We start from the raw sequence: 72089 nt of genomic DNA, 5'->3' as shown, positions 1-72089 counted from the left end.
ATAATACGATTAGGGACAAGGAAAGTAGGGAGCCGCCAACAAGTTTTTAAGGAACTTGTAAACTGTTCACGGATCATAAAAGGCAACCACGATTAAAAGACAACGATAGGCAATAACGATTGACCCGTGAAGGTTACACCCCATTCATAATCCATGAGATTACTAACTCCATATGGTTTGAAACCACGAAAGGAGGATCAGGGATGATGGTACGAAGTGAGTAATGGAGTTACATTCGCCCGTATTGGCCTCTACTCGATTCTTATAGTGAAAAGTGATTCCTACGATCTCAAAGGCATGCAAACAAAATATTCAAGTTTCTCCAAACTATTATTATGCTAAATTGGTTTAATATTAATGCAACACATAATTCTAAAATAATGTGATCACTTGAATTAACAACAAGATTAAAAAGGAACCTAAATCGGTTGTCCAAATTATCTTATTAGGCGTGATTTTCAATTACATATTCCCTTTAAACATGCAATATGGTGATCAAAAATAATATTGGAAGCAATTCAACGATAATAGCGTTAGTCAAATCAAATATAACATAACCTAATCATGATACTAGCAATATTAAAATAAAATAAGAGTAATTAAATTAAGTAATTACTCACATTCCGCCCGTTCCTTTAAATTACTACATCATGAATAAATTGTTGGTAACTTCAATAAAAAATATAACTCAAATGAAAATTAAATTAAATAAATGTAGATTTGATTTGGTCCAAACCCTCAGTTAATTATACCTTTCACGCCTTGATTTAAGTATAGAACTCTGGGTATTGTATGAACTCCTTGGAGTGCTTAAGGGAAGAATGGTGAAAGAATGGGAAGGCTAGTGTTTAGAATTATTTGATGATCAAGCTTGTTGATGATTGAAAAATGGGAGATATGACCTCTATTTATAAGGAAAAAAGAGGGTCGAAGAATAAAAAAAAAAGATAAGAATTCGAATCGGAATAATACTCTTGCGATAGACTGCAGTTTTTGCGGTTTTTGTTTTTATCATATCTTTTGATCCAGAAATCGGAATAAGATAAATAATATATAGTTGGAAATATATTGAATTCTACTTTTTGACCCAATTAGAATCAGATTAAAATAATTTGTAGTATAAAATATATGCACGAAATAGTGGGATGGTATCAGTTTTGGATAGAGTTTGATATTTCATTCATATCTTTTCCGTTATAGCTCATAATTGATATTATAATATATCATTGGAAAGATAATTTCAAGGGCTATCCCACCATCTAAGATTTTGATAAAAAAAATATGAGGCACGAAAATAATATCTGTCTATCTTTGAACGTCTTTCAATTCGGATAGAATTAGGACTTTCTAAAAGAAAAGTTTTATTAATTTCAAACTCTTTAATCTTATCTTTTCAAAAGGAATAATTAAGATATTTTAGAAACTTATCCAAGCTTCTAATTAATCCTAATTTGTTTAAAAATGGGATTAAATCCTTTGGACCCTCCACATGATCATTGGGTTGTAGGTAAGGTGGGCTTAGGTTCGATTTGGACTCAGTTTAGTATTTTAGTCATAACTTATTCGTTATAACTCGGATTTGGGCTTATAAAATATCGTTGGAAAGCTCTTTTCAAGCCCCATCCAACTACTCAATCATTGGACCCTGATTATGGAAAAAAATAAACTGGAATAAATGTTTTTATAAAAAGGACACGAAATGAACGATTTTAAAGGACAACAAATAAATTATTTTGGGTTTAAAAGCATGAAAAGAGGAAAATAAGTGAAGGTTTGGGGAAATGGGCTAGGAATTGGGTTGTTTTATGAAATGAAAATATGGATTTAAGCAATACAAGATTAAATACTCAACCCGACTAATAATGGCGGTGAAAGGTTGTTCATCATCAGGTTTGGTTTTGAGGAGACATTTTTAGGTGTCTACAGTGCCATCATAACTTTTCTTGCATCATAGGTTATCTATTTTAATAATTTAGATATCTATACCACTTTTTGAGTATTTCATACATTATGGTATTTATATATTATCACACTATTAAAAGTGTTAACTGCACTACCTTTCCATAATTCATATCTTTATATTGGAACCGATCATACAACCTACACTTCAGGTGCAGTAATTCAAGTGTAATTGACAAGATTTTATCTCAATGTATACACATAATATGACCAAGGTGTGTCTTCAACGTTGTGCAACATGAGTCATAACTAAATACAAATCAAATCATAAATGTGCAACATATCTTGAAGATATATAGACAAAATATGGCATATAGCTTTTCAAACTACCATCATAGGGATCATCAAATTTATTTATTTATTTATAATATTTTTCCAATTTTTGCTGATTCTTCTCCCCTTAATTTGGTAAAATATCTCATTTATAGGGGCTTCTAATTCTATACCAACTTAGTATATAAATTTGCATTAAAATTCATTTCATTGGTAGGATCGCAGTAAAAATTTATCTCGCAGAAGATTTGTATCAAACAAAATTTATCACTTCTAGAGAACTATTTCAATGAAGCATCATTTTTTCATTAACTTTACATTTCATGTGTATTTATTATTACATTTTCCTTGATATGTTCTCTTCTGAAGTAAATTTCATTGGGGAGACATGTGTTGTGCAGTTGTATGTTTTTCATTATTATATTTATTTCTTATGTGCTGACATAAAATAGCCCCAATCAAGAGATTAACCACTTGTATTTAAATTGTAAAGCCACTAAATGGCAATCTTCTTAGTTCTCCAAATACTTTAGCATCTAGTTAGTTACTCAAAATCTCTACACACACAAGTTTTTTTTAGTGAGCTTCTGGCCATTTATTATTATTTGTTCACATGCAAAATTGTTCAAAACTAGCATATGATCTCTTGAAATTTCCTTAAAACAAACTATTAATTAAATCACAATCTTAATATAGCTCAATCTCAGTGTTATGTATTGCCATTCAATTCATTTTATATATATAACATGAGAGAGCACTAGCATACTATTTCTTTCATATCAAGTGAAATTAAAGTTCAAGTTTTCATGACAGGTGATATTAAACCTGGATGGCCTAATTTAACTATCACATCCAATCAATTTTCTAAATTTGAACTCTGGTCAGTTTACCAACACCAGTGATCACTTTATTAAAGCTTTTTTATGCATGGCCATGAATATGATGTGATATTAGAACACCAACATGTGTTTCTTTAATTATACAATTGGTAAGACATTCAACTAATATTTTATCTTATAATTACTCATACTCTGCTGGAGTTTTAACTATAATCTTGATACATGTTAATCTTGTTGGAAATTTCATACTCTTCTGGAGTCTTTTATATAATCATGGAATATAAGAATTTTACTAAAAGTTATTCCTTCAATGAATGTAACGTGGGATTTATCACTTCCTCAAATTTGTCATTGTCAACAGTGGTTCCTTTCCTTTTCAAGGATATTTAATTATATTTAGAACCTATTGGTCTATCACGCTTCATGCGTGATACAAGTTCATCGGTAATTGATGCTGTCCTTCTGGAACGTCAATTTTAATTGAAGCATGTACAATTAGTATATGATCAATTACATTTATTTATCAGGTTGGTATAATTTCAAAATATTTATTTAACATGTGACCACTTCTAATAAATCGTTGATATTAAGTTAATGTATATATGTATCAAACTGACCATCAATATATTTTATCATTCATGTGCAAGGATTATATAAAGGAATAAATACAATCTCCCCCTAATCCTTGCATATGGGGCATGAAATGAATCCAAAAACCTTTAAATCTCTTCTACCTTTGAAGGTATAATTTCTTTTAGCAATGCATGTATCAAGCATAACAAAATTATTTTTATAAACTCTTATTCATAATTCTTGCCTAATTATATAATTCTTATAATTATGGGCATAATAAATATATATATTTTTACAAGTAAGTTTCCCACAATGTCATCCATCTCTTGCTCAAATACATATTGTGCAATCATGTTTAATTTGCAGATTGTATAACTTTTGTATGAATTATATTCATCACGGAAACATGCATGTATCATCTCAATCATACGGGTGCATCTAGGCGCATAAGGATTATGTATATGATTTGCACATAGGAGGGCAATATGGGGTTCAGTGGTACATTTTCACTCTCAAAATGATACAGTGATACATTTTTGTGTACTATTATACATGTATAATGTACCATTAAAGTATAAGTTATTTGAATACTACTTTTTGTTACTATTATGCATATAGTGATACTTTTTTCCATCATATTTTCTACCCTCATATTCCCATTATTTACAAAACGCCATCCTATTTGCATGGCTAATACATAGGGCCTATGCGCCAAGAGTTTTCCCAATCATACAATTATTTCTCAATCATTTTTGGGAATAAGAATCTAGTAATCTATGAATCATTAATACTCACCCAAAGTGTAGAATCTATAGTAACCACCAAATTAAAAGACATTATTATATCAACTTTTCTAAAATTTTGTATTATTTTTCATGACATTGTGTTTATAGTATGTAGTGGTAAGAAACATGCTTTACCTTTGTAGATCATGGACATTTCTTTGTATTAATCTTAAGGGTTTGGGCCCATTATAAGTTCAAGGAACTTTACCCATGTGTGAGAGTACTCTTTATAAATTTAAGGAACTTCAGATCCGCACATTAAGTTTTACTTTCATTCCTATAATCAAACTTCAACTAGGTTTATCAGTACAGTAATTGAATTTAATCAAATCTTATACAAATCATATGATCATTTTAAAGTCAATTATAATGACTATGTACATGAACAATATCTAGAAATTACAGTTAATGTATGGAAACGAGTATGCAATAAGTGTATTAGTAATACACTACTTGTCTTAACATTTCATAAAAAAATCATTAGTATCATATAATAGACATCATCATTATAATTCATCAATGAACTCATTTCACATCTAATTAACACAATAAATAATTGTTGTCAAATTCATCCTTAAACAAATGCTAGCTAGCATGAATTGAGGTCGAACAAGCATTCATGTGGCCAATAAAAATGACATAATGTATATACAAATAGTCACAATCATAAATGTATAAGTAACTTTATAAGCTTCAAAGAATTACATGTATATCATTCTTCGAATAGATTAGGCCCCAAACTTTAATTCCCTTAAACATATGGTCATACTATCGACTGCTTTATCATACTACACATAAAATATTTTCTTTGGTAGTATTATTTCCAAGCACTGATACATCTAAGTATATTTCAACACACAATATCTAAGACAAATAATATTTCCTGATGATATCAAGACTAATAAATAATTCTACCTTTGTATGATTGGACATAACTTATTACATAAAACAAAATATTAAGAATTAAAAGAAAAAGTACTTAAAGGAAGGTAACATAACATTCTATTACTGTAAAGATTATTAAGAATATATACATGAACACTCATACCAAACAAAATTACTAATCTGTAGTAGTCAAATATTAGCAGTATGTTTCATGTCAGCAGGTTATTATAATAAATGAAGTTGTAGTTTATGTATAATAACAACTAGACATCAACAAAAACTAAATTAAATCAAGCATGATTGAAGTATAAATTTGCAAATCTACCCCTCCACCATCAAATTTACTTAATTTGCTCCAATTCTTTATATCAATGTACTGTATTATTATTTATACTCCATATGCTATACATACATACATACATACATACATACATACATACATACATACATACATATACACACACACATACACATACCATCCAACTAAAGTATACATATAATTAAACATAATTAATCAACACTTGACAAATTACACGCACAAGTTAATATATGGTGAAATTCACAACAAAATTGAATTAACAATCACTATTCGGTAATGCGAAATTTTGGTAAAACCTGAAATTTCTTTAAAATAAAAAAAAAGGTTGGTAAGGTTCTAAATCGTCCTATTCAACAATAGTGGTGATAGAAAAAAAAAGTGGATATGAATCTATAATTAACATTATCAGATATTTAATTCAAAATAAACATACTGTGATCATCTAATCAAAAAATGCAATGGAAATTGATAATGAAAGTACGATCGTCTAATCAAACTGATTTCATTCATCAAAAGTATACATATTCAAATAGGATAAGTTAGCCGTAATAAATTTAATAGCATATTTAATTTCCCTACTAAAACATAATATTCAAACTTTTTTAAACATATAAGTTATCAATCGAATAACAAGTGTAATACACCCCATAATTAATTTTGTTAAAGTAAGACAATAGTAGACTTAATATAATAAAGTTTGTTGGCAAGAGAGTAGGAATTTAGGGTTACCCTGTTTAGCATAAAATAGTAATGTTGTTATTGAGATCCTTCTTTCGTCTTCCAAGTCAGGCTGATTTTGTCAAATTACTCAATTAGTTAGTGTTTGGGTCCAATTTATTCCAATTGGGCCAAGTCCATGAATGATTCAGTTTCAAGCCCAAGGTCAAGGTTCAACCTTCTATCCATGCCAACTCATGTCAAGTTAATGGTCCAGTCAATGGCTCAAGGCCCATTTGGCTTAAAGGCCATTTTCTCCTCAATGTCAAGGTATAAATACATTCAATATTCTCTCTCTACATTCATTCACATAAATCCTCAAGCAATTGATACTCTTGCATATCTCTCTCTCTCTAAACCACCGTACTAACTTCGGCATTGGAGGGGTCTTCCTTGGCACAACCCCCGAGGCCATTTTACGTGTGTTTGCTGTGCAGGAAATCCTCGGTCCAGCCATCACTTGGTCCGAGTCAAATCTTTAGCCCACCATAAAGAATCGCAAGAACGGTAAAAATGCCAACAAATTCGGTTCTTCCCCCTCGAGGAGGAACCCAATCCAAGCAGGAGTGGGGAAGTGTCCATTTTCCACGCCATCCCCTTCGCCCCCCTCCCAAGAAGACCGCCCTCTGTTAGAGTCAGCTCGGAGAGGGTACCCTCGGAGAAATCTCCATCTCCATCTTCGTCTTCATCTTGTCATTCCCGGAAGCAAACGAGTCTCATCACCAGAGCAGGTCGGATGCAAAGAGCCACCCTCAAAGCATTCACTCTCACTCTCAGCCGAGGACCCCTCAAACGGGGCCCTCAACAGAAAAGGTGGCACGGTCTGTAGCGACCCTAATGGTTTTCAATAAAGCCCAAGCCAATCCCATGACACCAGCCCGCGATCATTGTAGACACCTACTTTTGGCATCTTGTCTCGAAAGGAAGTGCGATGATGTTACAAAAACCCGTTCTTCATGCTAGATCAAAGTTGAATTGTTTATGGACTACGAAATGCATTATGAAGTAAGTTAAAACTCATATTTGAGACCAAGTTATCTTAGAGCCTTGTGCGATTAGTAATTAGTCCTAAAACGTGCTCATACATGTTTAAACTTGATTAATAACGGACCCAAAGGCGGCAAGTGCAATGATTCGATCCAATGGATTTTACATTGTTTAAAACCAAGCCAAATAGATAAAACAACCATAATATTTCCATAAATGGCCTATACAGATGGATAGATCTTTTAAAGAGCTGTTCCAACGGTATATTATAAGCCAAATTCCGAGCTAAAACGAAGACGTTATGATCAAAACACTAAACCGGACCTTAAAATGACACCCTTGCACTCCAACGGCCATATCTATTGATCCATATAATATTTTAACTTAATTTCAATGGCATTGGAAAGTATACATTCAGAAATTTCTAATGATATCTCACACGCCTTAATTTGACTTTGTAATCAAAAGTTTATGGAAGTTTTAAAAACGCGTTTTCGTATAAGGCAAACCGCACCCAGCGCAACCAACGTGACTTAGAGTGTTGCGCGCGCCACCTGATGGAAAGGCTCTAAAACCCTAAACCTAGATCCCTACGCCTATAAATAGGATCTTTGTTCAACCTAAAAGAGGACCGAAAAAATCAGAATTAAAACCCTAGCATTCTCAAAACCCTAATCTCTCTAGTTCTCTTACTATCATACTACTTTTCTTCTCTCTTCCCAAATATTTTCCAACCCTAATTGAATCCATTGAATTCCTTGGAGGTAACAAAAAGAAAGAAATTCCATAGACGCATTAAACGGAGATTTAACATAAAAGAAGATTGGTTACTTTCCTGAGCACTTAGATAATTCACTTTTCTTTTATTGTTTAAATAACTTTAATTGAATAAATAGTGTTGTTTGATCACTTTAAACAAACTTCTAATTAATTAATTCACATAGTATTCTTTCATTAATCAAGACTAGAATTTGATAATTAATTGTTGTTTTATCACTTAAGACAAGGCGAATATTGTTTATTTTGTTCTTTTCACAAATATTGATTAAATAAGAATAACGACTTTAGAAATGTAATTCCTACATGATTGACGCTTGTAAATAAAATCAACTAACTTAGAGATTATTTGGCATCGTTTTTTGTTTTTAGTTTTCAGTTTTTTTAAAACAAAAAACCAAAAACAGGAAACAAGAAAAAGGTGTTTCCACTTTTTTGTTGTCAGTTTTCAAAAATATCATTATCTTAATAAGTTTGACTAATTTTATATTCATTATAGGATATATATCATAAGATTTTGAAAAACAAAAAACCAAAAAACAGAAAACCACAGTGATGCCAAACGAACCCTTAGTTTTTAAGAACCACGTTGCACGTATTGAATTGTGATGAAATTGTGAAAAAGGAAGAGCTACAAGAGGCCCTAACTAGGGCTAGAATAGTGATTCCTCCCTAAAAGGAACGTTATTTTAGTACCCTCGCTCCTGAACTCATTTCTGGTACACGTAGACCAATTTGGGCATGGGTGAACTTACGATTCGTGCTAATTATCCCTTGAACTCTACTTGGGAGAAAGGCATGAACGAGGTTTATGAGTTTTCTTAAAACTCATTGGCAACTCCTACTTGTTTCTTATAAAAAAGCGTGATGAGAGTATCATTTCTAATTCAAGGTCTCCCAAACAGTCAGGAAATCAAATCCTAGTACACCCTAACAAGTGTAAAGTCCTAGGCTTTTAAAGGGACATGGGAATCTAAGGAGAAAGAACCCCTATGATAGGAACACCCTCCTTACAATCGTTCACCTCCGCAGTCGAGGCAGTTTTGAAGGAGAACCGATCGAGGGGAGGGGGGAAAGCCTCCTTCCTTTAAAGAGCTGGGAGACAAATGGGAAGAGGATACTTGGAGAACCGAGCAAGAAAGAAAAGGGAACTCGCATTTCTTCAGGGAATCCAACACTCAAAACTATCATAGCAACAAAAGCAGCAGCTCTGCCTCAGCTCGGCCAGAGTCTTCTCGCCAGAGCGTCCTTAAACGCCTCGGATCCAAGGAGTTGAGCGTGCACAGCCGCCTCTCCTACCTTGGCCATACTGAGCCTCATCTCGAGTCTTCCTAGCCGAGGACGAAAACCACTTCTACCTCTCTGAGAGGGCGGAGCGCGGTCCCAACGGTTAGGAACAAGGGAAAGGTCGTAATGGTCCCTACCATCTCACCCTTCTAGAAATGGATTTTTGAGGAGCATGTGCCGACGGTGAAAATCCCGGCACATATTACATATGACGGTACTTCGGATCCGAAGGACCACATTGCCTTTTACAAGGGGCATATGTATCTTAACCTTAGGTCCGAAGCTACCTGGTGCAAATATTTCCCAACAACTCTTAAAGGTGTCGTGCAAGCGTGGATCACCAAAAGGGGTCAAGGAAGGCTCGATAATCGACTGGAGTGACCTCTCCAACAAGTTCAAGAGCAAGTTTTCTACGGAAAACCGCCGAGAGAAAACAACTGCAAAGCTCATGGGCTTGCATCAAGGGGAGAACGAAAGTATCTGAAACTACCTGGCTCGCTTTAGCAACGAGTCGTCCGGCATCACAAGCTTGGACCAAGGGTTATCCGTCTTTACTTTGCAACACGGGCTACAAGCTGGCAAGTTCCTTGACTTCATGGTCATGCATCCCCCGCAGACTTTGGAGGAAGCATTGGACACCTCGGATAAGTTCATCCGAGCCGAGGAATGAAACAAAGCAAAAACCCATCCCAAATAAGGGCTAAGAAACAAAAACAACAATATTCTGATGGCCAAGGCCAGAAAAAAGGAAAGGCGAAAGCCCAGAATCATGTTTGGCCGCTGAGTCGAAAAAGGAAAAATATGCCCCGCACACGAGCAGATACGAAACCTATACTCCTCTCGCCCTTCCTTGCGCAAAAATCTACAACGTGACGAAGGACGAGCAAAAATACAAAAAGCCGAGACCACTCCCGTAGTGGTATCAGTAAAAGTACAAGAATCGATGGTGTGAGTTCCATGATTCCCCGGGACACTACAACAAGGACTGTCTACGGCTGAGGGATCAGATCGAGGATATGATCCGAAAAGGTTACTTGAAAAAATACTTCATGTGCAGACACCCATTTGTGTCTCCCCAAAACCAAACCCAGTGATGAGTACCTTTCAGGTCGAATCATAATCGAATGAAGTGAAAGTGTGGAAAGTCTAGTGTTGAGGTTAGTTTTAATTATTTTCCTTCTCTCTGTTTTTGAAAACCTATTTTAAGAAAACAGCCAATCCAGTTTGGTTTTGTCCATGGAAAGGATCCAATAATAGTGTAGTTGGGTCGGGTTCAAAAAGAGCTTTCCAACGATATATTATAAGCCCAATTCCAATGAATAATGAGAAAGTTATGGCCAAAATACTAAACTGGGCCCGGTTTGATCTTTATATGCGGCCCAATGATCTAGAGGAGGGCCTATTATGATTTATCATTCCTAATGCAATTAGGATTGATTATAGTCTTCTATAATTTTCTAGAAGTTTCTTTTCATTCCTAATTTAATTAGCATTGATAAATTGACTTTAGTTGACTTTTAAGAGTTTTAATAAGAATAAAAGAAGTGTTTTTTAAGGAAATTACAGTTTTACCCTCTCGTACGCTTAAATTTTATCAAAATAAGAAAACGAGTGGAAAATTGATTGGCAACGCCATACGACAGCTCTGTCGCCTGGCGACAAAGTGCCGCGTCTGGCGACAGTTCTGTCGTCTAGCGACAGGCGCGTGTTTGGCGCTACAATCGTGTATTATTCTTTTTGAAACTCTGATTCTTTTTTTATCATATCCGGCTAATTTTCTCTATAAATAACCTCCCAAAATTTTGTTTTCAATCATCATCAACAATCACGAATTCTCATCAAGAAATTCTTGATATTCTCTCTCTCTTTTTCTAAACTAGCTTTTCTCATACAAAATTCCGCATTCACAAGATCTAAACACACCTAGCATAATTTGAAGTTGCTTTCTCCCTAGACTTGAAAGGTTTTAATTTCTGAGGGTTTGGTCCCAAATATCTATTTCAATTATTTAATTTAATTGTTTAATTTTATTATTTTCCTTAAAGTTACTAACGCGTGTATTTTGTTATTAGAAAGAGGTACGAGGCATCCAAGTAAGTGCTTCAATTGATTTATTGATATTATGATATAGAAATCATGTCTAGGTTGTTATGATTCCTAGTATCATGTTAGGATGCTTGATGTTTTGAATGACAACAATGATTTTTAGTATCATGTTTAAGGAAAAGGTTATAATATCAAATATGACAATTGTGATTTTTGTGATGCCTTTTATCGTCTTTCCTAATATTCATGTTAGGTCTAAGCTTTGATTTTTAATGTTTAGTGACATGCTAGGGTTTGTTATTAATCTTGTTAGTATCATGCCTAGGATCTTGCTATTGTTAGTGACACTGCGAGTTCCTACATGTCAGGCGACAAAGCCAATCGCGGCGATAGCCTCTATTCGCTGACGCCAAGTTCTTCCAATACCAAGCAAGAAATATGCATTCTAATTTTGACTGGTTTTTAGCACTGTTTGCTCGATCCTACTTCCTGATTTAGTTTTCTCACTTTTCTGAAACCCATATGTGTTCTAAATATGGACATAATCCTCTGGAATTCATGCTCCATCTACCTGATTGAACGCTCTGTGCAACAAAGGGTACATTCGAGAATGTTGAATTCACCAAACCATGGAAGCGAGTTTTTAACTCGCGGTGTCCCATCCACTCGCGCCAATCCTTTAAAAGGTAAGGCTTCCGCGCGGTGCATCCGGACAATTAACCATGGACCCTCTTTGACTAACCCATAACCCGAAATTTAGAGACTAGAGCTATGGTTAGGTTGCAAACTCATTGCATCATATTGTGCCTACTTGCCTAATTGTGCATTATTTGTTGTGCATACTCGATGTGTTTTTCCTAACCGTTTGTTTTACTTGTGTTTAAGTCTAAATAAAATGATTAATGACTAAAAGGACTTTGCTTAATTAATTAATTAATTAATTTGAGTAATTAAAGTCTAATAATTTAATCGAAATTGACTTAGTACGACTATAGGCATGTCATGTAGAGTAATAATACCGAAAGCCGTCCCAGATTAACGCTCTAGCGATGGCGCCAAGATTTGGACTGCAGCGCCACACTTTGTTGTGCAACGCCTGGCGACAGCTTTGTTGTCTGGCGTTGCACTGCATAGTGCGGCGACAGTCATGTTGCTTTGGCGATAGTTCGGTATTTTGCTCGAGTCATCACTATGAGTCTAATTAAACAGTTTGCTAATCAATTCGATTATTTTGTTAATAACAGTACCCTTGTTAGGTCCTTAATTGAGTCCAGTCGCATAGTCTAGTCACATGGTCTTACACAAGAGTCTTAACACGTCACTAGTGTTAGCACACACTTTGAGTATATGGCACCATGACCATGTCTTAGGTTCATGCATGAGTCGGTTTTTTCCGTCATTTGAGTTGGGGGTACATTCTATTCCTAATTTTTTTGATCTCTCCATCTACGTCATCTTTCCATTCTCTACATGCTTTCTCCATATCACAACATTCATTCTTCCTACCTTCTTCCATCCACGCATGTTGAATAGAGTTGGAGTCAAATAATTAACAATGAATCTTCCTAATTTCCCTTTTCATAGTACTTGATCAAGGAGAGAAGGGCGATTAATCAAGGACAACACCTTTATTCAAGTTCAACTTTTTGATAAACCGATTCGTCAAAAGAGAAAAGCTAAGAAGATGATGGCAAGTCAAGAAGAAGTCAAGGAGCTTAAGAAGCAAATGGCTGACCTGGCTGAGGTGTTGAAGGCTTTAACCCTCCAAATCAAAGACCCTGTGAAGCAACAACAAATGGATCTTATGCAAGAAAGCTTGAGTAAGATATCTTATGACTATAAATTCTAGGGCATTAGCTCGCAAGGGGTCTCGGTTGACAAGGAACTTCTTCCGTAAAAGTTCAATGCCTTTGACATCCCTAAATTTAAGGCAACAGATAATCCTTATCTTTACATAAGAGCCTTTGAAACTATATTGAACATTAAGGGGATTAATAGGAAAGTCTTTCATTCCTTGTTTTCCTTATATCTTGAAACCGTTTGCCAACAATGGTTCTTCTCCCTTGAAAAAGAGAAAACCTCCACCTGGGAATCGATAGTAAACGCTTTCATTGATAGATATAAGTGTAATATTCAAGTCGAAATTGATTATAGACAACTTGAGATGCTAAGACAAAAAGAGAATGAAGGCTTTACTTCTTTCTTTAATAAGTGGAGGGAAACTTCTGTTAAGATGATTGAGGTGCCTACCGAAAAAGAATCTGTGTGGATGTTTATCAAGAATCTCCGAGAGAAGTATTCGAAGCATTTAAAGTACCAACATAATTTAAATACTTTCAAGGCCGTTTATGACATCGATATTGAGATCGTAGATGACCTCGCAAAGCAAAAAGCTACTAACAATAGTAACCATAGTGGCTGGAAAGGAAAGAAGAACGACAATCCTTCTTCTTCCGAAAATGCCCACTCTAGCAACAATGTTAGTACCTATGATCTCAGTGAAGTTTTAGCCATGGATAACCAAGGATCTAAGAAGCAACTAAGGAAAGACTTCACCCCCATTGGGATGAGCTACGATATTGCCTTCGATCGACTCCATGCCAAGCGACTCATTACTCCCATTGGACCTATTCAAGATCCCGCACCTGAAAAGAGATTGCCTAGTTGGAATCCAGATGCACATTGCAAATATCATCAAGGTAGGGGTCATACTACTGAGAGTTGTTGGACGCTAAAGGAGTCTATCCAACATTTGATTGATAAAAACAAGCTTCCCATGCCTCTAGCTAGCAAGAAGAGCGAGTGATGATAAAGAAAACAACACAAGATAGAGGCGAGCTTCAACGATATGATTTCGTGACCTCCTCTTTTCTATTTCTTTTATTTACCCTTTCCCCAATAAGTCTAGCATAGGCACCTTCCTTTTCCCTTAGATTAATTTTGTAGATTCTTTCCTTTTCCCTTTTAATAAAATGATCATTTATTTCTTTGCATATGATCATTTCATTACATTGCATTAAAAAAAATGTCGAACTAAGCATAAGGTGTACCAATGATTTGAGGCACCCTTTATAGCCATATCATATCACCTTTCACCCTTCAAATATGCAATCCTTTTTTTTATGAACCACTTTGATCCTCGTCTAACGATAGACCTTTCATTTTTCAACCCATATCTACCTAATCTTGGGATGGGATGGTGTGCAACTTATGCAATTTTCAATTTCATAAAAACTTGAGTGATTCGAAAGATCAAAATAGAAAAATAAAAATAAATAAAAGTGTAAAAAAGGGCAAGTGTTCCAATGTCTTTGACATGAACATGTCTTTGATATGAACACGTCTCAGATTGCGTCTCTTATCGAGTGCTCGGTACCGTGGCTGAGAAATATGAATGACAAGTGAGTGATATACCGCATGATCGGGATTTCCCACACTTATAAAAATAAAATAAATGCAAAAGCAAAAAAAGAGAGCCAAAAAAAAGAAAGAAAGAGTGCAAAAGTGAGAAAAATCAAGAATACAAAGATTCAAAAGCAAGATTGCACACCTTGGGGGCTTATCTAGGGTCTTGAGCCTTTATCCCTTTCTTCTTCAACCTTTAGGCTAACCACGTTACAACCCTTAAAAAGACCTTTTTGAGGTATACACACACTTGTGCGAGGTTCGGCTAGAGCTACGTTCGGCCTGATTCCTAACGGATACGTAGGCAACCTCACATCGAGGTGCGGCCGTAATAAAAATGCATTCATATTCACATTCACACACTCACACCAGATCATATCAAGGGATCCCCGTGGTTATCCCTATTCATTTAAAGCTAGATTTGGGGGCTTGATCCTTACATCATTAGCCTACCTAACCTAAGATTCACCACCATCTGACTCTTTTCAATAATATTTTGTCACACACTTAACTCTTGCGGCCTAAGTTTAGTGTCACCATCACACACTGCACAGATACATGACCAAATATTCCTTCCCTTAGGAACCCTTTGTCATGAAATCTTAACACAACGTTGAAGCATCTTTGTCATATCAAAATCACTCATCATTGCATTACAAAGTATGAAGTGCTTAGCCTCCGTGCCTAAGTTACCCAAATACTTTCTTCATTGAGTCAACAATTGAGATAGCCTAGGATGAATTAATCCTTGCACCTTGAGAGATAGTATCAAACAACATTTGACTAAGCTCATTCAACATGCACCTTCAAAAACTTCACTTCGATTCTTTTTCGCGTCTTTCTTTTTTGGGAGAAAGTCGGCACCCTCCACAAAAATGACATTTTTGCTTTTTTGCATTTTTGAGTCGCACGATCACATTACGATGCACACATGAGTCATGTACACGTTGAGTTATGTTGTGTCATATCACCTTAATTTGAGTCTAACACATGTGTCAAGCACTTTGAGTCGAGTCAACCTCGATTCAGTCAATCACAGTGAGTCAAGTTTATACCTTGAGTCACGACAAGTCAATGAGTCAAGAAACACTAAACCTTAGGTCAACCCTAAGATAATTAAAGAGATTATCAAAGTCCTAAAAACAAAGATATAAATGCAGGTACATCCCAGCAAGCAAGAACATTCTCGGATTTTTTCAAAAAAAAAACCGCGAATATGACACAAGAGATTCCTCCAAGATGAGAAGAATTTGAGAAAAATTACATAGATTAGTAAATTAAAGATGAAGAGCTTTAATTTACAAAAGATTTGAGCGGATTTAGTTGAAAGGAAACGACCAAGTTCAAAGTTCAGAGCGAAACTGAGCAACAGCAACAACAGGATCAAAATAGGGAAGACCCGACTCCAGCGCCAGATGACAAGGCTGTCGTCTGGCGCCAAAATCTGTCGCCTGGCGACAGAGAAAATCGCGACGCCAGAGGCGTTGCAGTAGCGACACAGCTCTAAGTCACTCAGAGCGGTTATTTCGACCTCTTACAGTAATTTTGGGTTCCTTGGTACGCTAGTTAGCCCCTATAAGCAATTTGACATGATTTAGTAGTCGGTTTGATTACAATCACATTAAATGATCGACCTAACGAAAGATCGTCTCACTTAGCTTAAAGCTCCTAAGCATTGGCTTCACTGCAAAAGCTCCGACATAATGGTTCACAACATAAAGGCACCGACAAACTGGTTCGAGAGCACTGATATACAGGTTCACAATTCAAAGCACCGACATACTTGTTTACAAGCAGTAGAAGCGCCGACGTACCGGCTAAAGCAAAGTTCAAGCGAGCTTTAAAGATCGACAAACGTTGGTCTTCGATTTGAGAAGATAGCACAAGATGGGCGGTCTTCGACAACATTCGCTGAGATTGTGGAGGTTGTCACCGAAGATTTGAGAAGATAGCACGAGATGGGCGGTCTTCAACAACATTCGCTAAGATTGTGAAGGTTGTCACCAAGATTTGAGAAGATAGCACGAGATGGGCGGTCTTCGACAATATTCGCTAAGATTGTGGAGGTTGTCACCAATATTTGAGAAGATAGCACGAGATGGGCGGTCTTCGACGACATTTGCTAAGATTGTGGAGGTTGTCACCAAGATTTGAGAAGAGCGGTTCATGATGAGGCGGTCTTCGACGACTTTTGCTATGATTGGGAAGGTTTTCACTATGATTCAAGGAAAAGGCTCGAGATGTAGCGGCATTGATCGACGGTATTCCCTAGCTTGTGGAGGGTTATCAACAATAGCAAATGCAACACAAATCGGCTACCTCCAGAGACGTGTGCTCGACAGTGCAAGATACGCGTTTCTTAACTCTCTTATCTATTTTAACTAATGCTAGTTTGCAGGTATTGGCGTTATAATAATGATTTAGGATCGCAGAACGTTCTGAATCATTCTCCGTCCCTATCGCTACTTTGACTTTTGTTTTCGAAACTTACGTTTCTCCAAACTCAGTCAAAGTGGGGGCTTCTGTAGACACCCATTTGTGTCTCCCCAAAACCAAACCCACTGATGAGTACCTTTCATGTCGAATCATAATCGAATGAAGTGAAAGTGTGGAAAGTCTAGTGTTGCGGTTAGTTTTAATTCTTTTCCTTCTCTCTGTTTTTGAAAACCTATTTTAAGAAAACAGCCAATCCAGTTTGGTTTTGTCCATGGAAAGGATCCAATAATAGTGTAGTTGGGTCGGGTTCAAAAAGAGCTTTCCAACGATATATTATAAGCCCAATTCCAATGAATAATGAGAAAGTTATGGCCAAAATACTAAACTGGGCCCGGTTTGATCTTTATATGCGGCCCAATGATCTAGATGAGGGCCTATTATGATTTATCATTCCTAATGCAATTAGGATTGATTTATTTGACTTTTAAGAGTTTTAATAAGAATAAAAGAAGTGTTTTTTAAGGAAATTACAGTTTTACCCTCTCGTACGCTTAAATTTTATCAAAATAAGAAAACGAGTGGAAAATTGATTGGCAACGCCATACGACAGCTCTGTCGCCTGGCGACAGAGTGCAGCGTCTGGCGACAATCGCGTGTTTCGCGCTGTAGTCGTGTTTTATTCTTTTCGAAACTCTGATTCGTTTTTTATCATATCCGGCTAATTTTCTCTATAAATAGCCTCCATAAATTCTTTTTTCAATCATCATCAACAATCATGAATTCTCATCAAGAAATTCTTGATATTCTCTCTCTCTTTTTCTAAACTAGTTTTTCTCATGCAAAATTCCGCATTCACAAGATCTAAACAGACCTAGCATAATTCGAAGTTTCCTTCGCCCTAGACATGAAAGGTTTTAATTTCTGAGGGTTTGGTCCTAAATCTCTATTTCAATTATTTAATTTAATTGTTTAATTTTATTATTTTCCTTAAAGTTACTAACGCGTGTATTTTGTTATTAGAAAGAGGTAAGAGGCATCCAAGTAAGTGCTTCAATTGATTTATTGATATTATGATATAGAAATCATGTCTAGGTTGTTATGATTCCTAGTATCATGTTAGGATGCTTGATGTTTTGAATGAAAACAATGATTTCTAGTATCATGTATAGGGAAAAGTTTATAATATCAAATATGACAATTGTGATTTTTGTGATGCCTTTTATTGTCTTTTGTAATATTCATATTAGGGCTAAGCTTTTATTTTTAATGTTTAGTGACATGCTAGGGTTTGTTATTAATTTTGTTAGTATCATGCCTAGGATCTTGCTATTATTATTATGTTTTATTTTTAACATGATTGTCATTATTATTTTAATTATGATTGTTATTTTTTATAAATGTTATAATTATTGTCATGATTGTCATTATTATGATTATTTACGATGTTTATATTATATTTATTGTTATTGCTTGATCACACCTTTTATGTATGTTGAAAGGGAATTTGTACTTGTAATCACGCTTTATAAGATAATTAATAATCTTGTTAGGTTAATTTGATTATAATTCAAGTGATCGCCAATAATAGATTTATTTGTGCATTAATATTCAACCAACATAGATAAACAGGTTTAGGGTAATCCTATTGACTGCATGTTAGTCAGAAAGCGCACATGAATACGAGAAGAATAAAGTAGAGGCCTATTATTAGGGCATGTTCAATCTGTTTTAGATTGGATTTGTACCTTCATCCCCGAACTTCCAGTCTTGGTTACAGACCTATTGGAGTTAACGATCTCATGGATCGTTAAGGGGTGTAACCTTCACCCTGTGAACGGTTTATAAGTTCCTAAAACTTGTTGGCGACTCTTTTGCTCTATCTTCCTTCCCTTTGGACGCCACCATGCTTAAGTGTATGATCACAGTGGGGTTCAAGTTTGGGATAATTTTGGAAATATTCCCTACATCATGGATCGCCGCAAGGAGACAAAAGCTGAAAAGAACGAGAAAGACCCTCGACAAAAAATCGACTTTCCCCGAAAAAAAACAAAGCGTCGGACAAGGAAACTTATCCGACAATCCTTGCCATTTTTGGGGGATCAACTCTCAGAAAGAGTGAAAACATCACTTGAGGGCGCTCACCCATCAGGTGAACAACGCTGATATCCGACCACCCGAGTCTCTAGTGCCGAACATGACGTTCACTGTCGAAGACTCTCGGGTGGTGACATTCCCCCACGAGGATCCACTGGTTATAATCACGACCGTAGCTAACCACAACGTATGGCGAACCCTCGTCGACGGTGGCAACGGCGCGAACATTCTTTCGGCCTATATCCAACTGAAGCTGAAGACCAAACATCTCATTCTGATACCCTACCCGGTATCAGGATTCAATCCAAGTGGGGAGATCACCCTTTCTGTCACCATCGGTAGTGATGAAGCAGCCAGGAACGTTATGGTCGAATTTTTAGTCATGGATGTTCCATCGGTGTACAACGTGATCATGGGGAGACCTATGATTCACAAAATCCAAGGGGTAGTCTCCACGTATCATCATCAGCCGATGATCTACGTTTCAGATGCCGGCTACCCCGAGAGAATTCAAGGCAGCCAAAAGGAAGCTATCCGATGCAACTACCTCAAGCCACCCACAAGTCGCTCTAAGGACGACGAGGATGAGGAGGAAAAATAAAAAAATGGAGCGAAGCACAAAGAAGCCGAAAGGCCTAAGTGCTTCAGCCCAAGGCACCCCTTCAAAAGACAAATCTTCGGGGAAAGAAAAATCTGGCCAATCATCTGAGCAAAAAGACTTAGAAGGTCAGACTTAGAAAAATTCTAGGACGCCTGCTGACATAGATAGCAGACCCAATTGCAAAGAATCCGACCCCAAAGCAATGGAGCTGGATCAGCAGACTGAAACAATAGAGTTGGTTGAAGGAGACCCTGAAAAATGTGTCACCATTAGACTGGATCTTGATTCGAACGTCCGTATTGAGCTCATCTAACTCCTTCGGGACAACAGAGATGTGTTTGCTTTCTCGGTAGCAGACAACACCGGGATTGACCCGAACCTCATCTCCCATAAGCTTAACGTCGACCCCACGTGTTGGCCTGTTACGCAAAAGAAGCAAAATTATTCCACAAATAAGAACCGAGACATCGTTGCCGAGGTCAAAAAATTGCTGGATGCAGGCTTCATTGAACCCTACTAATATCCAGAATGGCTGGCCAATGTGGTGATGGTTTAGAAGGCTAAAGGCACCTGGAGAATGTGCATTGACTTCACGGACCTAAATAGGGCTTGTATGAAGGAATTCTACCACTTTTCGAGGATCGATCAGCTAGTCGACTCGACAAGTGGGCATGCCCTGCTTAGTTTCATGGAAGCATTCTTGGGGTATCATCAGGTCTTCATGCACCCCGATAACCGAGAAAAAACGGTATTCTTTACGAATGCCGATGTGTACAATTACAAAATGATGCCCTTCGGATTAAAAAATGCGGGGACAACATTTCAAAGGCTGGTGGATCAGGTTTTCGCTGATCAGAAAGGCTGTAACATGGAATTCTATATTGACGATTCTATCGTCAAAAGCAAGGAAGATAAAGACCATGTCGCGGACCAGCTGGCAAAAACCTTTGCCACCTTGAGAAAGCACCAAATGAAGCTGAATCCGAAGATGTGTGTCTTTGGCGTAAAGTTAGGGAAATTCCTTGGCTTCATGGTCAACAATAGAGAGATTGATGCCAATCCCGCAAAGGTGCAAGCAGTGCTCGATCTTCCCAAGCCGAAAACAAAGAGGGATGTTCAGCGGCTCATCAGAAGAATGGCCACCTTCTAGAGGTTCATCTCAAGAACTTCGGACAAAGGGTTGCCCTTCTTCAAAGCCCTAAAACTCCCAAAAACAAAAGAGCTCATGTGGAAAGATGAGCAAAAAGAAGCCTTTAAGCAGCCGAATGAGAAACTCTGTACTTATTCGTGGCAGTCAGTCCAGCCACTATAAGTGCAGTACTTGTGAGGGAGGAAGAAAAAATCCAACAACCGATCTACTTCATTAGCCACACTTTGACGGACGTCGGGACTCGCTACCCCCTACTCGAAAAGGTTGCTTATGAAGTAGTGGTAGCCGCTCGGAAGCTGAGGCCCTACTTTGATTGCCATCAAATATTGGTCTTAACTGATCAGCCGCTGGTAAAAAAGTTCCCGGCAAAGTTGAAAAATCTGGTAGGCTCTTCGAGCTCACATAGTTCAGCATCAGTTACCAGTCGAGAGCAGCCATCAAGGCTCAAGCTCTAGCGGACTTCCTGGTCGAATACTCGTACCAGGAGACGCTAGACAAAAAAAAAGAAAATCTGGACCGTTTTAACGTATGGATCCTCCATCGTAAATGGTTTGGGAGTAAGGGTAGTGATAACCTCTCTCGAAGGCAAATCCTTCGAAAATGCACTAAAATTTTCTTTTAAAGCTTCAAACAACGAAGTCGAGTATGAGGTAGCAATTGCTGTCCTAGAATTGTGCATCTCTTTAGAAGCCGAACATGTCTGTCTCAAAACAGACTCTCAACTCGTCGCATATCAGATCTGAGACGAATATGAGGCCAAAGAGCCCTTGATGACAGCTTACCTCACAAAGATCAAAACCATTATTGCGAAGCTGAGAACTTTTAAAGTCGAGATTATCCCAAGAGGTCAGAACGCACCAGCCGACGCACTCTCCAAACTCGGAAGTTTAACTCTAATTGAGCTAAAATGATCTGTATATGTGGAGGTGCATCGAGAAAGAAGTTTCGACGAAGCACCTGTAGTGTGCTGCGTTGACCATGAGCCGAGCTGGATGGACCCCATCCTAGCTTACAAACTTCGGGCAGAAATTCCCAAAGAAAGGAATTTGGCCTCTAAGATGAAGCAAACTAGCTCAAGGTTTATCCTCTTCATATGGGAGCTTATGAAAAATCCTTCTCAGCCCCACTGCTGAAGTGCGTGGGACCAACATATGCTAACTACATCCTTCGGGAGATTCACTTCGACAATTGTGGGAACCACACTAGGGGAAGGAGCTTATCCCATAAAGCATTAAGGGTAGGGTATTACTATCCCACCATGATCTCGGATGCCAAGGAGCTAGTTAGAAAATGCGATAAATGCCAAAAATTTGCACTATTCATCCATAAGCCAGCCCGAGATCTTCAGCCGATCTTGAATCTGCATCCATTTGCTCAATGGGGGATGGATACCTTGGGTCCCTTCCTAGATGATCCATACTATAAAACATAGCTAATAGTTAGCATAGACTATTTCAGCAAATGGATCGAGGCCGAAGCAGCCTCAAACATCACAAAGCAGACTATTACGAAGTTTATCGGGCTGAATATTATCACACGCTTCGGAATTCTGAAGGTTATTGTTTTTTTATCATGGAAGGCAATTTGATAACCTGTCGCTGAGGCAGTATATTGATCAGTTCGGCATTAAATTGCCATACTCAACAGTGTGTCATCCACAAAGTAACGACCAAGTCGAAGCTGCAAACAAGTAGATCCTTAACGCTCTTAAGAAGAGGGTTAAAGATCAAAAGTCAAATGGTTGGAATAACTTCCCGGAACTCTCTGGTCACTTCGGACAACCAAAAAAGAGGCTACGGGCCATTCACCTTTTGAGCTGGTGTATGGAGCCGAAGCCATCCTTCTAGTAGAAATCGGTGCTGAAAGCCTACGAGTGCACCACTTCTCAACTGAAAATGAACAACTTATGAAGGAATCCCTCGATTTCCTAGACGAGGTCAGAGACTCAGCCCGACATAGAATGGCTGCATACAAGCAAAGATTCAGCAAGTTCTACAACTGAAGGGTTTACGCGAGGCCTTTCAAAATTGGAGACCTCGTCCTTTGAAATGCTGCTATTATACAGAAAAGTCGAATTCATGGGAAACTCTCAGCCACTTAGGAGGGACTTATGAAATTTATTACGAGCTTCAACATGGAACATACCGACTTTGGCAATTGGATGGTATTGAGCTGAAAAATCATTGGAAAGCTGATGTACTTAAAAATATCATTTGTAAACCCTTCGGGGCATAATAATCTATGTAAGTGCATTTCCAATTATTAATGAAAAGGCCTTCGAGCCACCATTTCTACAAATACTAGAAAACTTTTATTCTTTCATTTTTCTGTCTTCTATTTCTCTTTAAGGATTTTCCCTTGGAATTCTCCAAAACATCGCCCTAGAGGCATTATGTTTCGGATTGCCGCCAAACCCGCTTGAAACGGAATATTGGTCTTCTAGCCAAAGCATACACTTCGGACAGATTTATTCCTAAAGGCAATGAGTCCATGGACGATCTAGGGTGTTGCCTTAACTGAGCTTTATACCCCAGATGGTTATTGTTTGAGACATTGCCTTAAGTTGGCCCTGTGTCTCAGATATCCATTCTTTGGATAGAAAGAAAGCAAAGAAAAATAGCATAAAGTATTAAAAACGTTGTTAAGTTAAAAGCATCGTCTGAATAATAAAGGACAAGCAATCACCTTAGAAATCCGAAGACAATGACTTCAGATTTCCGAGGTGCAAGAAGCACACAAGTACAAGTTATCTTCGGCTAGAAATTTTCTAAGCTGAAGCTTTACTTAAGTTTTTTGCAAATTTTTGAAAAACCAGAAAGGCAAAGACAGGTTAAGCTACTAGAATAAGACAATGGAAGGAAGAAAATAGTGCATATCGTGAGAAATGTGCTCGGTTCACGAGCTACATCAAACAAATGTTTCAGAGCATAAGAATAACATAGGCAGCTGCCCACAAGCAGAAATTCACAGCTGCCAAACAACGTAAAACTACTCAAAACAAAAACAAAAATAAAGAGTTTGTACATTAAGGCAAGCTGAAGTAAAAACATTCAAGGCAAAAAATTCAAAAGCGGCAAGTTAGAAGTTAAGCACATGTTGATCCGCAAGATTTTGAAGACGACTGCCCGAGTTCCTAGGCTTTAGCAGAAAGGTCAGGCTGAGCAGCAGCGGTGGGACTATTGGCAGTTTCAGCTCCAGCTGTGGAAAAGGCAAGTTGAGCCCTCAGCTTGGCCTCATTTTCTCTATCTTCGACCTCTTTCCTCTTCTGAGATTCTTTCAGCTCAGCAGCGTCAATCCAGGCCAGGAGATCCATCTCAGCTTGGCTGGCATATACCATGTGAGGGTCCTTTTCATCAAAGGCCCAAACCTCACATTGGTCCCAATTGACGTTAGGCTCGGCATGATGAGCCACCTCCTTGCCACATTGAAACCATACTCGAAGCCCTGATCATACTCAGCCTGAGTATAGATCTTGACCTTCAGCTGATCTTGAGCATCCTAAAAAAACTTCTTAGCATCATTAAGTTGGAGTTGAACTCTTACGGCCTCTTCCTCTTGGTTCTGGAGCTGATTCCTGACGAGGCATAACTAAGTTTTGATTTGAGATATTTATGTCTTCTTCTATTGTAGTTGAGTGTCCAAGTCTTGCAGCTTCAGATCCTTAGTCTCGGCTGCAGCCTCGGCGTTGGCTAGTTTTGTATTGCTGTCTTCAACAACTTTGTCGAGGCGCTGAACTTCATTTGCCAGTTTTTGCTTCCTCTGCCGGAACTCTTCTTCACGAGCAGCCATCCGAGCCTTAGCCTCCTCATCAATCTTCTGCTTGGTTCGAGCTTGAAAGGCGGGGATATTGACGACCTTATACTCGTTTATCAGAGCCTCGCCCTGATCGACAGTAGGAAGGATGTGCTCCTCCATTTCTCGGCAAAAGGTGCTGAAGGCCTCGTCCACTTTCCTTTGTTGCTCTTCAGCAGCCTCAATCTTCAGCTCGACAAGCTTAGCCCTAGTTTTAGCTTCTTCAACCTTCAACTAAAGGGTCTCAATCATCTCTACTGTAAGAGTATAATTATGTACAACCTGAAAATCCAAGGAAATCACAAGTCAGCTGAAGCGCAAATTAAAATAATAAAAAAAAGATAAACAAATAGACTGGAGAGACTGAAGTTACCTGCATCATCAACCTTTGGTTATCGATTTTAGGGTCGGGAATCCTTCGGCTAGGCTCTCCAGTTCCTTCAGTGGCTTAGATGGACCAAACCCTAGCCCTACCCACCTTAGACAAAGCTGAGAGATCCCCAAAATAGGTCACAGCCTCTTCCCGATGGTTTCCCCAAATGGTGCCCCGAACACTAGAAGGAACAAGGACGAGGGGCGCTGAGAAGCCCATCTCTCTAGACTGGAAATTCCGGAAGGAAAGAAGAGAAGACGAAGGAGCCTCTTCAGGCTTAGTTATGACATCCTCCTCCTTCCCCTTTTCTGTGGAACCTATATGACCCTCTTTAATGATTTCCACTTCTTCCTCGACGAGCTGATTCACCAGTAGGGCATCAGCCTCTCTGTTAACGTCACTGGAGAAGAAAACTTCCTCGGTTTCCCTCTCAGCTTCATTCTTAGCAGCATCCTCTTTTCCTCGGCACCTCCCCTTAAGCCACCTCCATCGGATCAGGGGTCTTTTGGTTTACCTCCACGTCTTGAGTGACCAGAGGCGGAGGAGGAGTCTTCAACGGGCTCCCAATAGGAGTCTTTGGAGGGGTCTCGCCCTCCTTCGGCTCTTGAATTTTGATGCCCCCAGATGGCATCGCCCGGGCAGTGAACCTTCCAGGAAGGACCACCACCCTTTTCTTCTTTGGGGGCCCCATGAGATCCTGGCTCATTTTGTTGTCTAAGTCTAAAGAACTGTTAAACGAAAGGTCTTCGGCTATTATAGGAGCTTTCCCCTCGCGCCTTTTTCAGTCGCCTTCTCCCTCGTCAGACTGCAAAAAATGGGGGGCAAGAAGCAGGATAAGCAAACAGTGAAGAAAAACCTTCAATAAAAAGATGAAAATGCTAAGTCAAAAGTCTGGAGAACTCACCAAATTCTTTAACAAACGCGCGTCTTCAGCAGCATCGTCCTCTTCTCCTTCTACAGCAACAGAAGTTCCAACTTCGCTTTCAAAAGACTCGGCTACCCGAGCTACCTCAACAGCGGTGGCAGCAGTCTCTGCCTCTTCAGGATTTAGGTGGAAGAAAGGATCTCGTTTCTCCCACCAGGGCTTCTGATTTAGATAGTCTGAAGCACAAACAATCAACCACCCCTTAGCGTGTAGAGAAAGAGGACGATTCTTTGGATCGGTGATGGCAGGCTTGTTGTTGGTCACAACTCTGTCAACACCAATTCTGAGTCGTTGGTAGTTAACACCAGTGTTACCTTCGTGCAACTCTGAAAAAAAATAATATCATATGAATCGCAAAAATAAATAAATGTTGAAGCACAAACAACAAATAATAATAAATAAAGTCCTTGGCCCCAGCCGAAGATTCTTACCGCCTTAGTACTTTCGGTTGAGGCCAACGACAGCAAGCATATGCTTTTGGAAAGCATAGTGGAAGTCGGGCAGCCAAGTTTCAGGCAAGTAGTACATTCGGCCCGTCCCCACAGGGTTCCTCTTCTTACCGAAGAGTTTCAGCTGAATGTAGTTGGGATCCCTGGCTGCTCCATCTTCAATTCCTCAGGGCCCAAACCTCCCATCTCCGGATCAAGCTCCGTCAAATATCGAGGAGCGCCGAAGAAGTTCGGATGATCAGGATTCGATGGAGCCCTAACCCAGATCCATTGGCCTCTCCATTATTTATCAGAAGTATCGTTCGGCCAGATGGTCAAAAGCTTCGGCTTGCTTACAATTCGCCACCAGCCGGGGCTATGGACGTCGTGCTCACTCTGCTGGTTCGGCACAAGCTTATGCAGCTTTTTAAAGCAGTGCAGGTTCGGCTCAAAGGCATTGAACAGGCACACCCAGAGATAGGTCATGATCCTTTGGATGCTGACCTGCATCAACTAACATAGAGAGATGCGGTACATGTTCAACACCCTCGTCACAAAAGGAGTGCAGGTGGAACTAAAGCACGTACTACAGCTGCTGAGTGTACACCCCCACATAGCCAGGGGGTGGAAGATGGATTATATCGGTTGCGACGGGCATTTGGCACCAAAACCTGTCCTCTTCTAAGATGTCATAGAAGAGTTCAATTTGCTCGGCGAAGTGGTAGGTGGACCCATTGTTCACCCACCAATCATAGGGCATGAATGTCATCACCCCGAAGTTCTGTCCTATATCCCCCCATTCTTCGGCCCCTAGGGGAAAATCGCATGGTGCTGCTGCCAGAGCTTCCTCTTCTCGGCCAACAGTATTGGTCTCCTCAGACCCTCCAGGGGGCACCGAATTAATCAGCACCGAATTTATTTCTGCTCTGTCAGGAGCAACAGCTTTGGCCTCCTGATGCCCAAGACGAGGAACTTCCCTTTCCTCGTCACTTGCAGCCTCTCCAGGCCGTTGTCTCTGACCCCGACCTCTAGCCATTCCGGGTCACCGGAATATCGAATAAAACAGAAAAAGAGAAAAAATTCAAAAAATCAAGGGTAACCCAGAAATCAACCAAAATCGAAGAAAATTCGAGAAAAATTACCTTTATATGAAGCGGAATTTGCCAATCTACAAGTTCGTAGTAGCGAATTTGGGTTTTGGAGCGCAAATCTCAGAGAAAAAGAGAAGAATCAGAAATTGGAAGTGCGGGTTATGTGAGTTCGAGTGTGATGAATTGGTGAAGAAATGAGGAGAGAGAGTGGAGTTGTGGCTTAAATATTTTCGGAAATGGAATTATGGAAGTCGCACCACTAAACTCCCATTAAATCCCCATTAAGTAATCGTTAAACACACTTCCTCCAAATTAACTACCCACTAATCCTACCAACTTCCCTAATTGTTCTCTAAACAGCAGTTATTCATTCATAACAGTCCAATTTAAATTTTAAATTAAATCATCCCTCCATTTTGCAAGTCAAAACCCGACCCATCATGCTTCTAAATCGGGTCTGGGGGGCAAATTGTTTGGGTCCAATTTACTCCAATTGGGCCAAGTCAATGAATGATTCAATTTCAAGCCCAAGGTCAGGGTTTAACCTTCTATCCATGCCAAGTCAGGTCAAGTCCATGGTCCAGTCAATGGCTCATGGTCCATTTGGCTCAAAGACCATTTTCTCCTCAATGTCAAGGTATAAATACATTCAATATTCTCTCTCTACATTCATTCACTTAAAGCCTCAAGCAATCAATACTCTTGCATAACTTTCTCTCCCTAAACCATTGTACTGACTTTGGCATCGGAAGGGCCTTCCTCGGCACAAACCTTGAGGCCAATTTACGTGTATTTGTTGTACAGGAAATCCTCGGTCCAGCCATCACTTGGTCTGAGTCTAGTCTTCAAACCACCAGAAAGGACCTGTCCGAAGGTCCATTGTTTTCACCCAAAACAGTTAGAATTGGTGCTAATAACGTGTTATGAAATTAAAGAAAAAGCGGAAAAAGCAAGGGAGAGAAATAGATCGATATTCTTAATCCTGATCGATGCGGGAGTACACACATATATATATACATGTGATACAATTAGGGTTTCCTTGTAAAATAAATAAGCCTAGTATATCTAGAATATCATACAATAATCATAAGGGTATAATGGGAATCCACTAAATACATATATTATATAACAAATAATGCATTTTAAAAAAAAAAAATTACTTATAACTCCACAAAATTATCAAGAATTGGATTATAACACTACAAAAACTAAAATATTTACTCCCTTCATTTTTTAATACTTGCTCCACTTTTCATTTCCAACTGTTCTTAAATACTTCTCCATTTTCTTATTTGGAATGCTTGTACAATAATTAATTCATTTCTCTCAACTAATAAGACCCAATAAAATTATATTTTATTACCTTTAGATTTTCTCTCCTCTAATTTACCTTTCACTAACCCAACTACATCCATACTTTCTTCTATTTATCTTAAAACTTCGCGCAGGGAGAAATGAAACAAGTATTTAAAAACAGTGGAAGTATTACAACGCCACAAAAATTTAAAAATTGGCTTTCACAACCACTTAATGTATTCTTGAATGTCCGTTAAGTAGGGTCCATGTTGCCACGTGTCACCATAATATTGGTTAAAAAATAGTAATAAGCTTATCTTATTTGATAAATTTTACCTATATATAATAAATAGTAAGGGTCTATTCTCTTCCGCTTAATTTCAGTTCAGTTCAGTTCAATTCCTAATTTCCTTTTCTTATAAACAATTTATTTCAGTTAAGTTCAGTTCAATTCAGCTCCAATCATTTTAATTCAATTTCAATCAATTTAATTCAGTTAAGCTCAATTCATTAAATCAGAACAAACCCTAAGAATAATACTAATAAATTATCAAAAGATAAAGCTTTTTGTGTTGTGTGAAATTATCAAATGATGTTTATACCTTTTTGTATGTTGTGTGAAATTTATGTATTGGGAGTTATACATTATTGTTTGTCCGGTGGATTCATCTAAAATAAAGCTGACATGAAAAATTATTTGTTTATTATCAATGATAGTTACTAAAGACTGAAGAACAAAGTTACAAAGAGTTAGTTGAACCCTTGAATTAAAGAAAGTAGCGAAATAGAAAGTGGAAACTAGAAACATACTAGTAACTGGAATTCTGGAAAAGATTAATATCAACTTTAGTACTCCGTTATAAGAAAGGTGACAAGAGGGAAACAAGACTAACAACCCTAAAGTTGATTAGCTAAACCGAATTGTATTAAGAGCATTGGCTAGCGACACAAAAATACACCTTCTGTCAAAAAAAAAAAAAAAAAAAAAAAAAAAAAAAAAAAAAAAAAAAAAAAACTGAGTACTTGTATATTGGACCCCTATAATCAACAAACCCATCAAAATTACTATTCACTCACGGAGTAGTATGTTTGTTTTTTTTGGTGTTTTACCCGGTTCACCCATTGAGCTAATTCGAATTTGTGGATCAATTCTGGGTGATTAGGTTTCATTCCCCTCCCGATTGTTGTTGCGTGGGATCGAACACGGATCCTCCTCACCAAATGTAGTCTCAATCATCATTACACCAACAACCAATTGATATGTTTTTCACTATGTGAGAGGGAGAAATATGCTTGTTTTAATCTATCTCTCTCTCTCTCTTTTTTAATAAAATATTTTGACTAATTATTTCCCAGCACTCCATCTTCAAATAGCGTATCATTCATTGTAGTATTAGTTAAGGGCTTGTTTGGTTCACCTTATTTTTACTTATCTAAAATTATCTAGTCTGGTGTGGTTTAATATGATCTGATTTGATCAGAATGTCAAATTTGACCAACCTTTGACCTTAAATATACAGAAAAAATATATTATGCGGAGTCTTGTTAGATTCGTAATAATGTGTATTTTATTAATATGTGATTTTCATTTTTTTCATTATGAAATTAAAGATTTTTAGTGATAAAAAAACTGCACATAAAATGATGATCTGATTTGAACTTATTTTTTCTGATGTGAACTTTTTTTTCTAATCTGATGTGATTTGAAGTTATTTTTTCTAAAATAAGGTAAAACAAGGTGAACTAAACAATGCCTAAGGGCCTGTTCTCTTCCGTTGAAATTCAGTTCAGTTAAGTTCAGTTCAGTTCAGCTCAGGTCAGTTCAGTTCAGTTCAGTTCAGCTCTTAATTTACGTCTAATGACATTGCTAATGATATAAAGCCAAATTTCATTCTTTTAAGCTCTTATTACAAAGACGACGACGACAACAACAACAACAACAACAACAACAACAACAACAATAATAATAATAATAATATTAACAATAATAATAATAATAATAATAATAATAATAATCAATAAGTAATAAATAATAATAATAATAATAATCAATAAATAATAATAATAATAATAATAATAATAACAATAATAATTGAAATAATAATACTAATAATAATAATCAATAAATAATAATAATAATCATCAATAAATAATAATAATAATAATAATAATAATAATAATAATATGTACATTTGTATATACTCATATGTATAGTAATAAATAATCAATAAATAATCAAAGATCACTAATCCGTAGTTAAAAATCACTAATTAATAAGTTCAGTTCAGTTCAGTTGAATTCAGTTCAGTTCAATTCAGTTCAGCTCAATTCAGTTCAGTTCAGTTCAGTTCAATTCAGTTCAGCTAAGTTCAGTCAATCGGAACAGGCCCTAAATATTCAAAACTTGACCATGAATTCTTACCAACTTCATCAGGTAGGATATTGTTAAATTACCCCGATATGTAATTTAAAATGTAAATTTATATAATGTTGCGTAATATGAAAATAAAAATATTGTTGACTAAAAAATATTTAACATCACTCGTATATTTTGTTATAGTTCAATTCATCTACTCCGTAACGAGAGGCCTTGCAATTTTAAAAAATTCTTATATCTCATGAGCGCTACTTGGTCAGTGTTGTAAGGTTAGTTGGTCAGTAATATAGAGGTTATTTTGTTCTTTTATAAATATACATGTGACCAGCTTGTGTCATTGTAAAATTTCATGTTTTGTAAAATTAAGCAGAGCCAGAATTTCTAAGTGGGGGAAGGGGGGGGGGGCAAGATTATACCTACGTATTACATTTACATTTTTAAAAAAAGAAACAATTTTTTTTTAAAAAAAAAACAAATTTTGTTATCTACAAGATTTGATCCCGTGATAACTTGCATACTATCACATGAAAAAAACCAACTCTTCTACACCAATATTCATAACAATTAAGAGCAAACTTTTGTATACATCCGGTTTACACTAATATTAGTGTACATCGAGCAATATAGGGGTAACTTTTTGCCTTTTTTTGGGTAACTTTGAACATAATATGATTTTTTTTATAAGTCGAACAAGAAAAGTTTTATAAGGGTGATAAAATTACTTTCAATCACTATTAATTGAATTTTAGTCATTTAAAATGTGATTCTTTACCAATAAAACGTAAATTATTTTTATTTATATTGGGTTACTTTTATACATATTAGGGTAACTTTTATTCATTTTAGGGGTAACTATTGATCACTTTAAGAGAGATTTAAAATGAATGTACAATAATTATTGTACACCCGATTTTTTTAAAAATTTTGTGTCCAAATTATTATCTTGAGCTAAGGGGGAGGCCAAGGCCCCCGCCAGCCCCCCTAGCTCAGCCCCTGAAATTAACTATACTACTTATTACACACAACTACTCTCTCCGTTTTTATATACTTACTCCATTTTTTCATGCGCGGAGTTTTAGGAGAAATTAGATAAAGTAATAAAATATGGAGGTAGTGGGGTTGGTGGAAGAATAAAAAATTATAGAAAGCAAAAGTAGTGGAGAGAATTGGAGGAGAGAGAATATATGTTGGGACCACTAGGTGAGAGAAATTGATTAAATATTGTAAAAGCTTTTCAAATAAGGAAATGGAATAAGTATTTAAAAACGGTCGCAAATGAAAAGTGGAGCAAGTATTTAAAAATCATACTCCCTCCGTTTTTAAATACTTGCTCCATTTCTCCATGCACGGAGTTTTAGGAGAAATTGGAGAAAGTAACAAAATATGGAGGTAGTGGGGTAGATGAGAAAACAAAAAATTGTGAACATCAAAAGTAGTGGAAGAATAGGAGGAGAGAGAGTATTATATTGGGTCCACTAAGGGCCTGTTCCGATCCGATTGACTGAACTAAACTGAACTGAACTGAGCTGAACTGAACTGAGTTGAACTGAACTGAACTGAACTAAACTGAACTGAACTGAATTTATTAATTAGTGATTTCTAACTACGGATTAGTGATCTTTGATTATTTATTGATTATTTATTACTATACATATGTGTATATACAAATGTACATATTATTATTAATATTATTAATTTTGATTATTATTATTATTATTATAATTTATTGATTATTTTTATTATTATTATTATTATTATTGTTATTGTTATTATTATTATTATTATTATTTATTGATGATTATTATTATTATTTATTGATTATTATTATTAGTATTATTATTTAAATTATTATTATTGTTATTATTATTATTATTATTATTATTATTATTTATTGATGATTATTATTATTATTTATTACTTATTGATTATTATTATTATTATTATTATTGTTAATATTATTATTATTATTGTTGTTGTTGTTGTTGTTGTTGTTGTTGTTGTTGTTGTTGTTGTTGTTGTTGTTGTTGTTGTTGTAATAAGAGCTTAAAAGAATGAAATTTGGCTTTATATCATTAGCAATATCATTAGACGTAAATTAAGAGTTGAACTGAACTGAACTGAAATAAACTGAACTGAACTGAAATAAACTGAACTGAGCTGAACTGAACTGAACAAAACTGAATAGAGCTTAACTGAACTGAACTGAATTTCAACGGAAGAGAACAGGCCTTAAGTGTGAGAAATAAATTAAACATTGTAAAAACTTTCTATAAAAGAAAATGGATCAAGTATTTAAAAACAGCCGAAAAAGGATAGTGGAGCAAGTATTTAAAAACGGAGGGAGTACATCGTATGAGACTAACATAATAATAATAATAACAAACAAAATTTAAAAAAAAATCACTCACTCTAAGGGCGTGTTCTAATAGATTGAATTGAGCTAAAATGAACTTATTGGAGTTAAACTGAATTGAATTGAATTAAAATAAAAATAATGAAAGAGAATAGATATTAAAAGAGCTACGTGGTATTTGTTTAATTTTTTAATAATATAGTACGATTACCGTGGTGTGTTGTATTGAAGGACAAATGAAATAACAAGGGGTGGGTTATGCATATCAGAAGCTGACAAATAGAGTCTATGATGCTAACTCCATCCTTTTCGGTTAAGACAGAATTGTGGGTCAAACTTTTCAGAATTCTTAGCCAATTATATTTATTAACCACTGTTTTCTGTTTTTTCCCCTTTGCAAATTTCGGTGATAACGACAGGAAATCACCTTGAGAGATTAAATATCAGGTTTCTCTTTTTTAAATTAATTTTGATTCCATTTTTAGTCCTTTTTTTCCTTTCGTTTGTCTTAATTTTAGTCCCTTTTTATTCAATCATTTAATTAGTTCGTATTTAGAGTCTCACACGTCACAAGCAACCATTTATTAATCATTTCCCATGCAACTATTTCGTTTAATTTTTTTATCAATAAGAAACTAAGAATAGGCCTATATTCACTATTTAGAATAAAAACTAGTGTAACATTGTTTGACAAACTTGCCAACTTTTACTAGTATGTTTATTTTATGTAAAAAAAATAAAATAAATAATAAAATAAAATAATCCGCAATAGTTTGATGATGACTGATGAATACATATCTTAATACTCCCTCCGTCCCCGATTGATAGTCACTTTTGTCATTTTTAGTGACTCAAAATGTTAGTCACATTTGTTTTTTTCAAGTACAATTAATATTATTTTTTAACCAAAATTCTCTAACATTTGCAAAAATATTTGTACAAATTTAACTTTCCCATGTAAATTTTACTTTCTCATGTATTTTAATTATTTTCTCTCTCTATTTTTTTGCATACCCAATGTAAATTTATTTTTTCAATGTAATTTCTTTATTTCTCCTTAATTCCCGTGATTTTTTAACAAAAGTGACTATCAATCGGGGACAGAGGGAGTAATACTTAATAATGCATGCACATAAAATGAGCAAATAAATTTATGATGAATATACCTCTTAACTATACAAATAATATTATGATGGTAATTAATTACACATATTAAATAATAGCTATTGATCGAGTTTATATTCCATGCATATATGCAAATGCATAATAAAAATTATCTTAAAAAAATGTTTTGAGAAGCTTAATAACAAGTATTAAAAAAAAACATATTTGGATGTAGATTACATTGTGCCATCTATCTATCTATCTATATCTATACTTAGTATTTAAAAACTATAACCAAAGGAAACACATGTCTCTATCCTATTGCACTTCAAAATCTTTTTCTCTAACCTAAAAGACACATGTCCTCTTACACTATTAATTAATTTTTTATTACACTATATTTCTTTAATTCTTTCATTAAAATTATATGCTTCATCTTTTTTTAAAAAATAAAGGAACCTTTTAATTAATTATAAGAAACAGTACAACCCAAAAGCCAAGCATTAGGCTTAGCAAAACCCAACAACAAGTTCCTATTACTACAACATAAGACAGAAAGCTTAAAAATATGGTTCAAAGGTTAACACAAACATTATCCAAAGCAACAGAAATCAGTCTAAACATGATATTCATCAGCATACTGCAACTAGGTGACAAGCGCACTTTAGGGCGCGCTTTAGAGCATATTTTAGGATGATTTTGGATGTATTTTGGGCCGCTTTGGCCGATTATTACCTTGTTATGCTTACGTTCCCCATATTCCGTGCTTCACGGGTTTTTGGTTTGTTTTTGATGTGTTTTCAGGTAATATCAACTGAGTTTAATCGGATCCCGAGCCCTTGATGCGTAACCGAGCTAGCCTTGACCGAAGTCCGAGGAGTTAAGGAAGTTCAAGTGCCGTGCATTGATTACATAGCACAGGCAGCACGGCCGTGTTACCATAGGCACACCCGTGCTGGCCTATAAGCAAGCAACCCCAGGCAAGGCAGCACGGCCGTGCAAGCCAATAGCACGGCCGTGTTAGTATCCACGCACCCGCACGGCCGTGCAGGCCATTAGCACGGCCGTGCCAGATGTTGCCCGTGCCCGTGTCAGCTTCAGTATGAGCCCCGTGCTAGAGCATATTCAGCACGGCCGTGTCATATTTAGCACGGCCGTGCCAGGAAGCTGCACGGCCGTGCCATATATAGCACGGCCGTGCCAATTTGAAGAAGAAATCCGGTTTTCTTACTGACAAGCTAGCACGGCCGTGCCAAATACAGCACGGCCGTGCTGATCCAGGGTTAACTGCGCGCTTGACTTCTCCGCATTAGAAGACGTATATAAGGCCCAACTTTAAGAGGATTCCTCATACAATTTTTAGAGATAGTTTTTGAGAGCCTTTGTAGAGAGTTATAGGAGAACGTTCTTAGTTTTAGATATTCATTAGTTTTCTTAGAGATTATTCTAGCGATTTTAGTTTTCTTGGATTGATTTGAAGCAAGATTTGTGAAGATTCTTTGTATTATTCATTGACGACGGATATCAAAGTTCTGAACTTTTCCATTGATTCGCATCAATACAATTGGTATTATTCATTCTTGTTTATTAATCAAGCTTTATTATTCCTTAATCAGAATTCATGTTTATATCTATTATACTTTTGGAATTCATTATTGCTTTGATTATGAAATGTGTGAGTAGTCTCCTAGCTAGGGTTTCGGGATGAAACCCGGCCTAGGTAACCTATGTAATTGAGGATTGATTTTGATAAACGGATTGTGATTAAATTGATTATATGCGATTGCATGTTAATTCATTATAATAGGAGTAGCTAACCTAGAATCTTGAATTTGATTGCATGATATTCTTGATTTGAACAAGAGATTGTGAATTGAGTATTTCATTATTGAATGTGGTTTGATTATGTATCGAGTAATGTTAAGTGCATGAGAAATCCAAGCTTAATATTGCACGTTGTCTTCCTACCTCATGATATTGATCAGACATATAGTCTTTGCATATCCCGTTTGTCTCTGTGATTCCTTGTTGCGTAGTTACCGATGGTTTGGTGAATTCCCGTCTTCCCTAGTGTCTTAGTTTATCTGGTTTATCCCATCTTATTAGTAGTATTTTAGAACACCATTTTCCATTGATTTCGAACTAGCTTAGGTTTAAGATTGATTTGCAATTACTCTCGTTCCTCGTGGACCGAACCTTTATTTGCCATTGTACTTGGTTATAGGGTGTTCGTATAAGTATTGTTTGATTGAGAGTTAGATTGTAGCGACCGATTTAACCCTCGTCAAAATAGCGCCGTTGCCGGGGAGCGGTGTTTGTTAATTGCTTTTTGATTTCTTGAGTCTAGTTCATCATAAAAAAAAAGCACAAAAAGATTTTTCCCTTTTGGCTACACTTGTAGCCCTGCTATTTAATTGGTTTGGTTAGTGTGTATGCGCAGGTCTAAACAGAGAGAATTAATACCCTTCGATCCAGAAATTGAAAGAACTTTGAAGAGCAATCGTAAATCTCGATTGACGTCATCAAACTCTCAAGGAAAGGAACACAACAGGTTCCAATGGAAGACATACCGCGCCAACCTAATCGGCCAGCACCACGACCCCTTAAGGAGTTGGGAACTCCTGGGGCGTATAGAGCTTCAAGTGGGATTGCTCCACCCACTACTGAGGCCAATGATTTCGAGATCCGGCCAGCTATGATCACCCTCATCGAGAGAAGGCAGTTTAGTGGTGCCAAGCATGAGAGCCCTTTGGCTCATTTGAACGAATTTGAGAAGTACTGCAATACCATCAAGGTTAATGGGGTGAATCAAGAGTTCGTGAGATTGAAGCTTTTCCCCTTTTCACTTATTGGGAGAGCTCTCGAATGGTTAGAGAAGGAGGTGAAGCCGAACTCTCTACACACTTGGGATGATGTCACGACAGCATTTTTGGGAAGATTATATTCTCAAAAGAAGACGGCCGATGCTAGAGCCTTGATTCAAGGGTTTCGGCAAAGGAGTGGGGAGTCGATCTATGAAGCATGGGAAAGGTACAAGGAGTACCAAAGAGAGTGCCCACACCACGGAATCCCAACATATCAAGTTTTATAGATTTTCTATGGAGGATTGAGTCCTCAAGGGAAGACCAGTTTGGATGCGGGAGCAGGTGGCCCAATAATGAACAAAACTGAAGAGCAAGTCATAGATATTATCGAAGATGTGGTACGACACCACATGGATTGGCAAGACGGCGAGCGAGATGTTGTGAACAAGAGTGGAGGAGCGGTCTATTCAGTGGACCACCTCAATGCCATTAGCAACCTGACATAACAAATTACGAACCTCGGGAAGGAGATGTCAGTGATTAAAGCCAAGCTCGATTCCGTGCCATTGCAAGATCTTCCCTCCCAATCTATGGGGAGAGGTATGAATCCTAATCCTTCCGTTTCTAATATGCCTGTAGGATGTATTTTCTGTGAAAACTATGGGTCTTATGATCATTATACTAATGCTTGTAATTTTGATCCCTCATATGATCCTAATAATAATGATGGTAATAGATATAATAATGAACAGGTCAATGCTATGTCTTATGATAACGGACCTAGGAATGACAATAATAGATATCTGCCACCTAATCAAAGAGAGAACAATTATAATCAGGGAGGTAATGATTTTGATTATCAAAACCAGTGGGGAAATAGGGGCCAAAGGGACCAAAATTCCCAAGGACCCTATAATCAACATGGTGGTTTTGGAAATCCAAACCAATACCAACAGGGTAATCAAATGAATCATAATTCCCAAGGGCAATTCAATCAAGGGGGAACGACATTAATAACAGGGGAAACTGGAATAATAATAAGGGGTACTCTAATCAAAATCCCCAACAATCTAATGTGCGTGGTTCCCGAGCTACAAATGATAATTATTATGCTCAAGGACCACCGCAGAGATCTAGCTTGGAGGAAATGATGGAGTCCCAGGCTAAAATGTTCAACACTTTTATGTCCACCACTGATAAAAAGTTTAGTGAAGTGATGACACATAATAAGATTCTTGAAACCCAGATTTCTCAGTTGGCTAGTGCTATAAAAGATGGGGTTGGAGTTTCAAAACTACCGCCTCAAGGTATTGACCCTAAAAATTTTGTGAATGCTATCACCACTAGGAGTGGAAAGACTTTGATAGGAAGCGATAATGTAATACCACCAAAGAGTCAACCTGTGACTCCACCTATCACTGATAATGTTGTAGGAAGTGAGGATGAGAGGACCAGAGAAAAAGATAAAACTAATGAGGTCCCAAAGGAACAGGTGGGAGCACAAACCAATGAACCCGACCTATTACATAGACTCCCTTACCCCCAAAAATATGTGAGACATAAGCTAGATGCCCAATTCGGGAAGTTTTTAGAGACCTTGAGAGAAGTCCACCTTTCTATACCATTCACTGATGCTATCAAGCAAATGCCTAACTATGCTAGGTTTTTAAAAGATATATTGAGTGGTAGAAGAAACTGTGAAGGGGTAGAAACTGTTAACCTCACTGAACACTGTAGTGCTATAATAATGAACAAAATGCCTCCTAAGTTAGGAGATCCGGGTAGCTTTTCAATCCTTGTGCTATAAACAAAATGAATATTGATAATTCTTTGTGTGATCTTGGAGCTAGTGTTAGTCTCATGCCACATTCTTTTTATCAACGATTAAATATAGGAGAACTTCTTCCCACTAACATATCCCTTCAATTAGCCGATCGATCGATCAAATTTCCAAAGGGTAAAGTGGAAGATGTTCCCCTAAGGGTGGGGAAGTTTGTCATACCTGTTGACTTTGTGGTCCTAGATATGGATGAGGATGTTCATATACCTATAATTCTAGGACGTCCTTTCCTAGCTACTTCGGGGGCCCTTATTGATGTAAAGGGTGCCAAGATTTCATTGAAAGTAGGAAAGGAGGTTTTAGATTTTGATTTAAATAAAACTATGAAATATCCTTGTTCTAATTCTGATAATTGCATGATGGTTGACACTGTTGATTCCATTGTCTCTGATATGCGTAACGAACTATTCTATACTAATCATGATTTTGAGTTGAATGAGAACAAGGAAAACAGGGACATGGAGGAGCAATTTCTAGATGCATTAGATGTGGCCACTGCAAAGGAGGCTAATGAAGCACCAAAGGTAAAGCTTAAACCCCTTCCAACACATCAAGGAAGGGTTTCCCCTGTGTTTGTAGTACCTAAGAAAGGGGCGGTGACTATTGTCAAGAATAAGAATGGTGAGCTTATCTCCACTGCAATGGCAAGTATTGATTATGGGTAACCTGTAATCCATGTGTTGCGTCAAGATAATGACGTTAAAGAAGCGCTTCCGGGAGGCAACCCGAGACCCAGTCAATGAGGTACTTTTCTCTTTCCCTTTTTGCCTTCTAGGTAGTCTCTCGATGCCTGACATTGAGGACAATGTCTATACTAGCTTGGGGGGGGGGTGAATGGTTTCCTTGTTTATTTTCCCTTGTTTTTCTTCATATTCCTATAAAAAAATAAAAAAAACGAGTTTCTTTTGGTTTCGTTTTGGTTTGTTTCTATCTAACCTGTGCAGATATGAAGACTCATGGAGGTAGCATTAGGAGCTTCGCCGCATCTCATGTTGTCTTAGTGTGTTTTCAAGAAGCATTTGGTGAAATCTTTCCCTTTTTCCTTTAGTTTTTTTTTGTTTTTGTGTGCAATATAGGAAAAGCTTCTGTTATGAGAATGTGTAGTCTAGTTTATATGATTTGCCTAATAGTCTTTTCCTATATTTTTGGATCGTGATAAACTTGTCTAATTGCATAAACTTTTGGAATAATGCTCATATTTGGATTCGAAACGTGAATGAATGTGTGTGGAATATCTATTTCTACTTAAGCCAGTGATGAATACACAGTTTGAGTCTATTGTTGATCAATGTAGACGAGTCTAGGCGAAGGTAGTTGGTTAGAACACTTTTGTCATGTGAAACTCTATGCCTTTGGGCTGTGGTAAGATGGAGTCGCTTCCCATTTGTGGATTTGATCCCCTTAATTGGTAGTTGCTTTGTTTTTGAATCCCGTGAGATTTTATTGTTCTAGCCTTCATCATTCTTCTTGAGTGGCATATTTGGATCCTTGATTACGCATGTTTCGATCTTTGTGTTGACTTGTAGCTCCCAATACCGACTCGACACTTTTAAGGGAGGAAGAGGGCACCTTTTTCATTTTTCTTATTTTGTTCCTTTTGTTTTGTTACAAATTGATTTTCTTTTTACATCATCTTACTTGCTAACCATGTTGAGCTTTAATTCCATTCTTGGTTAACCGTGTTACAAACCCGATGGCCAATGTTTTACCAACCCTTAGTTGTGAAGCGTTTACCTAGATAGGTTTGTTGAGCTTATTGTTTACTAATCAAGAAATAAAGTTTGATAGTTGGTTTGAGCAGGTGTGAAAGTGAGCCTAATTGTAAATATGTAATGTGAAAGTCATTTTGCCATCAATAAAAAAAAAGGAGGAAAAAAAAAAGAATTTAAAAAGAAAAAAAGAAGAAGAGAAAAGCCGTCCGAATTGTGAAAAAGGCAAGGACACATAAATAAAGTTTTGAAGTTTGAAAGAGGTCATTTGAGTGTGTATTATATGGATAATTTGGGATGTGTAAGAATGTGAATCAATGAGATTGTAGAAAGTGAATTACATCTTTTGAACTATTGTATTTGAGAATTGTGATTCTTGCGCTTCATTTAGGAATTAACCCCACTTTTTTTTTAAAATTGTTTTCACCTACCTTACCCATTGCCAATACATTACAACCCTTTAAGACCCTTAGACTTTAGAGGTGTTTGGTTCTCAAACGGTGGAGGGAGATACCTTTCAACTCTATGGAAAGATTATGCGTAATCGAGATGTCGGGATACCTTTGTTATTTCCTCAAAACATAACTTCTTCCGGTTCCTTCGAGGAATCACGAGGGGCCAATTAGGGTGGTGATTTGAAGCAAAAGGGGAGGACGTGGCCGGTTTGGTCGGGTTTAGAGGGAAGCATGATTTCTTTGTTCTCTATGCTTGGTTTAGGTCTTGTTCGCATTTGATCAACGATATCTTGGATTGTGTGTCTCGTTGCTTGTTTGAGTGAGTTTTCCTTCCGTGCATGGTTGTTCTAAGTAGGATCCATTGATTTCATTCCGTGCTTAATTTGATTTGTTCGCAATGGCATAGTTTATTTGATCTTGTGTGTGTTTCCCTTGGTTTTTGCTCGAGGACTAGCAAAAGTGTAGCTTGGGGGGTTTTGACAAGCGCACTTTAGGGCGCGCTTTAGAGCATATTTTAGGATGATTTTGGATGTATTTAGGGCCGCTTTGGCCGATTATTACCTTGTTATGCTTACGTTCCCCATATTCCGTGCTTCACGGGTTTTCGGTTTGTTTTTGATGTGTTTTCAGGTAATATCAACCGAGTTTAATCGGATCCCGAGCCCTTGATGCGTAACCGAGCTAGCCTTGACCGAAGTCCGAGGAGTTAAGGAAGTTCAAGTGTCGTGCATTGATTACATAGCACAGGCAGCACGGCCGTGTTACCATAGGCACACCCGTGCTGGCCTATAAGCAAGCAACCCCATGCAAGGCAGCACGGCCGTGCAAGCCAATAGCACGGCCGTGTTAGTATCCACGCACCCGCACGGCCGTGCAGGCCATTAGCACGGCCGTGCCAGATGTTGCCCATGCCCGTGTCAGCTTCAGTATGAGCCCCGTGCTAGAGCATATTCAGCACGGCCGTGTCATATTTAGCACGGCCGTGCCAGGAAGCTGCACGGCCGTGCCATATATAGCACGGCCGTGCCAATTTGAAGAAGAAATCCGGTTTACTTACTGACAAGCTAGCACGGCCGTGCCAAATACAGCACGGCCGTGCTGATCCAGGGTTAACTGCGCGCTTGACTTCTCCGCATTAGAAGACGTATATAAGGCCCAACTTTAAGAGGATTCCTCATACAGTTTTTAGAGATAGTTTTTGAGAGCCTTTGTAGAGAGTTATAGGAGAACGTTCTTAGTTTTAGATATTCATTAGTTTTCTTAGAGATTATTCTAGCGATTTTAGTTTTCTTGGATTGATTTGAAGCAAGATTTGTGAAGATTCTTTGTATTATTCATTGACGACGGATATCAAAGTTGTGAACTTTTCCATTGATTCGCATCAATACAATTGGTATTATTCATTCTTGTTTATTAATCAAGCTTTATTATTCCTTAATCAGAATTCATGTTTATATCTATTATGCTTTTGGAATTCATTATTGCTTTGATTATGAATATGTGTGAGTAGTCTCCTAGCTAGGGTTTCGGGATGAAACCCGGCCTAGGTAATCTATGTAATTGAGGATTGATTTTGATAAACGGATTGTGATTAAATTGATTATATGCGATTGCATGTTAATTCATTATAATAGGAGTAGCTAACCTAGAATCTTGAATTTGATTGCATGATATTCTTGATTTGAACAAGAGATTGTGAATTGAGTATTTCATTATTGAATGTGGTTTGATTATGTATCGAGTAATGTTAAGTGCATGAGAAATCCAAGCTTAATATTGCCCGTTGTCTTCCTACCTCATGATATTGATCAGACATATAGTCTTTGCATATCCCGTTTGTCTCTGTGATTCCTTGTTGCGTAGTTACCGATGGTTTGGTGAATTCCCGTCTTCCCTAGTGTCTTAGTTTATCTGGTTTATCCCATCTTATTAGTAGTATTTTAGAACACCATTTTCCATTGATTTCGAACTAGCTTAGGTTTAAGATTGATTTGCAATTACTCTCGTTCCTCGTGGACCGAACCTTTATTTGCCATTGTACTTGGTTATAGGGTGTTCGTATAAGTATTGTTTGATTGAGAGTTAGATTGTAGCGACCGATTTAACCCTCGTCACTAGGGAGATTGTCTTCCAATACTTCCTGCAATGTCATCCTCATACGCATCTTTAGCACAAGTGGGCGGATGATCAAAGAACTGTGCTCCAGTCTCTTAAGTCCTTTGCAATTTGGGCAAGGTAGTGAGCCACTCTGTTGGCTACTCTAGGCACATAGTTGAAGGAGAATGAACACCCTTTGTCGAGCAGCTTTTGCATATCCTTGAAAATGGCAGCAAACTCATGAGTACCAGTCTGCTTCAGCTCCTCAATTGCAGGTTTCAGTGAGAGTGCATCAGTTTCTATCACCACCTCCTTCAGCCCTGCGTCAACCGCCATCTGCATACCTCCACAGATTGCAACCAGCTCTGCTTGGGCAGCACTTCCAGCAGCGATTTTCCATGCTTTACCAAAAAACCAATCACCATCTGAAGTACGAGCTACTGCTCCTGCACCTGAGCTGTCTTTTTTTCTCCATTCCCATGCACCATCAGTATTAATTTTGACTGCTGTTCCTTGTGGTCTTTGCCATCTCGATTCACAAATTAGCACTGTAGGAATCTTCCCTTTCCCCTGAAAAATATTAAAGGTGATATCCAAGTCGAACTTAAATCTATTAAACAAGGTTAGTGGGTGATAAACAGCATGTTGGAAAAGTGTGAAGTTTCGTGCTCTCCACAAGTGCCAAAGAGTAACTGCAAAAATTACTCTCCAATTATTGCTCATATTCATATTATAATTCATCCATCCATTCCAATCAATATTGTAGAAGGTTTGAAAATTGAAGTCCTTATCCATTCTATTAAGACCAAAAATCCTAGACCACAAAGTTCTAGAGTTGATACAATCACGAAAAATATGCATGTGGCTTTCATCATTCAACTTACATCTAGTGCAAATGGGGTTAAAATGATCAATTCTCGTTGCCAAAACAGTTGCAGTAGGAAGAATTTGGTGACACACGTTCCACACAAGCATTTTGTATTTAAAGGGGATGGGGATATGCCATATTTTTTTCCAATTAATTGGGGGAAAAGAGGGGTGAGCAGCAAAATTGGAGGCCAACTTATAAGCACTTCTAATGTTAAATTTTCCATTGGACTCAACTCCCCAACACAGAGTGTCATCCATCGAAGCTACCTTGGGAAGAGGGATAGCCTCAATTAGCTTACAAAGAAATTCCGGAATTATATGTTTGATTCTATGAGTGTTCCATCTACCATTATTAATAATGTAATTAACACTCCAATGGGCCATGTAATTAGGAATGGGGTGATCAACTACTAAATAAATAGGTTTATCACCAACCCAATGATGATACCAAAGACAAATGTCCTTCCCATTCCCAATTCTATAAGAAATTCCTTTCATAAGTAACTCCTTTCCTTTGAGAATATCTCTCCAAAGAGGAGAATCACTAGTATTAGGAATGCAATTAAGAAAGGAAGATCTTTTAAAATATCTAGCACGAAAAATTCTAACCCAAAGTTTATCCGGATCATGAATAATTCTCCACCCTAGTTTAGCCATGAAAGCAAGATTTCAATTTTTCAAATTACGCATTCCTAACCCCCTCAATCCCGAGGGGAGACAAACCTTTTCCCAACTAGTTCTAGGAAGATAATGAGTTTTATCCACCTTATTCAACAAAAACCGCCTACAACTTTTTTCCAAATCCTTTATGATATTACTAGGGAGCATAGTAGTTTGCATTACATAAAGAGGAAAAGAGTTAAGAACCGATTTTATTAAGGTGCATCTTCCGGCCATATTAAGGAGATTGGCTTGCCAACCTTTGATTCTGTTCTTAGTTCTATTACGAAGGTCAATATAATCTGCCTTTTTAAGCTTGTTAGGGCTAATATTGACACCTAAATACTTCCCAAACGAAGGAGCTCCATTGATATTTGAAGCGTCAATGATAGCTCTTTTAAGGGAGAGACACATCTTAGGAAGAAATATAACCTTTGACTTAGTTGGACTTATGAACAAACCCGATCTATTACCAAAATCAAGGAGCACCTTTTTAATAACCTCCACATTAGAGATTGAAGCCCTTCCAAAAAGGAAGACATCATCTGCATAAAAAAGGTGAGAAATGCTAACCTCATTGTCAATTTTGATAGGAAGCCAGTTACCCTCTCTTACCTCATGTTCAATCATTAGGGAAAGCCTTTCAAGACATAATACAAAAATGTATGAAGAAAGGGGGTCTCCTTGTCTAATTCCTATCGAAGGGGTAAAACTACTAGTCACCTCCCCATTCCATAAAATGGAAATGGATGGCTTAGTAATGCAATTCATAATTAAATTAACCAAGGAAGTAGGGAAATTAAGGCCAACTAAATTCTCACGAATAAAATCCCATTCTAAGCTATCATAGGCCTTAGAAATATCGATTTTGAAAGCCATAAGATGTTTTTTTGCTAGCCTTTTTAAAAAAATGAGCACTTTATTTAATGACAAGCACATTCTCATCGATAGTTCTTCCTTCTATGAAACTTGATTGAACCGGATTTATTAACTCACCTAATAGGGGCTTAATCCTATTAGTTATAACCTTAGTGATAAGTTTATAGATAGAATTACATAACCCTATAGGCCTAAAATCATTCATTTTCTCCGGGTTATCAATTTTAGGAATAAGACATATATAAGACTCATTAATATAATCCGGAATTTTCCCATTCTTGAAGCTATTTGAAACAAGTCTCACAATAGAGCTGCCCACCACATCCCAATATTTTTGAAAAATTTTTGGTTGAATTCCATCAGGACCGGGACTTTTCATAGGGGCCATCAATTTCAACGCACTCCTAATTTCCATATTGGTGACTTAACTAGCAAGAAACACTAAGTCATCATCTTTTATTATCGAATTAGGCACGAAATTAACACTCCTACGTTGACAGGCATGCTTCGACTCAAAAATGCTTTTGAAATAGTTTATACACATATTTTTGAGCATAATTTGGTCGTACACCCACTCCCCTTTGTCATCTTTTAAGCATAAAATTTTGCTTCTAGAGTTCTTAATTTTAACCAAAATGTGGAAGTATTTAGTGTTCCAATCCCCGTATTTTCGCCAATCAACCCCAGCCCTTTGAGCCCAAGAAATTCTTTCGATTTTAAGGACATCCTTTAACTCTTTTAGAAGGGTTTTCTCAAGATTGATTAAGAAGGAGGAGTGCTTAATACTAAGCGCTTTTTGAATTCCATGAATACGAGCAATAATTCTATTTTTACTTTGAATTGAACTGTTAAAAACAAATTTGTTCCACAGTTTGACATCACTAGTAAAATAATTTTTTGAATCATAGAAATTATCTCCCTTCCCCCACAACTTAGCAAAAAAATCATCAAATTTAGGGTTCTCTAACCAAGCCTCTTTACATCTAAACGGATAATTAAAATTGCAATTAATTAAACTAGTATCCACAAGAATTGGACAATGGTCAGAGTAAGTTTTTGCGAGGTGATATACCTGAGTTTGTGGGTGCAATTTCATCCACTCAGCATTAACAAGAGCCCTATCAAGCCTTTCCTTTATTAAATCTGTTCCATCTCTACCATTATCCCACGTAAACGCAGGGCCATTTCGCTTTAGGTCAATCATACCCTCCGCGTCAGTCCATTTTGAGAACTCTTTCCCTTGTGAATTTGTGACCGGTCGTCCTCCCATTTTTTCAGATTGGGTTAGGACCTCGTTCATATCCCCAAGAAGAAACCAAGGAGTATTAGAAGGTGGTGAATTTTCACCAAGAGCCCTCCACAAATCCTTCTTGTCTTTTGATGCCGAAGGTGCATGGATCCCGGTTATGAGGATCTCAGGATCAGCAGGAGACATTTTGAAAAGAGAGTGAATAACGTGGGGTGAGTCGGTTACAAAATCAATTAAAGTTGCGGGTTTTCGCCAAAAAAGCCAAATACCTCCTTTAAGCCCATTAGCAGGTAGGGTTCTAAAATCTTCAAACCCTAACCTCTTGCACACAGCTCTTGCAATGTCATCAGTTGACTTTGTTTCTAAAAGAAAAAGAATATCTGGTTTATGCATCCTAACCACCTCCTTGGCATGTGGAATAAATTCCTTACTGGAAGCTCCCCTGACATTCCATAAAATTGTCTTCATATTAACCACAGGCAAAGAACATTCAGGGAAAATCCCCCTTTCTTGTTCTCTATAGTTATTCTTGGTCGGGAACAATGCCCCCCAATCCCTCCATAGGTCGAGCTTCCCCATAGCCCAAATGACTTCCATCGACACTGATTGTGCAATCATCTTGATTTGCTGAATCAAGTTGCCAGTCGAGTTGTAGATGAGATTCATTTCCATCCCCACTGCTTCTTTTCGAGTTTCCAACACCACAAATATATTTCTGTGCTCCATAAGATTTAAAATTTGACTTGCAAGTTGCAATGGATAGATTGGGGGATTTTTTGGTGGAGCTTCTATATGGGTGAAAATATTTTCGTAATCTGGTAAGGAAGGGTGAATACACTGATTCATCATTATTTGAATTCCCATGTTGATTTGGTTCAGTTGTTCGCTCGGAACCGGATTCATTCTCAGTACAGGCCATAGGTATGGGGTGGGAAATGATGGGAAGAGGTGTTGAGCTAGATATTGAGGTGAGGCCTGGTAGAGATAAGACGGGGTTAGGGTTTGGGTTAAGTTCGAGAGTTGGGGGAACATGGTCGGTCGAATTGCAGGGGAAATAAGTTGAAATTGATGAGGATGGTATGGTGATAGGCGGTAAATCTGGCGGTTCAATGGGGAAATCAGTCGATTTGGGGACGAAGGAGGTGGTACGGTTTGAGCGTTCGATTCCCTGTTCATCGGAGAATGGTGTTCTTGGGGTTCCCGATTTTCCATGATTAGTATCAGTTGAAGGGCAAAGAGAAGGGGATTTGGTGAATTGGGAAGAAGATGATTGATTACTGGAAGTGATAGGAGTTTTAGAAGGAGATAAATTGGGTTGGATTGAATCGGGACTCGGCACCGCCGAAGAGGCGCCATTGGTGGTTTCATGGTACGAAGCTCCGGGAACAACTATGCCATTAATATTGGTAATTCCCGATACTGATGTTTTCTCTGAGTGATATCTTTGCTTGGAATCTTTTTTCTCTTTTGCAAGTTCCGTAGTAATATTTCCCTGTTTTTTATTCAAAATTGCCGGCTCCTCACATTCTTCTTTCAAGAGAACCCCCCACTGTATTTTTTTTAATTGATTTTGGCGGCTATTGGCTTCCCTAGATTGTTTCCCTTTGTTTTTCTCATTTGTATTTTTTTTTCTCCTTCTCCTGTTTTCCTTCCTTTTTATTTTTTTCTTCTTTTTTATTGTATTTTTTTCTCGGTGCTGTTAATACCTAGGGGCCATACTCTTCCTTTTGCTCTAGCTGTAAATCTAGACCTCCCCTATTCCAAAAATTAAATTTCTTAATCATATTTTTGATCACACATTATAACCATAATGGCTTATTGATATTTCCTAATTCATCTTTCAATGCAATTTTCATTTCACGGGTCAGAAGACTAGTTTTTGTTAATGAGTGATGAGTGATATAATAATTGGTGTTTGAGACTAAACAAGTGTCTTATGCTCAAAAAACAGAATAATGTGTTGGTTGTAAGGAATTTTAATCTCATTGTCCAATAGATTGTTTTTGAAATTAAATAATTGATTGGTTATTACAGAATTTTAATTTTAAATCTTCTTCATCGATATATTTTTTTATAGACATTTTGTTTGTCAATTTTAATAAGGTTTAAAATCATTGTAAAGTGTAGAATAATCTAAGAAAATATTAACTTAGATTTATGGTTCTGTATATAATTTTTTGACATATTTACGACGTATACGATGATTCTTATAATCTCAAGTGCATGGTTAAAGCTTCCCTTTATTTTGAAATTGATTCTCATCATACGCCCTTGTGGCTCTTCAAACACCAGGACATGAAAATTAATTCTTATAATTTATACACATTAAACATTACATCTGTTTATGAAATTTCGACTCACAAACTATTCATTTGATAAAAATAAATTAACTTTGACCATCTTTTATGATTTATACAAAAGAAATAAATTATTATGGGATCTTATTTAGATTCTTCTTAGTTTATATTTCTCCAATATTAACTTTTCATAATTTTCATTTCTACAAAGCCAAAGTTATTAATGGTCAAAGACACACAATAAAAACTGTGTAAATGTAAATTTTTAAAAACAGAAGGAATACTATTTTTTACTATAAGTAAATATTTTGTAATCCATACCATTTCTTTATTTATTTTGTCTTATGAGTTTTGAGTAGTAAAGCCTCAATCTTAATACAAAACAGTCCAAACTTTTTTACTCCCTATGATTTTTTTTACTTAAATAAAAAACATAAAGAACTGAAAAATGGAAAAACTTTTGTATACACCCGGTTTTTAGTAATTTACTGAACATCGGGTACACTTTTGTCAGATTTAGTATCACTTTTGTCAGATTTAGTGTCACTTTTGTCAAATTTATCAATGAAGCATAAATAACTTTTATATATGTCAGGGTAACTTTTGTGCGTTTTAGTGTAATTTTTGCACATTTTATTGTCACTTTATAACGGATGTTCAGTAATTTACTGAATATCCATTTTATTTAAAAGTTTGTCTGAAAAATGACATCACCTTAACAAATTCATACGAAGTAATTAGAAACCAATTTGCTCCACACTCCCATTACTATCGCCTTTCTAAAAACATAGCCTTAGTTTATTGTTAACAAATAAATGTGTCTAACCATCCACATATAAATACTCAATCATAAACTCATACACCCATTTTTACATACAATAACCCTCCAAATTTTCTACATTTTTAAAACCCAAAAAAAAAATATAGAGAGAGAAAAATGGAGATGAATGAAGATGGCTTCTTAGAAGAGTTGTTAGCTCTAAGAAGAGAAGCATGGGAAACCAACCCATCATCAACAACCGTAGATCATCAAATCAACGGCTTCTTTTCATCAACTAGTTGGCCATTCGACGGCCTAGATTCAACCACCACCTTACTACCCAACACTACCTCCAACACATCCTATGATTCCTTCTCTTCCTCCACCATTGACCACCACCCTCCACCACCAACCTCCGCCGCAACAACCACCGCAGCCTTAGACTGTTCTTCCTTTTTCCTCCACCCTGACCCGACGTTCTCCGGGCCGGGCCTTGAGCCCGACTACTCTATTTCGTCCATGATCGAGGCGGCGAATGATGACAATAATGATAATCATAATAAAAAGACGAATATTCTTCCGTCATCGTCGTGTAAGGCGGAGCACTCTTTGTCTTCCGGTGAGCTTGAGTTTGAGGTACCCTCGCCTTCGGGGTTTAATGTGGGATTGTCCATGATTGATAGTAATAATAAGAGGGTTACTAGTAATAATGGTAATGTTAAGAGTAAAGTTAAGAAGGTTGAAGGACAACCTTCTAAGAATCTTATGGCTGAAAGGAGAAGAAGAAAGAGATTGAATGACCGTCTTTCCATGCTTAGATCCGTTGTTCCTAAGATTAGTAAGGTAAATTAATTTGCTTATGCTCGTTTTCAGGTTATTGTAATAGTCGCAACATATAATAATGTTATTTGAACTAGTATTATGACAAATAGGTTTATACCATGTGAATTTGAGAGTAATTGGTTGATTAGTTACTATACCACTAATAATTGATTAATTTAAAATGCGGATTAATTAGTTATGTTTTTTGTTTATTGTAGATGGATAGAACATCAATACTTGGTGATACAATTGATTATATGAAGGAGCTATTAGAAAGGATTAACAAGTTGCAAGAAGAGATAGATGTGGGTTCTAACAATAATCAATTGAATGTTATGAGCATTTTCAAAGATGCCAAGCCAAATGATGTCCTTGTCAGGAACTCACCAAAGGTATCATTGCAATTTGATTTACTTCTATTTTACTTTTTTTTGGCTCATATTATTTGCATTTTATTTATTTTTGGTACATCCACTCAATTTACTATACTAATTTTATTGTGCTATACTTTTTGGAAAAATGTAAACTAATAATCCCACCTTTAGTCGGTCTTCCACAAACAATCCCACCTTTTGAAATTTCAGAAATAATCCCACCTTTTGCCCCTATCTTCCATTAACAATCCCTGACCGGTTGGATTGATTTGGTAACCGATTTTCTTAAGTTAAAAGACACGTGTAGGTTTTTAATAGATTTAGTCCGATTTTTAATAATTAAAAAAAAAATCTAATTAAAAAAAAAATAAAGAAGAAAACCCCCAGCCCCGCCACTAGCCCAGCCTGCCACTGCACTCCTCTCCCCATCCCCGCCCTTGCATTCTCCGGCAACCATCACCCTGAAAACACCACCAGTCGCACACCCCTTCCACAACCATCAATTTCGCACAATCCCGGAGTTCAACGATGATGTAATTCGAACACACGGAGTTTTGAGATTTTTCGTGGGGGTGGGATTTCGTCGGGGTGGTACTTGGGTTTTGTGGCGCTGTAGGCGTGGGTTTTGTGGGGGTGGTGGGTTTTGTATAGGTGGGTTTCATGGGGTGGTTTTTATGGAATTTTTCAGGCTAAGGGTTGAGTTTTTAGGGCAAAAGGAGTTATTTGGGGTTGTGGGTGGTGTTTTCGGGGTTATCATTGGTGTTTTTGGGGCTGTGGGCGGTGTTTTCGGGGGTGTTAGTGGTTTTGGGGGCTGTGGATGGTGTTTATTTTGGGGCTGTCAGTGGTGTTTTCGGGGCTGTGGGTGTTTTCGGGGCTGTGGGTGGTGTTTTCGGGGCTGTGGGTGGTGTTTTCGGGGGCAGTCAGTGGTGTTTTCGAGGTTGTGGGTGGTGTAATTTGAGTGAGGCTCGAGTTTTGGGGGTGGTGATGGTATTTCGGCGTGGTTGGGGGTTTTGTAGTGGCCTAATGGGTGGAGGTGGCGGTAAAGGGTGAGGGTTGGGGTGACCACGGTGGTGGCTGGTGGTCGTAGAAGAGATTAAGTTTTAAAAATAAAGGGAATTTTTTTTTTAACCTGTTTAATAGGTTGTATGTCAAAGGGATTGTTAGTGGAAGATCCCTATCAAAGGTGGGATTATTTCTGGAATTTCAAAAGGTGGGATTGTTTGTGGAAGACCGACTAAAGGTGGGATTATTAGTTTACATTATTCCGTACTTTTTTCTTTTCTTTTTATTTGACAAATTTTAATTATGAATATGTGTAATAATCTTATTACTAGTAGATTCATTTCGGTACATCATTCATATTATTTCACTCAAGCTATGCTTATATAAGGCCTTATGTACTTGTGTTGCAATATCAGATTTTTTTAGGAATTGTTTATAAGTGTTTCCTCGTTAATAAAATCTTTTTTCTACGTGTTAAAAACATATATAATCTCCTAATTTCTTTTATTGATTAGATTTTTAGGGATGAAACAAATTAAGGGCGGTGAAGTTCGGACAAGAATAGGTCATGAGTCGATAGGTTACTCGTATAACCCATTCAATTATATGGATCAAAACATCCCACTACTTGAGGGCATGCCTAAATTTTGGGGCAGATTGGGATACGGCATGAATTAATTAGGTTATTTGTGAAGGCCCCAATCGATTATAGAGGTCAAAACATTCCACTACTTGTAATTAATTTATCTTGTGTAGGCCCCATTTAATTATATGAGTCAAAACATCCCATCGCTTAGGAGCTAAACAAAATTTGGGAGTGGATCAACATGGGTCATTACTCATTAGGTTACTTGTAGTCATTTAGGGTGGCCCATTGAATTATATGGGTCATATCCCACGGGTTAAATAATCACCTAATTTTTTCTTACCTAAAATAATCCATATTTGCTCTAGTTGTAAGTTGAATTTGAATAGCCTTCTTTAAAACTGATATTTCTAAATTTTCAAGCTTTATCTCGACATCATTCTTTGGACTTTTTTTAATAAGTGAATGTAAAGTGAAAATGAAATTGGTGTGACTCCCTATTCAACAAATCATAAGTTTAAAAACAATGACATAGTTCAAAACTATGTAACAAATCCTTCTAATCCCCCAATCTTGCATACGGAGTAAATAATATACAAATTATTTGGTCACTTTTTTTTTAAAGTTTGATCACCACTCGTCTGTTTTTGTATCATGTCTTAATCTCAATTTGACTCACAAATTGATCAAATGAGCTCTATATAATTTTGAGAATGTTGTAATTCATGCAGTTTGATGTAGAGAGGAGAAACTTGGATACAAGGGTGGAGATTTGTTGTGCAGGGAAACCTGGACTTCTACTATCAACTGTAACTACACTTGAAGCATTGGGTCTTGAAATAAAACAATGTGTTATAAGTTGTTTTAATGATTTTTCACTACAAGCTTCATGTTGTGAGGTATTATTTTTGTATATAGATTGATTCAATTCATGCTAATTTTATTATATTTTTTTTTCTAACTTTTTTAATAATGAATTTTCACTTTGGAAAAATTTTCTTTAGGAAATGGAACAAAAGTCCTTGATAAATTCAGAAGAAATAAAACAAGCATTGTTTAGGAATGCAGGGTATGGAGGAAGGTGCTTGTAGGTATTTTGCAAAGAGAAAAGAAAATCACTTCCTTAATTATTATTATTTTTTTTGTAATTTATTTTTTCTAATATTTCATTGAATAATTTGCAATATATTGACAAAAGTAAAACCTCCTACGTGTATTTCTCTTTAGCTTTTTTTCCCCCCCTTCCTTTTAATGAGTTACTCTTTGATGCTTGTTTCTCAAGTTTAGTGACATAAGAAAGATTTCATGTATAATGTCAAATGAAAGTATGCTTTAGTTTAGTCTTTTAACTAGATTAGACTCGTGCGTTGCACAATTTAAATAATTTTGGTATTATGCATATGAAATAATTTTGTTATCATGCATACAAAATTAATTTTTTCATTTGTGTAAAAATGAGTGGCAATTTTTAATTATTAAAAAATGTATAGTGTAGATTAAAATAATAATTGTTTAAAAAAAGATTAAAATAATAATAATTTATGACATCATCAATAGAATTGGAGGAAATTTTTTGGGAAATTCTCTTTGGTAACACTGTAGTTTTAAGTTTTCTCAGTGGTAAATTGCATAAAAAACTTATTATCATTGGTAAACTTGAATTTTTTGATACCAAAGAGAATATTTTAACTAATTTTCCTTAACCATGGTTAGTTTAATTAATTTTCTAACAGTTAATTAAATTTAGAAATATATTAAAAAAAACAATCTCCCCTTCCACCACCAGCCAACTACTGCCACAACCAGCAACCACTGTCGGCATCCCAACCCCCTCTCCCCTTGCCGGCGCATATCCCCTCCTAGCCGGCGACCCTATCCCCCTCCCTTTCCTCAACCACCACCAACCCAAAACCTCACACCACCACCCACGATCCTCCTCCCACCGCAACTTCATTATAACCATCCTCTCAATCTATCTCCTCCTTTCAAGCAACCTTCCTTTCCTGCGCCAGATCGAACCCAAACCCACAACCCAAACCACCGACGAAAATTAGCGGCGTAAATAAGGATGAAATCAATCAATTTCAATGGCGAAACTGAGCGGCGTCGCTTCAGGTTGAAGGCCATGGTTCTAAAAACCGATTGGTTTCGAAGGTGGGGGATTTTGAAGCCAATTAGGGATTTTGATGGTGGGGTATTGGGCGGCTAAGGAATTTCAGATTTTCGGGGGTGGTTTCTTGGATTTTCGTGGGGAAGGGAGGTGGGTTTCGGGGAAGGGGGAAAGGTGCGGCGTGGTGGATGCTGGTCAGGGAAGGAGGGCTGGATTTTCGTGGGGAAGGGAGGTGATTTTCGGGGCTGGAGATGCCGATGCTGCGCCGGCGAGAGAGGTGGTTAGGCGTCGATGTGGGTTGGGGCAGGGGAGTGGGCGCCGGCGTGGTGGATGTTGGTCGGGGAAGGAGGTGAATTTTTTTTTTTTAAATAAATTAGTTTTAAAATTATTTTTTAAATCATTTAAATGTCCAAAAAAAAACCTAACTATAGTTTAATATTTAGTTAAAATTAGTCATTAATGTTACCGTTAGCTTAATATAAGAAATTCGAGTTTACCAAAGATAATAAGTTTTTTTGCAATTCATCACTGAGAAAACTTAAAACTATAGTGTTACCAAAGAGAATTTCCCAAAATTTTTTAATGTGAGAATGACACGTAAGATAGTTTAAGGGATGATGATGTCAGCAATGTTTTTTTTTAGTAACAGTTAATAGATTAGTGTGAAAATAATCTGGGGGATCGAAAAGCTTGCATGATTCATCAATTAATATTTGCAATTTTTTACTTACACCCCTATGTAGGTAGTGTTGCCAGCATCCCTCTTTCTCTTATAATGACGTAATTTGTTTTTTTTCAGTTTTAAATCACCAATGAAATGTTCATTTTTATGTTTTAGGGCTATGAAGTGCGTTATTTAAGGGCTCATTTGTCCTCTTTTTTTCCCTATTTTTTATTCGAAAACTTAAAACAAAAATAGGTAACCATTTTAGTTTGTTGTCAATTTTAAAAATTATGATGGTTCTAATAAATTAGACTTATTTTTTTTTTCTTTATAACATACTAGATGAAGACCATGCGAAGCACGGTTTATTTGTATTTTTTCAAATAAAATATGTATTAAATATATACTTCGTATTTATCTAATATATTTTGTGATATTTTCTTGCTTACTACTTAATTTTTTTTTATCATAAAATGAATTATTAACTTTGTCTCTCATATTTAGATAAAACTTGTAATGTACAAAGATAATATTTTATTTCACAAGTTTAATATGTGGCTGGTTATATCGTGTGGTCGAGATTGCTTGGTCTACATGATTGATTAAGGATTACTCAATCGAGTAGGAGTTACTCGGACGATCAAGGGTTACTCGGCTAGTGTTTGAGTATATATATAAGCCGTCCACGCGTAATAGTTAGCCACACAAAAAATGCGCTGATTTTATTTTTAAAATTAATATAAAATTTTTGATCTAAAATAAATTGCAAGTCTTTTTATTTATTTTTTTAATTTCATTGACTAAATTATAACCATTTCCTACATGACACACTAAAATTAATCTTACGTGGCATAATTCTATTATATCATTTTAATATTATTAATCCTATGTGGTGGTTTTTTTTTTATTATTTATTTATTTTATAATCAATGTAACGCTTTTAAAAAAACTAATCTTGTATGGCATAATTTGATTGTAGCGTTTTAAACATATTAATCCTAAGTGGCGCTCTAATAATTTTTTTAAAAAATAAAATCCTAGGTTCTTAAAACTCGGGAAAAAAACTCCCCTTTACATTAAATTAGTTACCCGTGCATTGCACGGTGGTGATAAATAAAATTTCCATATTACTTTTATATATTTTGTTGTTGATAACTTTTTAAAATAACCCAACATTTTTTTTTGATTAAATTTTTTTATATAATTTTTTTTTAAAAAAAAAATTTACGTAGTCCTTTTATAAAATGGTTATTATTTAATGCTGCATCATAAAAGTTACTATGTTATGTAAATTATACTAAAACAATGGTTAAACAAAATAAATTTAATGTTGCATTATGGGAATACGTTAGTAGGATTATATTAAATTAATATTCGCCTAGGAAATAATTCCTTGCAGAATATTGCCAATAAAAACGAGTTCATCGCAGTTACGGGTGTCCCATCTTGCAATAAGTTGGATAACTGTATTCCTTGCTCTACATACATGAGAAAATTAAGTACATGAAAAGATTTACTAAGCCAATTCATATCATCATCATAAATCAAACAGATGGGAGAGCTTCCAGATTTTGCTTGTCGCACCATATTCACCACATTCATTGGGTCATTTTCAATCCACACCTTTGAAATGGCCAAAGGCAGTGCAACCTGCCAGCCATAGCATACAACAGCTGCTTCAGCAGCCGCAAGGAGTTTCTTGGTAGCTAACCAAAGAACTACACCATCATAGTCCCTCGCAACCACACCCAAGCCTCTAGCAATCCCCAGTCCAATGTGTGCATCAACGTTGAGCTTGATAGTGCCATAAGGAGGGCGAATTCATTTACTTATAACAGCAGTAGCATTAGCATTAGCAGTATAGGCAGGTGATTCGAATACCTTGGCCGTGAAGGAGTTATGTCTTCGATAAGTGCAATTACTAGATATATCAAGGATCACGATTATAAAGATAATTAGTTCATTCTATAGGGTCGTCAATGTTTGGTGCTAGATATGACAATTGATCTTTGGGATAGCTAAATGGCCCAAAGCCTTATAGAGTGGATCCTACAAGGTCACACATAAGAGTATTGGGTTAAACAAGTTAGAGGCCCATTATTAGGCCTCATGAGTTTATGACATACCATGTTGATAGTTAGGCTTGGATAGTTAGAAGAGTCTAATTGGTTTTGGACTTGACATGGTTTTATTTCTAAAAATGATCAATAAATATAAACCATGCCTAGAGTTGCATAACAAATTTTTTGACATACAATGAATTGTCACACAAGCAACCAATCTTCCCAAAACCCTAATTCTCTCTCTCCTCCCTATCCGTACGACCCTCCTCCTTGGGTAGCGCGTGTGGTGGCGCGTGAGTGGTGTGGTGGTGTGTTCGTAGCTCAAATCCTCGTAGAAGGTTGATTGAAGTGTTCGGTCACAACTAACTAGCATTAGTGGAGGTTTAATCCGTGCTCGTGGACTTAGTAGAGGAATCACACGTGGGGTTCTTGTTCTCCTTATTATTCTTGTTCGATCACTTATGGAATCACGCTTCAAAGGTATAATTCTTACTTCTTTATGTGTTATGCATGAGATCCTTGCTTTAGGAGCTTTATGAATGTGATTCATGTCTATTCCGCAATTTAGTACCAGTAATCTCCTAAAGTGGTATCAGTTAGCCTCTTGCAATTACATATATTGAGTATTAATTCTTTGATAATCCACAAATTTAATTCAATTAGGAGGGAGAATAATTTAATTATGGGTCAATTATTATATTAAATATGATTCATTAAAATTTGTTTAATTTGCTCCATATAAGCCTTAATTTGATCCAAATATTTCCCTAATTAATTCGAAAAATTCGAACCCCCCACCCTATTTTTTTTCGAAAATATCAAAATCATAAACCCTAATTTGTGAAATTTGTGTTTTTGGTTTTGATTTAATTCGATAATTGTCTAAAGAATTTAATCCATTTAATTTCTTGTTAAATTATGAAATTTTCATGATCAAATTATTTAATTTAAAAGTTAAATTTAATTGGGGATTAAATTCATGAAGAACCCTAATTTTGAAATTGAATATGATTTAATTTTAAAATTAAAAGGACCACATTAATTTAATTTTAATAAAATGTTTTGTTTTAAATTAAAAATAAAAAAAGGGATTTTAGGTGCGGCATCCGCGGCTGGGTGGCGCAGCCACGACGACTGCCGCACCGGTGGTGGTCCAGGAGGGAGGGCGGACTGGGCAGGGGTCGAACAGGAGTAGCACAACAGTGCACCACCTTGTTGCGTGTGCTGCTGCTGTTCTTGCGTAGCTGCAAGGCAGCGTACACCGCAAGGTGTACGACCACCGTTTCCGGCTCTGGCTGGCCACACCACAGTGGCTGGCGCATTTTTCAAAAAAAAAAAAAAACTTTTTTAATTTTATTTTGGATAAAAACCAGTTTTCAAAATTAAAAATTAAAGGATAAGTTTTGATTTTGAAAAGATAATTAACAAAGTTAAAGTTGTTAATTTTGTTAAGATTGGATAATTATGGAGCAAAAGATTCTATTTGGATAATAATTGATTAAATAATGTGATTATTCCATAATTATTTTAGGATATTAATTGATTTAAAATATGTGATTGGCAAGTAATTAGGATAGAATTTCCTAAATTAGTTAGGGTAATCATGGAAAATAAATATAATTTATCTTCCATAATTAAAATAAGAATTTGATTCTATCTTATACCTAAATTAAAATATATGATATTTTATAATTGGTCATGAATAATATATGATATTATCTAATTACAGTAATTAATTAAAATATAAGATATTTAGGAGCCATGTTTCCTTAATTGTGAACATTCGATGTTGTAGTTTAGGAAAGCATGATGAGTGATTTATTATATGGCATTTTATAATATATGATGTTATTTATTGCTATATAGACTAGTACGGCGCATAGATTCTAAATACGATCTGCGCATCGTGATTTATTTTTGTAATCTAAATACGATCTGTGTACCGTTAAGTATTTTTGTAATTTAATCTAATTTTATTTAAGTTGTAGATAGAATAGAATAGTATTACAGGTTGCAGTTAATCCAAGAAATCCATGGAGTGAAGGCCCAAAGGAGAAAGATGGATGAGATCCATGAAGGTTCAAGAGGGAGCTTTTTGCTTTATTAGTTTTCTTAGGATTAAGGGGCCATACTATGTCATGTTTTATTTATGCATTAGTAGATTATGCATGTTAGATTTTATTTATGTTGCTTGATGATGCGCTAGAGTTCACTAAATAATCACAACATAATAAATCTAGGTCCCGATAATATTGAGGTTGCTTTTCCAATTAAAAACCCGATGAAACCTTCGATATTTATGATGGGTCATGCCTCAGCTGGGTGTCATATTATATCTTAGGGGAGTGGGAGTAAATCACGTTTTACAATTTTAATTGGTTATACTCAACTAGGTTACCTAAAGAGTTTAGAACCTTGAAGCTAAGAGTAATAATTAAACATGTGATGGGTAATTATTCAACCAAGAATTACAAAGAGTTGTAATCAGTAAAGAGTTTACTCACCTTAAAAATGCAGTACTTGATGGTAAGGCCTCAGTCCGGTCAATTATTGCACAAAAAAGGATCTTGGAATCATTCTATTCAATATGGATCAATTAAATTGAATGAATGCTTTAAAGTTACCAGTTTTAATATCGCTTATGGTACTTTAAATTTATTAAACATAATTATTGAATTTTGCCTCGTTTGTTTATGATTGTATATGAATAACTTATAAGACAACACTGTTTTACCAATGAAACTTAATTTAAGGCTGAATCTCAGAAACTTCAGGGAATGGGAAAACGAGTTGAAAAAGTTCTCACAAGCCATAGGCTTGAATCTCGTTTATATATACCTGTTAAGAGCGAGTACACTAAGGGTTATAAAGCTGAAAGGCATGCTGAAATTGTTTCAGATGCAGAGAAAATCAGAAGACTCATTTTAGAATCTATTCCAAGTTCTTGGAAAAGAAGATTCAGGCACTATGAGCTAACCAACTTTCATATATGTCTTCGTGCTATCTGTCGAGGTGGCATTGGGGCATTAGGAAGTGGAGGCTTCAAATATCATAATGTAAGAGGGGTCGTTAAATTTGATCCCTCAAATTTACTACTCCTTGACTGAAAGCATTAGGCATGAGGCTTAGAATGTTCATTATAAGATAATGGCTAAGAAACTCATGCCTGGTCAGTCAGTAAGGGCCCATGTCAATGAACTGATTGAAATGTTCAATCAGATGGATGTCCTGGGGAAACCGATGATGATGACTCTGCACATGATATTATCTTGTTCTCACTCCACGATGGTTTTGATATAGTCAAGGTTACTCATAATGATGAGGGCTCGTCGGTGACATTGATCAACCTTTTACTCAACCATGCTGAGGAGTTCCTAAGAAGAAGAGGAAGCAAATGCTTCTTTTGTGGTGGTTGGCCATGCCATACACCAGGGTGTCCCCATCATACACTAGTGAAAACAGAAGGTAAAGAGTTACTTGATGTTTTTGTTGTTGAAATTAATCTTACTTCATCTTCCACTTAGGTATTCGATACCGGTTGTGGTGCTCACATCCTTAATAACGTGCAGGGCTTGAGAGAAAGTAAGAAGTTAGCAAAAAGGGAAGTAACGCTTCGTGTAGGAAATGGAGCAAAAGTTGTTTCACTTGCTATTGGAAGTTATCACTTGAGACTTCCCTCTGGACTTATTTTGGTGCTTAATAACTGTTATAATGTACCAACAATTACTAAAACATTATTTCAGTTCCTGTTTTAGATTTTGAAGGATTTTCATTTGAAATAAGATACAAATGTTGTTTTATTTCTAAAGTTAATATGTTACATGCTAACACAAAATTAATTAATGGTTTTTATGTCTTAGAATATGCAACTCATGTCTACAACATAGATCATAAAAAGCAGAGAACAGATGGTTCAAACCCAACTTATCTATGGCATTGTAGGCTTGGTCACATTAACCAAAAGCGCACCCAGAAATTACATAAGGATGGACTCCTTTCTTCTTTTGATTATGAATCATTTGAAAATTGTGAGTCATGCTTGCTTAGAAAAATGACTAAGTCACCCTTCACGGGTATAGGTGAAAGAGCTAGTGACCTTTTGGGACTCATACATACAAATGTGTGGACCAATGAGTTCAAAGGCAAGGGGTGGATTTAATTACTTCATTACTTTTACTAATGATTTAAGTAGATTTGGTTACATTTACTTAATGAAGAGCAAGTCGGAAGCCTTTGAAAAGTTCAAAGAATTCCAGAATGAAGTACAAAATCAACTTGGGAAAACAATTAAAGCACCGCGATCTGATCGTGGTGGTGAATATTTGATCCAAGAATTTGATGAACATCTGATTAGTTGTGGAATACTTTCACAGTTAACTCCTCCAGGAACGCCACAGTTGAATGGTGTGTCAGAAAGGAGGAATAGGACCTTGCTAGATGTGGTTCGGTCCATGATGAGCTTTACTGATCTTCACATATCGTTCTGGGGATATGCATTAGAAGCAGCTGCGAGAATACTAAACAGAAGCCTGTCCAAAGCATTTGAAAAGACTCCATATTAGATGTGGAATAGAAGAGCTCCAAAGTTGTTTTTTCTTAAGATTTAGAGATGTGAAGCCTATGTAAAACGTTTAAAAGGTGATAAACTACACCCTAAATCAGACAAATGTTTCTTTGTGGGTTATCCAAAAGAAACAAAGGGGTATTACTTCTATAATCGTGAAGATAACAAAGTGTTTGTTGCTCGCGATGGTGTCTTTCTAGAAAAGGAATTCCTCTCTAGAAATCTAAGTGGGAGTAAAGTGGTTCTCAAAGAAATTCGAGACGAGCAACAAAATGGATGTGTATAACACCACATCAGAGGCGAGGGCGCATGAGTAGATTAATCTTGCTTCAGAGCAAGCTAATTCGACTAACGAGACTCCTATCGTCCCACTTGAATCTAATTCATGCAAAAATCTTCAAGGAGTTGGAGAGAATATTTCTATTGTTGCTCCTACCCACGTAGGTCTGCCAGAATCAGAAACAAACAATTTGTCGAGGTTCTGATAACTGAGGATTCTGAAATCTTCTTATTGGAGAATGAGGAACCTACAACCTACAAGCAAGCTTTGGCGAGCCCCATCTCGGATAAATGGCCTGAGGCCATGAAATCCGAAATGGAATCGATGTCTGAAAATGAAGTGTGGACCCTAGTTGACTTGCCTAATGGGGTGATACCTATTGGTTGCAAGTGGGTTTACAAGATTAAAACAGACAAGGATGGAAATGCCTACATCTATAAAGCAAGACTGGTTGCAAAAGGATATAGACAGATTCGTGGTATTGACTATGATGAAACCTTTTCCCTTGTAGCTATGCTTAAGTCCATTCGGATCCTTCTAGCAATTATGGCTGCATTTTTTTATTACAAAATTTGGCAGATGGATGTCAAAACCGCCTTCTTGAATGGGTTCTTGACGGAGGAAGTGTATATGATACAACCTGAGGGTTTTGAAGATCCAGAATATCCTAGAAAGGTATGCAAACTTCAGAAATCCATTTATGGATTGAAGCAAGCATCCAGGAGTTGGAATCTTCGTTTTGATAAAGCAATGAAACAGCTTGATTTTGTCAAAAGTGAAGAGGAACCTTGTGTATACAAGAAGTCTAGTGGGAGCAGCATTGTTTTCTTAGTCTTGTATGTAGCTAGATGACATACTACTCATGGGGAATGCTATACCAATGCTTGAGTCAGTCAAGGAATGGTTGAAGAGTTGTTTCTCAATAAAAGACTTAGGTGAGGCTGAATACATATTGGGGATCAAGATCCATCGAGATAGATCTCGAAGGATGATTTGATTGAGTCAAGAGACTTATATTGATAAGGTTCTTGATAGGTATTCCATGAAAGACTCTAAGAGAGGATTTCTCCCCATGTCTCATGGCACTACACTCAGTAAATCTCAGTGCCCTAGTACGCTAGAAGATATGAGACATATGGTTGATAAATCTTATGCTTCGGTAATAGGATCAATCATGTACGCCATGATATGTACAAGGTCGGATGTTTCATATGATCTAAGTATGTGTAGCAGGTTTCAGGCAAGTCCAGGAGAAGCACACTGGAAAGCTGCCAAGAACATCCTTAAGTACTTGAGAAGGACTAAAAGAATGTTTCTAAAATATGGTGGCGAAAATGAGTTGGTTGTCAAAGGTTATACAGATGCGAGTTTCCAAACAAACAGAGATGATTTCAGATCACAATCTGGGTACATTTTCTGTCTGAATGGAGGAGCAGTGAGCTAGAAGAGTTCGAAGCAAAGCACTATCGCAGACTCTACAAAAGAATCAGAGTATTTAGCTGTTGTTGAAGAAGCTAAGGAAGCAGTTTGGATTAAGAAGTTCCTATCTGAGCCGGATATCATACCAAGTGCTCAAAAGGGAATCGAGTTGTATTGTGATAACAATGGCACCATTGCTCAATCAAAGGAGCCTAGGTCACACTTCAAATCCAAACATGTAGAGAAGAAGTATCACCTTATTTGACAGATCGTAGACAGAGGAAATGTCAAGATGTGCAAAATTCATACGGATGAAAATATTGCTGATCCACTCACTAAACCCCTTCCATTTCCAAAGCATGAGAAACATGCCAATGAATCTAGATTGAGGCAAATGATGAAATTAGAAGTTGTATTTTTTTTTTTAGAAAAATTAGTTACATATGTAATACATTCATTTGCAAAATTATGTTTAATCAGAAATTTTATTATTTCTTTTTTTTAAGAAATTATTTCTCTTATTTAATTATGGTTTTCGATGTTAAATAAAATGTCCAAAATAATTATGGATTGATGGGCTCATCAGGTTGATGACCTGGTGAATGAAACCCCACAGGTGAAAAAAATCCATATATTATTTGAGTTCCTAGTTCAGAATCATTAAACTGGACATAAATGATTTCTTAAATTTGACTAGCATGTAAGATTGATTGGATAGTGCAGTTTCATGGGCTATAAGAGCATAGTGATGATGCTCGGTCAATCACAGGGATATGCATGTATGATGCATGATCGAACTATAGACCTACTTTGAAGTTCAAGTATAGAACTTCCGGATATATTAGTGGATTCCTTTGACATGAGTGGAACACTGATTCCATTCAATGATTGATTTAACTTTGGTACACTCAAATGTCTAGCCGTAACTGGGGATTATAAAGGGTGTTTCCCAGTTGCTTCATGAGTTGAGTGGGAGGTTTGGTTGCCATAAAATTGGATTGAGTCTACCTATTTAATTAGGAATGTGTCTAAGCCCCTTGAAGAGGGAGAATTCAGAAAATGCATGGCCGTGCTCAAATGCATAACATAGTAATCATTTGTTCTGTGAATCTAACTCAGTATTTTAAGAAAAGATTTGTAGACTAATATGATCACGACATGAGATGCAATCATATTATCAAATCGACACACATTGACTTAAGGAATTTGAATATTGCGCACTTGTCTCAAACAAGTGGGAGATTGAAGGAGTTATGTCTTCGATAAGTGCAATTACTAGATATATCAAGGATCACGATTATGAAGATAATTAGTTCATTCTATAGGGTCGTCAATGTTTGGTGCTAGATATGACAATTGATCTTTGGGCTAGCTAAATGGCCCAAATCCTTATAGAGTGGATCTTAAAAGGTCACACATAAAAGTATTGGGTTAAACAAGTTAGAGGCCCATTATTGGGCCTCATGAGTTAATGACATACCATGTTGATAGTTGGGCTTGGATAGTTAGAAGAGTCTAATGGGTTTTGGACTTGACATGGTTTTATTTCTAGATATGATCTATAAATATAAACCATGCCTAGGGTTGCATAACAAATTTTTTGACATACAGCGAATTGTCACACAAGCAACCAATCTTCCCAAAACCCTAATTCTCTCTCTCCTCCCTGTCCCTACGGCCCACCTCCTTGTGTAGCGCGTGTGGTGGCACGTGGGCGGTGTTGTGGCGTGTTCATGGCTCAAATCTCTGTAGAAGGTTGATTGAAGTGTTCGGTCACAACTAACTAGCATTAGTGGAGGTTTAATTTGTGCTCGTGGACTTAGTAGAGGAATCACACGTGGGGTTCTTGTTCTCCTTATTGTTCTTGCTCGATCACTTGTGGAATCACGCTTCAAAGGTATAATTCTTACTTCTTTATGTGTTATACATGAGATCCTTGGTTTAGGTGCTTTATGATTGTGATTCATGTATATTTCGCAATTTAGTTCCTGTAATCTCCTACAGGTTGCATAAATATTATAATCATACACCATCCTGATAAAGCCAGCATCAATGAGGGAGTTATCATCACGCACTATCTTGTTTCTACACAACCAGATATCCCACGCAATAGATAACACCTTTCTAAGTATCCCCTTATCAATCTTCTCAACCATCCAAAGCAATCAGTCAGCAAAAGGAGCATGGTGTGGAGAATTTTCAAATATTGTAGCAAAATCATTTGCAATCCAAACCTGTTGAATTTCAATACAATCGAACAATGTATGGCTGATTGATTCCTCAACTCCATTTTTGGGTCGGGTATGGGTCTGGTTAATTTTGGGTTTTAGGTCATGTTCAAGTAAATTTTTTTGGGCCAATTTTGGGTCACGGGTCGGCTCATTCGGGTTCGGTAATTTGGTCTGGGTTAGGATTGCCAAGTTTAGCATAGCCCATCAGTGGGAATATGCCTTCAAAAAGGTTCTTGATTTACTACCATGCTACCCTTGCACGCATTATAGACGAAGTGAGATAGTTTGGGCGGACCACCTAAACCCCAAATAATTCACCAAACTTGGTTGTTTGCATTTCCAGCATTACTTCTCATCTGATCAGACCCCAACTTTTCCAGCCATTATGCAGTTCTCATAGTGAACTCACCATGTTTGGAGGGCCACTAGAATTTTTAATCATTTGGCAATCCAAAGCTAAGGGAATTTGTTGAATGAAAACACAAATCTCCCCTGGGAATAACTATTGCAGCATATCCTGCTTCCACTCACTACAATTATGGTCTATTAAATCAACAACATAGAGGTCTGGGTCAAAGTTGGTGTCATGAGAGGGAATTATATTTCCAAGGATCCATGAGTCAAGCCAAACCCAAATATCCTTACCATTTCCAACCCTCCAATTTAACCCATCCAAAAGCAAAGCCTTGGCCCCCAACATGCTCGTCCATGAGTATCTTAGATCATAACCCCTATAAGCCTCTAATACTGAACTATTATTGAATTATTGAGCTTTAAGGATGGCATGAAGCAAAGAGTTTAGGTTATTATAAAGTCTCCACATTTGTTTAACCAAAAGAGCTTGGTTAAAAACCTTGAGATCTCGAAAACCCAAAACCCCCATCGACTTTAGTTTACACAATGAGTTCCAACTATGCCAATACATTCACCTAGATGACTCTGTTGATCCCCACCAAAACCGAGCCAACTAGCATGAATATCATCAATTAAAGTCTCATGAACTTTGAAGATACTCATCATGTAAGTCGAAATCGCCTGAGCTATTGCTTTGATTAAGATTTCTTTTCCGGGCCTAGATAAGAGCTTCTCTTTCCACCCTTGTATTTTCCACCATATTGTCTCTTTTATTGTGGAAAAAATGGCTTTCTTCGATCTCCCAATGATTATCGGCAATCCCTAGTACTTTTCATGTTTCTTAACTTCCCTCACCCCTAAAATATCCACAATTTCCAGCCGCCGAGACTCAATTACATTTTTACTAAATTCGACATCTGTTTTTTTCAGATTGACACTTTGACCTGATGCTCTTTCATACTTGCTGAAAATGTCAGCTATCACCGAGCACTCACTAAAAGTAGCCTTTGCAAAAAGTAGGCTCTCATCACCAGCAAAAAATAGATGAGACACCCTAGGAGCATCCTTGCACACTCTAGCCCCGTGGATCAATTTATCATTTGCAGCTTTTGATAACGTAGATGAAAACGCATCTACAACAACGAGAAATAATATGGAAGATTAGGTCACCCTGAAAAAGTTCCCGTGAAGGAACACCAAACCAGAAATTTTCCCATTTATTTTAAAAGCAAAAGAAACACTTGAGAGACAATCCAAAATCCTTCGAACCTAACTATCGCTGAACCCCATTTTATACATGACTCTTTTCAAAAAAACCCCATTCAACTCTGTCATAGGCCTTATCATATCAAGTTTCAAATCTATAACCCCATCTTTTCCTTCTCCACCTCTCTTCATGGCATAGAAAATCTCAAAAGCAATAAAGACATTGTCTGTAATTAACCTTTTTCAGGATAAACGCACCTTGGTTAATGATTATGAATTTAACTAGGAAAGATTTCAATTTATTAGACATTACTTTTGAGATAATCTTATAAACCACATTACAAGAACTTATGGGTCTGAATTCCGAAACACGCTAAGGGTCATCACATTTCAAAATTAGAACCACACAAGTCTTGTTAATTTCATCTAGTGACAACTCCCCTCTCCACAAACTCCTCACAAAGCCACAAATATCAAACCCAATAATATGCCAAAATTTCTAATAAAAGAGAGCGTGCATACCATCGGACCTGGGGGCCTTGTTTGGGTGCATTTGAAAAAGAGCAACTTAATATCATCATCATTTGGTTCCTCACACAACTTCAAATTCATCTCTATAATAATAACAGTATCAATGCCATCAAGAGTAGGCCGAAATCCATGGGTTACAAGTTTGGAATATAGTATTGAAGGTCCTATAGGGAATATTTCAAGCATCCCACACTTGAGCCCCACTGTGATCATACACTTAAGTATGGTGGCGTCCAAATGGAAGAAAGCTAGAGTAAAAGAGTCACCAAAAAGTTTTAGAAACTTGTAAACCGTTAACAAGGTGAAGGTTACACCCCTTCACAATCCATAAGATCGCTAACTCCATAGTGGTCTGGAACCGTGACTGGATATTCGGGGATGAAGGTACAAATTCAACCTAGAAAAGATTGAACCTGTCCTAAAAATAAGCCTCTACTTTATTCTTCTCATATTCATGTGCGCTTTCTGACTAACATACAATCAATATATTAATCCTAAACCTGTTTAATCTATGTTGATTGAATATTAATGCACAAACAAATCTATCATTGTCGATCACTTGAATAATAATCATATTAGCCTAAATAAAATTATTAATTATCTTATTAAGCGTGATTACAAGTATAAATTCCTTTTAAACCTGCAAGAGAGAGCGTGATCAAGAAATAACAATAATCATAACAATCAACATAATAATAATGACAACGATTCATCATCATAATAATAATCTCAACCTCATGAAAGCATAATGATATTAGCAAGATCCTAGGCATGATACTAACATGATAATAACAAATCCAAATATGTCGCTAAGCAATAAAAATAAAAGCTTTAGCCCTAACACAATACTAACATGATAGAAGAAGATAAGAAGCAACCTAAACATGATACTAGAAAGAAATAAAAGCATTCTAACATGATTCTAGGAATTAATATAATCTAATCATGCTTTCTATAAAAATAGAGTAATTAAAACAAATTACTTGGTTGCCTCGTATCTCTTTCTATCAAAACAATACACACATTAGTAACTTCAAGGAAAATATTAAATCAAACAATTAATTTAAATAATTGAAATAGGGATTTGGGACCAAACCCTCAGAAATTATCAACCTTTCACGTCTAGGGCGAAGACAACTTCGAGATTGGCTAGGTGTGTCTAAGTCTTGTGAATGAGGAATATTGTATTTTGTAACATGGTGTAGAAGGCCTAGAAAGAGGGAAAAAGAATAAACTTCTAGCTTAAAGAGAGAAAATAATAGAATTAGATGATTGTTGGTGAATAAAACGGGAAAATACGACCCTATATATAGAAAAAATAGTACGGAAATGATAGAAAAGAGTTAGAGTTCGAATTAGAATAAAATTAATTCTGTCACAAAGCGACAGGGTCCAGCGCGGCGCGACAGGACTATCGCGGCGCGCTGAGACAGTTTTTTTTTTGCGTATTTTATTTTATCATATCTTTTGATCCACAAGTCCAAATAAGTTATATAATAATATGTTGTTGGAAATATCTTGAAGTCTACTTTCCATATCAATTATAATAAGATTAAAATCTTTTGTATATAAAAATATATGACCAAAATAGTGGAAGGGTGTCAGTTTTGGATAGAGTTTCGTATTTCTTTCATATATTTTTCGATATAAATCGGAATTGAACGTCTTTCATTTCGAATAGTATTAGGACCTAAAAAAGGAAAGTTTTATCCAATTTCAAACTTTTTAATCTTATCTTTTCAAAAAGGATAATTAAGATCTTTTAGATACTTATAGAAGCTTCTAATAAATCCTAATTAGTTTAGGAATTATTGGATTAAACCTTTGTCCCTCCACATGATCATTGGGTAGTAGGTAAAATCCAGTTTGGCCCATTGTAGTATTTTGGCCATAACTTCCTCATTATTCATCAAAATTGGGCTTATAATATATCTTGGAAAGGTCTTTTAAAGCCCTATCAAACTATTATTGGACCCATATTATTTATCAAATAAACTGGACGTTTTTCATAAATAGAGTACGAAAAAAAGATTTTTGAAAACAGAAAGAAATATTTTTATTAAAACAACCGTATCACAAGACTTTTCACACTTTCACTTCGTTCGATAATCAATGACGCGAAAGGTATTCATCACTTGTTTTGGTTTTTGGGGAGACGCAATTAGGTGTCTATAGAAGCCCCCACTTTGACTGAGTTAGGATAAACGCATGTTTCAAAAACAAACGTCAAAGTAGCAATAGTTACGGAGAATGATTCAGAACGTTCTGCGATCCTAAATCATTCTAGTAACGCCGATACCTGAAAAATAGCGTTAGTTAAATAGATAAAAGAGTTAGAAATGCGTATCTTGTACCGTCGAGCACACGCCTCTAGGGTAACCGTTTTTATTCGATGACCTCCACAAGCTAGGGGACATTTCATGAAGACTGCTCCGCTTATAGCTGCCTTCAATTTCCGCTATGACAGTCTTCCATATCTTATGGAACACTATCAAAGATCGCTCCGCTTGTAAAAATCTTCTGCCGCTTTGTGACCATCTTCTACATCTTAAGGAACATGATCGAAGATAACTCCGCTTATAGTCATCTCCCGTTTTGCTGTGATGTCCTTCCTCATCTTGGAAATTCTATCACGAACCACTACACCTCGAGTGATCCACTGGACAACAATCTTCCACGCCTTGGGAATTCTACCGCGAACCACCACGTCTTGAGCGGTTTACTGAATGACGGTTTTCCACGCCTTGGGAATTCTTATTAGGAACCACTACGTCTCGAGAAATCCATTGGATTATGGTTTCCCATTCCTTGGGAATTCTTATCATGAGCTTCTACGCCTTAAGAAACCCACAAATGAATGATGACAAATTTCCTCGCCTCGAGCAACATGTCGTAGACTCCTTCGTCTTGAGTAGTCTTCTGAATGATGATTTTCCACGCCTTGGGAAGTCTAATAGTTTAATAGTTCCACGCCTTGAGAGTCCTGTCGTGAGCCCCTACGCATTAAGTATCTTGCAAGTGAAATTCCACTAAGTACCCACACCTTGGGATGCAATTGCCAACTTCTACGCCTTGGGAAGTGTGCATCAATCGACAATTTCTCTTCTTCTTGGAAAAACTTGGAAGATAATTATAAGTCTCTTTCCCTTGAGAAACTTGTTGTGTGAGTCGTCCATGCCTTAGGACACAATTATTTTTTGTTGAATCAATGTTGTTTCCAAGCCCCATCCGCTAGGAAATGATCAAGTCTTTTTCTTTTCAATGTAGCAAGAGAATTCTCTTTCTTCCATGTGAAAATGCTGCCCTTGTACCCCAAATCTCTCAAACTGCAATCATCGATGGCACTATGAAAAGCATCCATAAGGTTCTCACTAAAAGGAATCCCACCCTC

General features: G+C 36.7%; 1 protein-coding gene across 1 annotated transcript; it reads left to right on the top strand.

Moving 5' to 3' along the window:
• Positions 1 to 50495: 50495 nt before the first annotated feature.
• Positions 50496 to 54625, top strand: LOC110688684 (transcription factor bHLH61-like). The gene is made up of 4 exons (XM_021865423.1): positions 50496 to 51335; positions 51533 to 51706; positions 54008 to 54175; positions 54281 to 54625. The coding sequence occupies exons 1-4, from the start codon at positions 50670 to 50672 to the stop codon at positions 54365 to 54367; spliced, it is 1095 nt and encodes a 364-aa protein (XP_021721115.1). The 5' UTR covers positions 50496 to 50669; the 3' UTR covers positions 54368 to 54625.
• Positions 54626 to 72089: the final 17464 nt, after the last annotated feature.

The sequence above is a fragment of the Chenopodium quinoa genome, unplaced genomic scaffold (assembly GCF_001683475.1).
Source record: "Chenopodium quinoa cultivar QQ74 unplaced genomic scaffold, ASM168347v1, whole genome shotgun sequence".
NCBI lineage: Eukaryota > Viridiplantae > Streptophyta > Magnoliopsida > Caryophyllales > Amaranthaceae > Chenopodium > Chenopodium quinoa.
The sequence above is the reverse complement of the archived record's forward strand: the minus strand, read 5'-3'. Positions and strand labels throughout refer to the sequence as shown.

Bases quoted from the DNA above. Each gene is read 5' to 3' on its own strand.
- LOC110688684 (XM_021865423.1), top strand. From the start codon at position 50,670: ATGGAGATGAATGAAGATGGCTTCTTAGAAGAGTTGTTAGCTCTAAGA. The intron at 51,336-51,532 runs GTAAATTAATTT...TGTTTATTGTAG, and splicing joins TTGTTCCTAAGATTAGTAAG to ATGGATAGAACATCAATACT. The intron at 51,707-54,007 runs GTATCATTGCAA...TAATTCATGCAG, and splicing joins TTGTCAGGAACTCACCAAAG to TTTGATGTAGAGAGGAGAAA.